This window comes from Chelonia mydas, chromosome 13, assembly GCF_015237465.2.
Source record: "Chelonia mydas isolate rCheMyd1 chromosome 13, rCheMyd1.pri.v2, whole genome shotgun sequence".
NCBI classification, from domain to species: Eukaryota; Metazoa; Chordata; order Testudines; family Cheloniidae; genus Chelonia; species Chelonia mydas.
Genome location: NC_051253.2, coordinates 1,905,742 through 1,966,689, shown reverse-complemented (window position 1 = coordinate 1,966,689; position 60,948 = coordinate 1,905,742). Strand labels below are relative to the sequence as shown.

General features: G+C 48.3%; 1 protein-coding gene and 1 long non-coding RNA gene across 3 annotated transcripts; both read left to right on the top strand.

Annotated features, from left to right (window-relative positions):
• Positions 1 to 3,399: 3,399 nt before the first annotated feature.
• Positions 3,400 to 25,475, top strand: LOC119567960. 2 transcript variants are annotated; one of them, XM_043527137.1, is made up of 13 exons: positions 3,400 to 3,514; positions 5,578 to 5,682; positions 7,954 to 8,109; positions 8,756 to 8,819; positions 9,680 to 9,743; positions 12,812 to 12,897; positions 15,293 to 15,469; positions 17,155 to 17,208; positions 17,889 to 18,059; positions 19,869 to 19,936; positions 20,356 to 20,398; positions 21,815 to 21,878; positions 23,987 to 25,475. In XM_043527137.1, the coding sequence occupies exons 3-13, from the start codon at positions 7,991 to 7,993 to the stop codon at positions 24,196 to 24,198; spliced, it is 1,122 nt and encodes a 373-aa protein (XP_043383072.1). In that variant the 5' UTR covers positions 3,400 to 3,514; positions 5,578 to 5,682; positions 7,954 to 7,990; the 3' UTR covers positions 24,199 to 25,475. The 2 variants fall into 2 exon arrangements, with proteins under 2 accessions (XP_043383072.1, XP_043383071.1); XM_043527136.1 differs by lacking the exon at positions 3,400 to 3,514 and adding an exon at positions 3,553 to 5,295.
• Positions 25,476 to 25,821: 346 nt separating this feature from the next.
• LOC122462715 lies at positions 25,822 to 36,297 on the top strand. Its single transcript, XR_006285427.1, has 3 exons — positions 25,822 to 25,994; positions 35,217 to 35,224; positions 36,287 to 36,297. It is a non-coding gene; the product is annotated as an uncharacterized LOC122462715 (long non-coding RNA).
• The last annotated feature ends 24,651 nt before the right edge of the window (positions 36,298 to 60,948 follow it).

Sequence of the window (60,948 nt, the reverse complement as noted above, 5' to 3'; positions counted from 1 at the left end):
CCTGAGCCCAGTTCTTCCATCCTTGTGCTGGGCTGGGCTTTACTCCATGAAGAGTTTGATTTCTGAAAGGATCTTTGTTATTTACTATTGGTTATCATCATCGTTAGCATTTATTTCAATGGGAGAAAACTCAGACCCTGAGGAGGTGTTGTTTTTGTATTACTGTTGTATGTAGGAGCCCTAGTCATGGGCCAAAACCCCATGGTGCTAGGTGCTGTACAAACAGAGTGTCCTTTCCCCCAAAGCTGACCGTCTGAGTAGAAGACAGGAGACAACAGATGGATACAGATAGATGGGGGAAGTACAGGGAAACAATATTGGTCAGCACAGTAGGTACTGGTCTCAGCACACCAGTGGCCTAGGCATGGTCAATTTTGCTGTAGACATTGTGGCAGAGGAGAGTTTGAAGGATAATGAGGTGGCTTTGCAGACAGTTAAAGGGGACTCTTCCTATGCATGGGAGCAGCATGAAGGTGTTTGTTGGAAAATGTAACAAGTGGGCCATGGAGGCTGGTGTTATGGGGCTTACTAGGGGTGGGAGTTGAGATCTCTATAGCAAATGAGAGTTGACAAGGTGGGGATGGGCCATGAAGGGCCTTGGGAGTGAAGGCAAGCAGCTTATGTTTGATGTGACAGAGAGGGGTGACGAGGCCACAGCAATGGGTTAGTAAAACGATCTTTGCAGCAGCATTATGGATGGGTCCAGGCAGGGCAAGACTGCATTTGTCAAGACCAGAGAAAAGGATGTTGCAATATTCGAGACATGAGATGTGGAGAGCCTGGGTAAGAGTTTTAGCTGTGGGGATGGATAGGAAAGTGCTGAAAGAACTGGTGAGATTTAGATATAGCCAGTGTGTGAGGACCTAGAGAGAGGCCCGAGTTGAATATGCGGCCTAGGTTACATGGAAATTGAAGTTAGCGAGGATGAGCGTGGGAGACGATGTACAGAAGAGACAGAAACAGGCATTGAAATCAGAGAAGGCGGCTGATGGGCAGGTGTTGAGTGGATGGTAGATGAATGCTTGAGATGGTCAGCCGTGTTGCGAAGGAAAATGCAGCCACTGGAGCTTTTCCTGGCTCAAACATCGTTGTCCCGTCCAGCAACATTGAGAACTGCGAGATATTTATCACCAGCGATGGCGTGAGGTCCAGAAAGAGCTTGGTTTGATACTCAGAGCCCAAGGGACTGGGCAGGGACAGCAGATGGAAAACCATCTTTTTTGAAAATATTTTTGATTAGCCTTTTCTTCTCTTTTTTTTTAGGCAAACTGAGCATGTGTGGTGTGCACAGGCCGAAGGGTGGTACCAGGTATGCGCTGAGTGCTTCCTTAGAGGATATGGCCCCCGAATCATGTCAAGCAAAACTCACTTCAGATGTAGTAAGGTTACAGAGCAATTATTTTGCCTTTAGACGACCTGCAATGACCTTTCCTGAGCTGCAGATACTGTCAGCCTCCCCTGGAAAGTTTTAGCTCCCACTTTGGCTAAATCCAAACAATGGCAATGCATCTTGCCCATCTCTTGAAATGGCGCCTCAGTCTGTTGGCATTGCTTTAGTGACTGCTTGTTCTGGACGTGTTGTCTGGGAGGTTAGTATGACCTGATGGGATTGTGCATGAAGGGATTCTCATCGGTTTGGTCACTGATTGGGTACTCGGCACAGAGCAGTTTCTATTTAAGTGAGTTTGCCAGCCAGTGTCGGGTGCCTACCGGGTTCAGCAGGGAGAAGAAGGCTTTGGGCTGTTGCACCTGCAATTTGTCTGCTGTTGGTAACAAATTGTACGTGTGTTTCATGCTGTTGCTGAGTGTGGGTGGGCTGCTGCGTCTAATTTGTGGGTGATTGGCCAAGCTAGTAGAGAACAAAGAGAATGGTGAGAAATAGAACCTGCCCCTGGGAGTCCATCTGAAGGGCTGGTGGACAAGAACGTGGTGATTATGGGATGGGGAGGAGGAAGGATTTTGACTGCCTGTGATTTCAGCTTTAGGAAGATTTTATGGGGGATTCCTGGCCTTTACCAATCCTATCCTGTTGTCATGGCGCCCTGCTGAGTACCCAGCGCTTGCCATTTGGTATTTCGGTTGAGGTTGCGTTTTTCTGGTCACAGTGAATTACAGGAGACCACTAGCCCAGATTAATTATTTTGTCTAACCTGTTACCTTTATGGATTGATTGTGGACACTGTACGAGAAAGATCCTTTGATTCTTCCTGGCAGGGCAGTAATGAGTCAAGAACACAGGAATGAACCACTCGCATCAGTGAGTTTTGCTGGTTGCGTTTTGTGTGGCATGCCAAGAGTGCTGTGCTTTGGGGAGTGGCTAAGTGAATAGTTATCAGAGCTACGTTCCATAGTCATTACTCAGGGAAAACACACATTGCTCTGGCGGCATAAGGACCTCAAGTTTGGTCCAATTCATTATTTTTTATGGATCAGTAAAAAGGGCTCCATGTTCTTCTAAGGAGATTTTCAATGTGCCTCCAGTTTGTCTCTGAAACTCTTTCATGTCCTAATATGGATGTTATTAGGGAAGATTATTCTGGGTACAGAACCAAGTGTGGCAGGTGCTTTTATCTAACAAAGCGTTTTAATGTGGGCTGCTCAGTTTCACCTCTGTGGGCCACTGAGAACTTCCATCTCTCTGTTCACATTACTCAGTGACCGCTGAGCTTTGCACAAGGAGCAATGGACAAGGAGGAAGTAGGAAGTCCATTTACGGAGATGTAATTTGGTGATACCTGAAGGCGTCAAACAGGAGCTGAAAAATAAACTGGTAAATTCTTGCTGCAGGCACAGAAGCCGCTTTGGTGCCATCTTCTGTATGTTCTTTCTCAAAATTCCCGTGTGATTTTCTCTACTAGATGCACTGGGCCCAATTTTCTCCACCCTGCACATAGTGTAGTATTCACCCCTGTGCAGAGTGAGTGTGAAATGCTATCCAGTCTGCATGGGTATAAAGCCTCCCTGAGGTGCAACACAATGGAGAATCAGGCCTACAATTTCTTTCCTCTGGTCCTTAATTCACATAGGTACCTTCTTAGTATTCCTGTATGGCCTGAGCTGTTATTCAGGCAGCTCTCTAGCCTTCTGTTCCCTCTTCCCTGTGTCCTTGTCTACACTGGGGAAATGAGGTATGTTTAGCATGTTTTTAAACACCACGTAGCACCTAGTGTAGACAAGGACAGAGGTGTTGAAAGGTTGTGGCCCCCTATACTTGATGTAAGTGCCAGTCTGTGCTGATGCAACATGACTGCGTTAGGGGTTCGTTGCTGTAACTCTGTCCATGGAGCATGAGTTTCTGTAGCGTAGACAGCGCCTGTCTCCTTGGACACCTTTTCTCCTTTGCGGGCAGGTTCCCCCTTTGCTCTGTGACATTGCACTGATCCTGAATGCTCTCGGCAGGTACAAGGACTGAAGATGATGAAGGTTTTGGGCCTTGTTCTCTGTGGCCTGCTGATGCCAATGCAAGTTTCAGGCACAGGACGCTGCATTGTCCCTCGAGAGTCATATGAAAAGGGTAAGTGACTCAGGTCATGTCAATCTTTACACTGTGTGGCAGGATAACTGGGGATAAAACCTGCCTCACCAGGCCCTTTTCATTCTCTTATTGAATACTTCTGCTCTGTTTGTTCTTGCATTTACTGATTTGTTTTGTGGCAGTCCCAAGTCCTCTGAACTCCTGTCTCCTTTAGGAAATTCAGACAGGCTACTGCACTGAAGACCCCTCTCCTGCCCATGAGTTAGGAAGGTATTTGTCTCTTCCTTTTGAGAGAGAGAGAGGCAACAGAATAATCTGCCCTGCAAGGAACATGGCAGTCTTGTCCCTTGTGAAATGAAAACGTCCCCAGAACACATTATTGGCCAAACTTTACAAAGCAGCCTGTGAAGTCGTGTCTGCAGGTCTGGAGATGCAGGTGTTTTTACAGATCCCCCAGATTTATGTGCGCAAATCTGGGTTTTTGTGTTTGCAAACAGCTGTGCAAGTGAAATTGCAGGCACAAATGTCAAGGGCCAGGTTGCGCGTCCTTTGAATAATTGGTTTCTCAAAGGACTCAAGGAAATGCTTTACAGTTTCCATTAGCAGAGAAATCTGGGAGCTGTACTCCGTTCTTGCTCTCTTCATTCATGGAGATGATCCCATTTGCTATGTCAGGCTGAGAGGAACAGCATATGGATGGGCTGCTTTGAGTCCCTGCTGGATTTGTGCCATTTTTGGACTGTGCAAGCCTCTGGGCCAGATTCTCCAATCTGCTAAAGCCAGTTGGAACTGTGTAAGCCTCACAAAGGGGCTGGAGAAGGCCAGTAGAGAAGTCGCTATGTGCAGGGGCACTCACATCTGGAAATCTAGTGAAGGCCAACTGCCTACATTCCCTGTCTTAAAGGGATGGAGGGGGGCATGGATGGGATGAAGAGAGGAGGCGCAATCCTCCATTGGCAAGAGGTCCTTGAGTGGTGATATGTTCGTGGTGTAAGCCAGGGCAGACTGTGCAGCCCCAACTAGCTCCGGGGCTGGTAGAGCCTGAATCGGATCTGCCCTGCAGCCACCACGCTCCAGTGCAACTTGTGTGTCGTGAAGGATCAGGGTCATTGAACTCGTTACCATGCAAATGATGGTTCGGAGTTCCTTAGCCACTGGCTCTGTGGATGGTGCCCCTGAGGGCAAAGCACAGATATGGGTCTGAGGCTCCACCAGTGCATTATTACTGCAGCTTTACGCTGCTGTAGATCTCCATGGATTTCAATGGACTGAAACGGAATAAGCCAGTAGGCCCAATAAACTAACCTTGTGTCAGTTTTCAGCAAGGCGTGCACTGCGCTGAACTCTGACGCTTTTCGCTAGGCTGAGAGAGTACTGAGAATTCTGAACGAGTGACGTGTGAGCACGCCAGGATCGAGTATTAAAACACCTGTACTATCGTACCTACAATTTTCCACCTGCCGTCACACATGGGAGTAAAATGACAGGTGCAGGTGGCAGAGATTTTGCTTCTTTTGCTGCACCCGTAAATCAGTTCATTAAGACACCTAAATCCTGTAGTCTGCAGCCACAATTGACGGAGAGCACAAGATCAGAGGCTGGGCTAAGATTCCTCTGTCTATTTGGCCTATTAGACTAGAGAAAGTGATGACTTAAACCACCTTCTCTTATATCCAACTTGAGCTCAGTGTCTGAAACAGTAGGTCTTGTGGAACGTTTTTCTTTACAGCTTTTGAAGAGTCAGTAAAGGGCCTCTTCCAGTCTGAAATGGAAAGACTCAAATTCCCAGGATTAACAATTACCTTATTCGCTATCAATGGGTGAGTAACGAAAAATAGAACCAAGGCTTCTGCACTATTAATATTCTGTATCTGTTCATGGTAGTGTGTAGAGGCCCCACTCTTCAACCAGGACTAGAGGGGGGGGTGGGAGGGAAGAGGAGGAGAAAGACGACTCCCTTAAAACTTTTCGCCCTAGTCACTGTGTTACGGGGTGTTCTTGGTCAGGTCAGCAGATAATATTTATGAGCGGGGCCCTGAAGCAGCCTCCCTGAACATCTGGGCCTGGTTTCCTTTCTGACCTACTCTGATTTCATTTTGCAGGTTGCATGTTGCTAAAGCCATTGTGCTCCCAGTGAAATCCGAGTACATTCCTGGAGTTGGAGTCAAGGTGGGATTTTCTGCTAAACTCAAAATCCTTGGCACTTGGTGAGTGGAGCTAGACTCTTTTTTAGTTCGTTTCCATGGTAGAAGGGAATTGAATGAGGGAAGCTGTCTGGGTGGATGGAGGTGGGGAAGCAGGAAACATCATGTTGCTTCAGAAAACTTTGCAAAAATTAAAATTCTGCACCTGGGATCCCTCTCCATGATGAAAACTTGGTGAGACTCAGACCCTGTAGCCCACAAGGCTCAGAGAACATCAGACAAAGAGCAAAAAAAAAAAATTGAAGATACTAGACTCTCTAATAACAAATGGCTTTAACCCAAACCCCCTCAACCTCTGTGCCCTGCCCATTTGGTGGCTCTGCAGGTCACTAATAGGGCAGTGGGAGGTCTCATGATGTATGGTACTTCTGGTCCCTTTGCTCTCGGATACTGCAGCGTCAGTGGCTACTGGGAATTGTAGTCTTTGAACTAGGACTCTGCTGAGAACAGGCCACCAGTCAGAAGGATACCACAGTCACCTGATAACCTTATATCTTCCTCTATGCTCTTTCCAGCCTCCCATCTTTTAGCCAGCATGCCGGGTATGTAAGATGTGATTAAACAGAAGTGGGCCTGGAATGAAATTTTGGAAGGCTGCAGAAATTCTAGGTATTTGAAAGGATTCATGCAGTTCCCATGTGAGAGTCAGCACCTCTGTATTTTAAGGCATTGGCTTCAGGCAGGTTTCTTCCTTCCATCACTACACTAACCTCTTAATGTGCAGGTCCTGGGCCTTGGAAATGTGCACTGTTGATTCAGTACTTAGTGTCTAATCACGCTGTTATTGGAAGCCCGGGTCCCTTTAGTGATCATGGAGAGGAGATGTTCCCAGTATGCTTTTTGTTCAACGCAAAGTGGCCAAATGCATATTTCCATTGACCATATGGTCCTAAAGAAGCCAGGAATCGCATGAGTTTGTGATTTAGACAAGTGTAGCTTTTCCCTTCAGTGGGACAGCAGTCTGTCATTACTCTAAAGGTAAGAGTAGGGTAGTCTAGTAAACTGCATTCGTACTTTGGGGAGTCACCGCTGAAATGCCCCTGCTTCGTGTTTGCTGTGAGCATTGGATCCAAGCTTCCGGAGGGTGTCCGAACAGTGATATCGGAGGTCACGCTCTGGCTGTGTGGGCAAAAATAAATGTCCATACTTCAGAATGGTCATTTGTTTTTTTAACATGGGAATTTAACTTTGAATATCTCACTTTCTAATGTTTGTGTTTAAAAAAACCTACAACATTCGCCTCCTTTTTACTTCTATAGTGACTCCCACTCCCCGCTCTCAACTTTAGCTCCAGATTCAGATTTTTTGCCTGGTAATATTTATTTTTTTAACATTTCAGAATCTCTCCATGACAGGAGTCAATTTAAAGCAGGTCTCTGATCTGCAGAGCTGGCTGGCCAGCTTCTCCCCATTTCCTGTGTCTCTTGCTCCCTTGGCCGCCAGCTTCTCCCTGTTTCCTGTGTGTCTCTCACTCCCTTTGGCTTGCTGCTTGAGCTTTCTCAGACGGTTGTCTTTCTCCTTCTCCTTCTGGGCTGGCTAGACCAGGTTTGTAAGATTTGGGGATAGGCTCCCAAGGACCGGAGTGGAGGCCCCATTTCATGAGTCATTGAAAACCGGCTCCCTGAAAGCACTGGTGAATCCGCTGCTGGGAACAATCCTGCCATGATCTCAGATGATGGACTAAATAGCCTATGTCATTTGTCTCTAATTTCTCCATTGATCACTTGTGATTTCCTGTAAACGTGGATTTGAGCCCAGGGCACCAGAGGTGAGCGTGCACTAACTCAACAATGCCACTGCCTGGAGCCTATAAACAATGTCCCCTACATTGTCTAAAGGAAAACCAGGGGTGGACTCCTCTCAGGGGGATCAAAGTATTTACTACCCGTCCTCACTGCGAAGCAAATCTACACATGTAATACTTGCACTCTTTAGGACCAGATTCTGCCATCCTTGCTCACATGGACGATTCCCCCTGCTATCAGGGGGGTACCCACGGAGGTGAGGTAATATGCACTGCGAGTCAGGGTGTCAGAATCTGGCCCTGGGTTATGACTGCACAGAATGCAATCCGAGGAGCCCTTGAGGGGTGGACAGTGAATGAGTTGATTGGTGGGAAAAGCAGTAGCGGTGGCAGGGATGGAAGGAAACTGGGTTTTGCTCAATGTACACACCCTGTATTTGGAAACAAGCCTCCATTTACACGGAGCAGATCACAGGGTTGCCGTGCTGCGTGCGAGTGTCTGTCTGTTTAATGTGTGTTTGTCTCTGCAGCTGGTCTGTCCTCTTATCTGGCCTGACCACCATCAACATGCGTGTAGACTGTAGTGCTCTCGTTCTGCTGCCTAAGTATTTGCCACTTACCACCAGCGTTGTCGTCAGGGATTGCCAGTGTGCTGTGGTTCTCAAAGACATCAGTATCAACGTGCTGTGAGTGCCGGTGTTGTGTGCTGGGTCTGTCAATATCACCCTTTCACTCGTCACTGGATACGTTTCCATTTCCTACCTAGCATCTTTACGTCTTACATCAGTCTTTATCAGCAGAATGGCTGAATTCTGTTGAGTTCAAGTAGCCAGAGAAATAGATTCCCACGTGATCCAGTATATCACGGTGCCATTGATTTAGATTCGTGTGGGAGCTCTTTGGAATGGGGACTCTCTCTTATTCTGTGCTTGTGCAGTGCCTAGCACAACGGGGCCTGTTCTCAGTTAGCCTCTAGACACTCCCATAATAAACACAATAAATAATTGACTCTGCAGAACCAGGATCCTGGCACACAGTGGAATGGCTACAGAATACAATCTTGATGGATTAAGCTTTAATTCACAAAACTCAGCTGGCCAGGGGACAGCACTGAAATTAGAGCTGTCCATTTATTTGTTCTCTGTCTACAGTAAGTGCCCCAAACTCATCAGCACTCCAACCTTTTCTATCCTGAAGGAGGGTCCCATTTAGGCACTGTTTAAAAACGTGAAATGTGCCTTGGACTGTTCCATGCTGATCGTGTGTCCCTCATTTCTCTCGTGATGCCAGTTTTGGGTTTTGTTGGTTTACTCTCTGTAATTTTGCATGCAGCGATATCCGTGCGAGCGTGACAGCCAGCCTAGGGAACAACATCGTACTGGCGTTACAAGTCAAGGTAAGTTTCCTACCCAACCCTGCCAGGTGCTCGCGTGTGGAGGAGTAAGGGTGATGTAAAGCATGCCCCCCCAGCACCTCTGGATGGCTAGTCCAGGCATGGCGAGGGAGGGGAGAGGCTTTGCAGGACTCCTCTCCTACCTCCCTGATCCCCCACTGTGAGCTGCTGGGGCAGAGCATTGGCTGGGACCTCCACCCCATTCGCTGGCCCGGGAGAAGTCAGCTGTCCTGCCACCTTTGTTAGGACTGCAGTAGGTTCGGTCTCCCTCTGGAGCAGAGACGGTTTTATGATGTTGCTTCCTCTTACTCCAGGCTCAGAGGTTCGCTCTAGCGTCACCCGCTGGTTGGTGTGTGTTAGACATCTTCCCGTGTGCCCGATCTGTAGCGGGGGTGAGGCCATCACACCCCCGGGTACGAAACCGGGCTCTGTAGCTCGAGCTGTAGAGACTCATGCTTCTAATCCTCACTGTGGACCAGGATGGCAGCTGTCATACCAGCCCTTGGTGTGAGATGGCAAACACATTCCTGCCGTCAGTTATTCCCCTTCCTGGGTAAAGGGTGGGAAGGTCTTTGTTAACACTGAGGCTGTAAGCTCCCCGGGGGATTTCCCCTCCATGCCTTGAGCACGGTGCAGAGCTTGATGAGTAACAGAACCCCTGTCCCCAATGATAATGATGCTAGGCAATGTCATGTGGCTCCAACCCCTACTTGCCTCCTTAAGAAAAATAAAATAAAATCCTATCCTAAGATTTCACTAACCTCCGTACAAATCTCAGGGACAGAAATACTGTTCGTGAAAATCACCCAGACCATTGCAGCGATTTCCTCCTCCCTGACTGGGTCTCTTGCTTTGTGTTACAGACCCCTACAATACTTTCAGCTTGTATTTCCTTCGGGCATTCAAAGATGCTGAGTGATATTAACTGTAAGTGCCACGGATTATCTTCCTTTGGGTTTTCTTTCTGTGTCCAGTAAGCTCCATGCAGGAAGCTCTGGGCTTTTGCCAGCCCATCCAGAAGCTCTACATGTATAGAGACCTGCTCCTGGCATTGCTGCCTTTGAGTAAGACGACCGCAGCTGTTGTATCTTTTGTTTTTACACAACAAACAGAATACGAGGCAACCACATGGGCATAGTAGGGTCCAAATAACGCTGTTTACTGAACATACACAGCATGCAAAGCCTACCTGCGTATACACGCTGCGGCTCGGGGTGGCAGTTCCTAGAACAGAGCCCAGTGAGCACAGCTAGAGAGCTTCCAGACTTCTTAAAGGAACACTGTCCTACTGCTGCCTTTGAGGTGTGGTGCTGGTGAAGGCTTTTGCGTGTGTCCTGGATGAAAAAGCAGACACGTGCTTATGTTAGAAATGTTACTGGAGAGAAGCAGACCCTTTTGTCGGAAAGTGACAGGCACAAACTTTGGCCTCATCAAGCGCAGAGCTGGAAATAACTGTGAGAAAAGCTGCCTTGGAAGGAATGGTCCCAGGTGTCCGGGGTTCTCTGCTCACGGCTTGGGCTCCTCCTTGTGGCTGCATCTGAGGAATAGCTCCGCCCGGTCTGACCCCCCGTCCTGTGTCTCGCTCACGCTGCAGCCCCTCTCCTGTTCAGCAGCTGCAGCGTGCTCCCTCTTTGTGGCTGGGCCCTCTGGCCAGTCACTGGGTTTTCCCCCTTCTGGGGTATCAAAGTCGCCCTGGACTGGCTGACTGGGTATCGTTTCCAGCAGCTGTCCAATCCAAGGCAATGCCACTTCCCCAGGGGCTGGCAGGGGAACCCAGGCCTGCCCACTACTCTGGGTTCCAGCTCAGGGACCCTCAAATCAGCTGCCAAAGTCTGCACTGTCCCCAACCTTGCTGCTGTTTCCCTGAGCCGGTTCCTACCCCACCCCATCAGGCTTCCGCTCCGCCACCTTCTGGGTAAACCCTTCCTTCAGGGCAGGATCCCAGGGCGTCTACTCTCCCCTGGTCTCCTCCTTTCCCTCTCTAAGCCGAGACAGTGACTGCTGGCTCCCAGGCTGCAGCCCCTGTCTGCCCTCCGTGCCCCACTCCGTGCTCCCATCCTCAGTCAGGGATTGTTTCAGCCTAATCCTCCCTCAGGTGTGGCCTATCAGATTACTTAGTCCATGCTGAGCCACACGAACGCTTCCCGGGCTAGTGTGGGGTGACCAGCCCATCACAACAGATCATGGTTGTAGGGGATGGCCAGCAAGGAGACGGACAGATGGCGTGCGGCACATCGCTGGGAGGTCAGCTGCCAAGCGTTCGAAGCTAGTGATGGACTGGGAAAGCTTCCGACCATTCTGCTGTGATGTCACCAATATTCGTACGTGAATGTTACTTGCTGACCCTATTCCTAAACACGGCACCAGCCTGGTGGAAAGTAAGAGTAAAGGAGCTTTTGTCAGGGAATACAAGAAGCGTTTCGGGGGGGGTGTGGGGCAGGACAGGATCCTCCCCTTTCTACAGTTCAAGGTATGTCTGCACTGGAGCTGGAAGGTGTAAATTTCAGCGGGAGGAGACTGACCCACGCTGGCTTCTATCCAGCTAACGTGCTAAAAATAGAAGCGTAGCCATGGCGGCATGAGCAGCAGAAGGGCTCACTGCCCCGTGTATGTACCTGTGCTCTCGGACGGGTCTGTATTTGGGGCAGACGGCTCCTTTTGCTGCTTCCGCGGCTGCAGCCACGCTGCTATTCCGAACACGCTAGCGTGATGCGAGTTAGAGCAGGTGTGTCTCCTCGAGCTGGAATTTACACCGAGCTGCAGCGTGCGCATGCGCTCCGGGTCTTACTACTCAGCCACTCCGCTGCAGCGTCTAAGGTCTATAGGGTGTAGTAAAGCTAGAATAGGGGCCTATATGGAGTTCCCCCCTCGCTGTCCTTAATGTTGCCTCGGAGAGGCATTACCGGATCTGAGCGCGGTCTGCACAGCCTTCCCCCATTGTCTGGTGGAGTGGTCATGTCTTTGCTTTGTCCAGGGATGGGTGGGGGGCTGTGTTGGTGGGGGATGCCGCGTTTTGTCACAAGACTGAATGGAGTCCTTTCCAGTTTGACTGGAATAGTAATCAGGGCCCAGAGTATCTCGGGAGTCTGTGGAATTCATCCCTTGCAGCAGAACTAGACTCCAGAATCTTCAGCTCACAGTGAGAACAATCCAGTTTCTATCCTTCATATTTGTAGAGAGAACCTTGAACATGTGACCAAGTGTAACCAATACCGTGGTGTCTGCCTGAGTCTACAGCCATCCTGAAACAATCTCTCTGAGAGCTTTGAACAGCCCCGTTCATCTCAGTGGGCGGTTGCCTTAAAGACAATAATCGACAACATATCAAAACCTGAATATGCGGGAAAATCATAAAACAAACTGAATTCAGTAACTACCTAATACATGACACAGGGCCTGCTGTTGTGACTTTACTTCTCAGCCTCACATTTCAGTTTACGATACACAGGCTTTCACAGAATTATCACAAGCTGCCATAGACTTTTCACTAAACTGCAGCACAGTCCAACCTCCTTGCTGCAGAGCTTAGGTCCAGCTTGAGGCAGAGTACGTAGGGGCTTGAAGATGACATGTATTTATATACTGCTTTCTGCCCCAAAGTATCGTCTCAGCCTCCCTTGCCTCAGTCGTTGACCAGTGTCTTGGCTTGTCTGGTTTTCTGCTTTGTCTAACTTCAATCACATGCTCTTTGGGCATGGAATGCACCTTTACCTGTGTTTGAAAATGACTCTGTGATGCATGTTCTCTCAGTTCTGGGCATGAGAACAAGGTGACTCTCTCTTGGAAGAGGGGGTTCTTGTGTCTCGGTGTCACTTATATCTAATTCTGACCAAGTTTATTGGAGACGATGTTCCATTGATTGGAACCAACCTCCTATCTTTAAATTTATCTGGAGTTTTGCTGAAATCCCAGCTCAAGATTGTGCATCTTCCATGTGCAGTGATTCTCCTCCATGTTTCTGGTACATGTTGTAAACTTTTTTCCTTTCCACACAGGTGTATTCCCATTTGAGAAGGGAAAGCTCTTGTATGTGGCTCAAACTCCAAAAGTAAATAACCGGTACATTGAAATTCCTGTACAGGTAAGTGTGTCGACTCTAGGTAACGTTTGAGACTGAGATTTCACAACTTTCTTACGCTGGATCAGCCCTGAAACTCTGAAAGGTGTCAGAGCTTTCTTACCTTCTGTGATGTTGGTCAGAGAAATGAGTGACAGAAAAACCTCAGGGTAACTCGTCAGCTGTCAGTGTAGCCACAGTCTCACATAGGGATCCATTCTGCTGCCTTATTCATGTCAGTTAGCACTTACTCATCTAGACCCTGATCCTGAAAAGACTTAATAGCCCACCTTAATTGATTAGTCTCGTTAGAGTTGGTATGGCAACCATTTTCTCATGTTCTCTGTGTAAAGATATATATCTTCCTGCTGTATTTTCCCCTGCATGCATCCGATGAAGTGGGTTTTAGCCCACGAAAGCTTATGCCCAAATAAATCTGTTCATCTCTAAGGTGCCACAAGGACTCCTCGTTCTTTTCACTTCCTTAACTCCTCGCAGTGCATAAAGCTAAGTGCCTCCATACGTCTTTGCAGGATCAGGGCCCTGTGCTTTCCCGCTGTTTTTCTTGAATGAATTATGTGATCTCTAGCAATGGGGCAATTCCCGTGAGTAAGTGCTACTCAGTGAGAGTCAGCAGAGCAGAGTCAGGCTCAATGAGGAGTTTACTACTCAGTGGAATTGAAGAGGCAGGATAAAGATGTGAAATAAAAGACCCACTTAGCGACAGAAGCAAGAGGCTTGTCCTGTTGCGAGGTTCTTGTCACTGGACTATGGTAACGGGCTTCCTTTGTCAGCAATTTTTTTGTTTCCTGATGTCAGCTGGCGTGAAGGGGGCTAAAGACTGAGCAGGAGAAAAAGCGAAGAACAGCCTTGGTCCTGCTGAGTGACTTGGTGTCTTCCTGACACCAATACTGTACTAATTATGTAAGGATCCAGCGTTGTCACTCTGCATGTCACGCTGAAGCCTGAGAATGTGAGAGTCAGTGTAAACCGATGGAAACCACTGTGCGAGCTTTTTGTTCAGAATGTCACCAGGTTCACTCGTCCCTGGGTTTTGCACTCTGTAAACCATCCAATTTTTAAGTTCTAAGCCATTTTGACTTTACAAATGACACCCATGTGACAGAAAGGCAGGTATCTGTGCCTTACCTAGAGACCTAAACCATTGTGGCAGCAGAGATCACTCACACCATCCCCGCCCTCACTCTGCAGCTAATTTGCATGCAACAATTTAATTGGTTGCGTGAGGAAACCTGTACAGTGCAGGGTGACTTGGCCCAACTGCCCCGTTCTTACAGCAAGGGCTTTCCGCTCCTCGTTAAAACCCAGCAACCTTCCCCCGCCTCAGCAGAGTCCATCCTCAAATCCACGGCAGCCCAGCAGAGTGAAAGCGAGAGGGTTGCTCTGCAGATAAACAAACCTAATTGATTCACGGCTCACAGTTATGTAGATAGGAGATAACGCACATTTTGTTAACAGCGAGGATACTTAACCACTGGAACCGGTTCCCAAGGGATGTAGCCGATGCTTCGTCACTTGAAGTCTTTACGTTCGGTTGGGTGTCTTTCTAAGAGATGCTGTAGCTCAACCAAAAGTTATGGGCGTCCAGGCAGGAAACAGTAGGTGAAATGATCCGGTCCTGTGCAATGCAGAAGGTCAGAATAGATTATCACAGTGGTCCCTTATGGATTCATAGATTGCAAGGCCAGATGACGTGGTTTAACCAGCCATACAGGACTTGGCATGGCCGATGGCCATCTCTCTTGTAACCCACACTTACGCATGGTGACTCTCTGTCCCCCTCTCCTGCCCGGGCCACATAGAGGTGTATGAGTCTGACCTGGGTCTTCGAGTTCAGGCAGTAGAGGCCCATGCTTTTCCATCCCAAGGTCATAGTTTCAATCCCCTCCCCTATACAATTTACAGCCGAACTCCCAGTCACACACTTTGCTGTCCTGGGGGGGGAAAGGGGGGGGTGTCTCATCCTCCTGCAGTGGCCTCCACTGGCTCATGGTTGTGGAATTTGTACCTCCCTTACTAGCAAAGGTGAATCAGGTTTCTGGCAAATGATTTTGGATCATAGGGTGGAGGGTGAATCCTCTCGTTCTGCTCTGTATGCCAAGGGCACACCTCCCAAAGGACCCACACTTTGAGGGTCTTTGCTCCTCTCTGCACAGATTTGGTGCCCACACCCGCCACTTCTATTGCTGGAAATTATTCATGTCAGTGCTGAAGGATCGTGACCTGAGGCTACGGAGAGTGTTATATGCACAGGAGGCATGAATCCCTCCCCTCAATACTGCATGAGTAATTTCTTTGTCCCTCATTTTGTGCCTTTGTCAGTTAGAATAATTATTTTAGAGTCACAATTAAGGGGCTTTTCATTGTGTTAAGTGGCTTTTCTGATCTCTGCTTTCAGATGGAATACCTGGACGACAATGGGAAGAAGATCCCCATTCCACCCCTTTCGGAGGACTTTGTGATACTGCCAGAAATGAATTATACATCTGAGGCCATAGGAGAGAACGTCATCTCTTCTGTCCTCTCCTACACAGTCTTCAAGAAACCTCATTCCTTCTTTTGTACCCCTCAAACGGTGAGTGATGCCGTCACTGGAATGTCAGGGCGTTACTGTGGAGTCAGGGTCCTCCACCAAACGCTTCAGCCTCCTGGATCAGCCCGAGAGGCTCCTGACTTTAGGAGTCCTTTCCTAAGCACCTGCTTATCTCCTGTTTTCATTGGCCCAGCAGGGGGAACTTTACAGAAAGACATGTGTTAGATCATAGCACGCTAGCGCGTGCCCTGCTAGCATATGTCTGTCTGCTGGGGCTGGGAGACTCGCTCCACGCTGCAAGTAGACATACCCTTTGAGACCAGGCTAGAGTGCTGGGTGGGATAATGGGTAGAGTGGGACCGCATTGCAGTCACTCTAGCTATAGTGGTGTGGCCACTGCTGGTTCGAGGACGTTCTTGAAGCAGGATCTCTGAATGAAAGGTTTTTGGGGGGGTAGAGTATAAAGGGAGTTGGAGAGAACCAGAGGCATGGGGCATAGACAAAGGGGAAAGCCAAGGGAGGGAAGGGGAGGTCAGCCAGGGAGAGGAGGTATGAATGGGAAAATTAAGGGGGGAATTCAAGGGAAGACCAGGGAGGATTAAGTCGGGAGTACAGGCAAGAGGCTGAATATATGCAAACGAGGCAGTGTGGGTTCATTAAATACGCATGTTTTATGCAAATGCTGAAATGGTCTAATCTCCAGCTTTCTAGGCCTGGAGCCGTATCAGGTATGGTGCTGCCTCTGTGGGGTTTGGAGATCTCTGTGCAAAGCTATGTCCTTACTGATGCAGCTGTTTGTTCTTCGTTCACCTGAAACGGGTTGGATTTTGTTAATTAAAAGCCATAGAAAGCCTGGGCTAGGGGGAAGAACCTACAGAATATGGTTAGAATAATAAAAAAAAAAGCCTATGGAGAAGAGCCAAATAGCACTGAAGACCTTTACTGACCCTCCCAGGTGGGGTTTCCGTCCTTGAAACTCAGTGCAATACACAGAGCTTAGTGGGAACAAGGACAGAGATCAGTTCAGCTAAATCCTATGTTCACCTGCTCATACCCCAGCAGGCGTGACTGGGAAAATAGGTTGGTTCCAAAACTCACCACGCTGCCTGTGATGGCAAAGAAGAACCTTCCTGCGAAGCCTGACAAGATGAGGTCAAACTGTACATGAGCCGCGGTTGATTTAAAATGTACCCTGGTTCCCTCTAGTTCAAAACAGCTGGTACTCAAACGCTCTTTGGAGCTGGGGTAACCATGTACTCCATGTTCAGAGGCAGCCCTGGGGCACAGAGCCACAAGTCTCGTCACCCCAGCACCGGTTGTGCCCTCTGCAGCACCTGTACACTTCACCTCTTAAAAACATAAAACAAAAATACCCATTCCCTGGGCTTCATGTGGGTGGAGTGGCCTTCCCCCTGAAGGAGGAGGAGGATGAGACCCAGTGCTGGGGAAGGTGCTGCAAAACCTGACGCTTCCAGCTGACTATTAATTTTTGTATGCAGTGTTGTGGTAGCTGTGTTGGGCCTAGGATATCAGAGCGAGATGGTGGGGGAGGTGATATATTTTATTGGACTAAGTTTTGTTGGTGAGAGAGACCAGCTATGGAGCTTATTCAGAGCATGACGTGAAGAAGAGCTCCATGCAGCCTGAAAGCTTGTCTCTCGCCAGCAAACGCTGGTCCAGCGACTGACGTGTTCTCACCCACCTTGTCGCATTCATTTTTGTTTCAGTTTCTTGACACTCTCTCCCTGGAGCTGATCCTCTCTGAACTGATTGTTTCCAAGGTGAGTTCCCCTCAGTCACACACTGATCTTTTCTCTGTCGGACCAAATGTCACATTACTTATCCCACTGCACAACAGACCTTGCTGATGTCTGAAGTGTTGATTCCGTGCCGGACCGCATAGGGGCCGTGGCACCTGGGGCCGTGGGCTCTTGCTCCCGGTGCTGCTGTTTGGGTTTTTTTGTCCTAGCTGCATGGACTGATGCTCTTGCACCCTCTGAGAAAAAAGCAGCCCCTCCAGAGAGAGGGGAGGATTGTCCTACTGCAGCCTGGGCCGTGACTGCTGAAATGGAAAGCTGCAAGCTCTTGAAGAAAATTGGCTCATCTTTGTTGGAAAGAAACAGCCAGTCGGGAGAGGAGGCAGTGTTTGTCAATAGAAAACGGGGGCAAAGAGGGTGTAAGATTACACGAATCTCCATCCCAGTGAGGTGTTGGGGCTGATGAGACTTCTGAGATCACACAAGCAGGACAATCAAAATCTGCATTTGCTGGTGTGTCTCTGGGGATTACACAGCATCTACTGCTCCACCTACTGCAGGGGCTCAGAATAGCTCATCCTGCCCTTGCTGTCGCCTGTCGTTTCCTTGTCTTTCCTCTCCAAGGTCCACGGGAGGGCCCACATCAATCTCGCTGTGTGTGTTTTTCTGGTTAAATCTAGTCCCTGGCCCCTCTGTCCTTACAGTGCCCAAACTGCACTCCAATCTCTTCTTCACTGCTCATCGTTACCAAACTAGTCAAACCTCTGATGGTCGGTCTGGATGTGAACCTGTGTGCCATGAATCTCACTCTCAGCCTGGAGATAATGGATAAAAAGGGAACCAAGAAACCTGTGCTCCTCATTGCTTTGAAAGCAGTAAGTACTAAGATAGAAAGCTCAGATTTCGTCTCAAAGGGTGAAAAATGGAGGAGCTGCTGCCCAGTGGATACTGGCTTTCTGTATGCAGAGGCCGACGGATGGGTTTGGGTTTACAGCAAAATGTCATTCATTCACATAGATGCGTAGGTGCTCTGGGTCTGTGACGCGAGTGATTCTGCAGCTGGAGGAGCAGCATCTTGCTAATAACTGTGAAAGCTGAGCATTGAGCAATGGTTTTCAGTAGACCCCAGCTCTGGTTAAGAAGAGCCTCTGAAGAATGCACTCTGCTCCAGGCCATATTGAATAACCACAGTCCAGCTTCCAGAGCATTGTCCCATCCTTGTGAATGAAATGTTATTGCTTTCCAGCTTTAAACTTCATACACAGTCCCAGGGAAAATCCATCATGCTGCGAGAGCTGAGATTTGAACCCTGCGGTTAGACAGAGCCTGGCTCAGGAGGGGCCAGTATCCCAGGAGGAAATGAGACCTTGTCCGTGGCACTTTGTGCCTGTGGTGTGCGCGTGGACTGAGCTGGGAAGCAGCATGTTTCTCGCAGCTCCGTCAGGTCCTGCGGAATCCAAGCTTGTGTGTCGTTAAAACAGAGGAGTGTGCCCTTCCCGGCCGCAGACCAGGCCTTCCGAACGTGGGCAGACTGTGACCTGACGCAGAGCTGGTGCCATCTGACTGCACCGTCTGACAGAATCCAGGGGGCCTCTTGGCCCAACCGTTCTGAGAGGAGCTAACTGCCTCCGTGCAGCTCAATAGGGTGTTGACATTGAAGTGCCAGGAAAGCATTTTAAACTATCCCTTCCCTGGTCAATGCAGCAGAATTACCCAGCTACCCTGGGAATGTGGGAGTGTCTTGGGTTGTGGGAAAGATCTTGGGCCACTTGATTTTCCCTTTCTGCCCCTTGATGAAAGTAATAGCAAGGTGGCAAGAGAAGGCTTTTGCTTACGCTTCTGAGTGTTTGCCTGGTAGCCGTGAATTCACAGTGACCATTGTTGGCAGGGGTGAAAGTAACTTAAAGGACTTACCGGTACTCCGGAGTCCTGAGCAGGAGGGTGTGGCCTCGACCGGAAGAGGTGGGGCCTTTACATACCCGGGCCCTTTAAATCAGGATTTAAAGGCCCCAGGGCTCCAGCTGCTGCTGGGAGCCCCTGGGCCTTTAAATCACCCCTGGAGCTACCAGCTGCAGAGGCACCTGGGAGCCCCGGGGCTCAGGGGCAATTTAAAGGGCCCCAGGCTCCAGATGCCGCTACCGCAGCTGAGCTCCGGGCCCTTTAAATCACCGCCGGAGCCCTGCCGCTGCTACCCCAGGGGCTCCGGCAGCGGGGCTCTGGTGGCTCTTTAAAGGGCTTGGGGCTCCGGCCGCTGCGGGGAGCCCCAGGGCTCCAGCAGCGGGGGTTGAGGGGTGCTTTAAAGGGCCCAGGGCTCCCCGCAGCGGCTGGAGCCCCTCGCCCTTTAAAGCGCGGCCGGAGCCCTGTCGCTGCTACCCCAGGGGCTCCGGCAGCGGGGCTCAGGTGGCTCTTTAAAGGGCCCTGGGCTCCGGCCGCTGCGGGGAGCCCAGTGCTGTTTAAAGCACCAGCCTGGGGAAGCCGGTCCGGCCCGGCCCAGCGTACGGGCTCTTGCCAGTACATCGTACCGGCTTACTTTCACCCCTGATTGTTGGTTTCCTTTCTCTGAGTAACTTAACCCAAGCAGAGAGGAAGTGTCTCTGCTGTATTCTGCAACTGATGGTCTGTTCTCAGAGCTCAGGTGCTGACACTCAGATCAGCTGATTTCGTGCCTTGTTTCCTCCTTGCAGAAACTCGGCTTGGTTGCCACTCTTCAGCTGGTTGAAGGGAAGGTTCAATTCACTGCATCCCTGGACAGGTATCAAGTCTTCCAAGTATTTTATCCAGAATGTGTTCATCTTAAACAATAGGTTTCAGAGTAGCAACCGTGTTAGTCTGTATCCGCAAAAAGAAAAGGAGGACTTGTGGCACCTTAGAGACTAACCAATTTATTTGAGCATAAGCTTTCGTGAGCTACAGCTCACTTCATCGGATATGAAGTGAGCTGTAGCTCACGAAAGCTTAGGCTCAAATAAATTGGTTAGTCTCTAAGGTGCCACAAGTCCTCCTTTTCTTTTTTCTTAAACAATAGGATCCTGAGCAGAAGTGATGGGCAATGAAGAGAGCAATGTGGCTCCCTTACCACCTGGATTTTAGGTTTTTAGATATTTGGGGACCTACACTATGGGCTAACGATTTTGTGATTGGTAAGTCTGAGCTGGTTTCTTTTTTCCACAGTTTGCATTTCAAGCTTCTTTCCTCAGCCGTGGGCCCCGTCAAGGTAAGTCCTTGCTTGTATTAATGTCTGTGGTATGCTAGGAAGCAGAAACAAATATTTGTTAGAAATCAGGAGCCTGATTCTCCACAGCTCCTTTACATCATTCCAGCAGGATACTGGCCCCCGGGGGAACGCGGCGGCTGCTCATAGCTCAGAGATGGGGAGAGCACTCTATTGTAGTCACCAATATAGGGCATGGGGGAGCAAGGAAGAGGGCACGGCTAGGGTTCTGTGTGCTCCAGTTATTCTCTGCCACCCATGGCCCCAGGGGCCTGTATCTATGGCTCAATGAACACTATGTTCTTACCAAACTTTATTATTGTTGCCTTAAATGAAGATTTTTGTTGGAAGGTGGCGGGGAGTAACCACCCACTGCAGGTTTCTTACATAGTCTTTCACCATTGTATTTTGCTCAGAAGACCTGTGTTTTGCTATTCCAGCTAGCTAGTGGGGCAGCCTGGCATTTTTGCATCCAGAACAAAAGGCTTTAAATGATTTTATGAAAGCTCTGACTGGAATTTTGAATGGTTGTATCAGTTTTCCTCTGTCTGATGGGAAATAGCACTGCATAAGCGTGCCTGGGCTCTGTGGCTTTGAGGGCAGAAAGTGCCCTTTGGAAGGGAAAGCAAGAGGGATATTGGCCCTGGCTGGGGAGGATGGGCATTAGAATACTGGACAAGTCATTGCTGCTCCCACGCATCGAACGATTCTTTCTCCTTTGAAAAATGTACAAACCCAGCATGGCTTTGGTCAATGGATCACTGTGTCTTGGCATTTTATACTGCTGCCTGTCACAGTAGCCTCTGAGCACCTTTCATGTAAAATTAATAGGAATAGCAAAGTCTCTACGGGACTTCCTGGAGTCACTGGCACGTCTTCCTTTTTGGGGTAAAAGACTCTGCTGGGGGTAGGTGTTTTGGGAGGTGTGTGGGTAGAAGAGGGGGATCAATGCTGAGTGTGTCATTCTGCTGTGAGTATCATTCTGGATTAGCTTCATCTCTGGAAACTTATTCCACAAGTGGAACTCCTTGACCCAGGCTCTGTCCCCAGCTCTCACATGCTTTGACCTCAGCTTTGTGATCTCCATTGTCCCAGTGAGGTGCAAATGTCTTTGTGGTTCATAGATGGAAATTTGGTCTGTAACAGAGCTGGGGCTTTGATCCATTAGTTGCTTTGAAGGTTAGGACTGAGGCCTTAAACTGGCATCTGAATCTGATTGGGAGCCAGTAGAGGGACAGGAGCATGGGTCTGAAGTGCTCACAGAAGCTTAAATGGATCTGTTAACTGCACTTCTAGAAAACAAATATATTGATGTTCTTCTAGGCCCAGCTGAAATCCAGTTGCTGCGAGATCGTTTGGGTGACATCTGTAGAAGTTTCATGTTGTTGATGTACTTACTAAGTCATCTCTGTGTTTCAGATTGTACGTTTTCATGAGCCCCTGAGAGCTTTCATCCAGAAAATTATACTAAAGGAGATCAACTGTAAGTCCGGTTAGATGTTTTCTTCAGTGATTTCTTGTCTGCCAAGCACATAGTCTACATCTCTGTGTGTGGGGGTTAAGTGATCACAAATGCCTCATGCATTAATTCGCAAAAGGCTCTCCCTGTCTTCCTAAGGTAGGCAGGCAGGACACATGCTGCTGCCTTCATTAGATGGTGACTGTAAGAAAAGGAGTTATGAAATGGAGACTCTTTGTTTTTTTAAAAAAGGGCATTTATGGGAGTGAAATTCCCTTCTCACTTGCTCACTGTCTTGAGAATTCCCTTTGACAGGGCTGTCCGAGAGAGAGAGAGCCCAAAATCACACAGGAAAGCCACTTGAGAAATGTAAAGGCTCCCGCAATCTGCTTACTGAAATTCCCTCTAAAGCTTTCCTCTCCCATACAGCTTCCTCCGACCAACAGAAACCCAAGCACTAAACCAGTAACGAAGCTGCGGCATAATGGGCTGCTTACTGCATCTGTACATGAATTCTGGACTCTGTCCCCTCCCACCTCCATAGGTCCTGCCTTGACCGTCTCTTTATCATGTCCACTAGTTATGTTTTATCGTTTAGCTGCAAGCTCCTGGGGCAGGGAGTATCACTTACGACGTTTGTACACTGCCTGGCACCTGGGCCTGGTTGTGTCCCTTGGGCGCTTCTGCAGTATAAATATTTAATAATGGGGTGTGTATAGTACCAAACACTGAGGCCCAAATTTTCCAAAGTTCACTTTGGCACATGCCTGATTTCTATTTGTTTAAGACCAGATGTGTGCACCAAATCAGGAACACACATGAGTGCCCCTTTAATTTGGGCCTAGAAGCTGGTTCTTCAAATCACGTCTTGATCCGCCTCCTTCTAAGGATGGGTGTGGTTTTTACAAGGTTTTTTGTCCTCTAAGCTAATTTGAGTTTGCAAACTGTATACGAGTTCACTAACCGCCCTGGGAACACCCTGCGGTTATATATCCTGATACGTTCACTCATTACAAAACCCTAGTTAGAGTGTTCATGATTGGTAGCTTCTCTGATTTTGTGCCTTTGAGAGGCAGCCTTCTTATATGCCTCTGGGCAGTGGATCTCTAGGTGCTTCCAGAGAGCCATAATCCCTGTACAAACACTGGACCACTGCTCGCCTGTTCCATGTGCTAGGCTGCAGATTGCTTGCAGCCCAGATCTGTAGCAGCAGCAGTGAAGTGGTCCCATAGCAGAGATGCAAAGCCATGTCCCAAATTGCGGGGTTTTGAAGAAAGCCCATGGAAGCAAGTGGAATAGATGTGCTGGGTTTTCCTTGTGGCTCACTTGTCACATTTAGGTTCCAATCAACCCATTGCAGAAATGGAGTTCATGTTTCACTGAGAAGCTGTGGAAAAGGGCAGGATGGGAAAAAATGAGAAAATAGGGTGAAAAATGGAGCCCATCAGCGAGGTAGACAAACTGAATTGAAAAACCCAGGTACAGTGTCTAAATACATGTCCTGGCTGGAGGCCACACATCCGCGTTCCCTGGATGGAGGGCATTCAGCTGTACCAGCCTAGCTTCCTTTCTGCCATGGGGTTGGGTTCTTCTCTCCCAAACACAGAGCCGTAGGTATCCTTCAACTAGAATACCAAAATCTCTGACCCACCTTGGTGTTGTATGGGATAGATTTAAATGACAGGGCAAATGTGATTGATCTCTGGGCCCCTGATCCTGCGAGCTCTCTCTGCCCACCTGGATCTCCCAGTGAAGCCAGCACAAGGAGACTAGTAGGATGAAGCCTGAATTCACTTTGAGAACCCCATAAGCCCAAAGGAAAATGTGCCAGGTTTTCCAGGAGATTTACCCTGCTCATAGCATGGGCAGTCACCAATCTGATCTGAGTGAGAACCAAGCAAAGGGTGCATTTCTCTTGTCTAACATTATCTATATCACTGTAAATGCATATGGCTCCTGCAAACCTGAAAGACCTGTTCCATCCACCATAAAGCTTTGCTGATCACTCCCACCCAACCATTATATTGTCTCCCAGTGCTCAATGCTATGATGATTAAACTTGGCAGATATGTGAAATTCTGCATCTGGCTCCTTGCAGGCTGAGAGTGCTGAGATGTGTTTGTTTGTTTCAGTTTATCTCCACTTAGGAAAAATCCCAATATTTAGAGCACCAGGATTGAAGCCCAGCATTGCCCATTGCCACCCTTCTAAGGTAAGGCTTCTGAGAGGTGTGAAATCTGTTCCTTCGGCACCATATCACTGCCCCTTGATACTCCTCTGCAGCATCTGCAATGGGGAGGTTTCTTTAAAAAAAAATATCAGGTTACAAAAAATGTACATTTGAAGATTTGCAGCTCTCATATCTTTTAGGAAGCCATCTCCTGCCCCTAAGCGATAGCTGGCCCTGGGCATTTTTGCACTGGGAGAATTCCCCAATGTTTCCACATGCCAGTCTGGCTCTTATTGTCCATAGAGATATACTACAACATTGTAGCAGCCATATTTTAAAGGGATCTCCACCCAGCCAGCTTTGCATGTACAGTGCATTTTAGCTGCTGCTTTCTGCGTGAAAATGCAAGCGAGAGAGACTTTTCACACCATCTGCTTTGTATGTGAAATCTACCACTTGCTTGTGGATCTGACAGAGAACAGAAAATCGCATGCCTGGAAACCACATCTTGGAAATGCTGATTTCCTGACTGGCCATAACACCCATGAACATGCAGGGTAACCTCGTAGAAGGCGTGTTAGCTGGTTGTGTCACAATGTAGTCTCACACACAGGCTACTAAATGAGCAGCTAATGTGACTTCAAAGGTGCTAGCTTGCATTGATATGGGTGTTAAGAGGACTCTTCAATTGTATTAAGCTAACACAACTGAAAAAATCAACCCCTTTGCCTGAGTAGACATGGGTTGGTGACTGCTGCATTTCCTTTAAAAGCTGCAGTATTAACTATAAATTCAGTTTTGTAAAGTGCTTTGGAATTCCAGGGCTGTGAAGGGTGCATACTTGGTAAAAAGAAAATTTTATTCTCCTTCTTAAAAGTCTTAATAAAAATCACTGAATTCTTAACTCTCTCAAATTGCTTTGTTTCCAATAGTCACATCTGACCCTAATCAGGTTAAATGTTTCCAACTCTCTCACCACATTGCTCTGACAGTAAATCCATTACTGTGCAACCCACTTCATTGAACAGCTGGGAACGAACTCACTGGGTGAAAGAATCCGTCCTTTGGAAATGAGCTGAGAATTTCTCCTTTGTTGTTTCAGCGCTGTCTTGTGTGCCATAACAAACTCCATAAAGGGTGATGTACCAGGCGAGTGCGGTGCTGACTCACCTCTGACACTGAGGAGAGAGGAAGAAACAGTGGCACAAATGAGGAGGTTTAATTCATGGGTTTTTTTTTCCAAAATTTTGATTCAAGCTTTTTACTCTGGGGGAAAAATTGCCCCATCTGCTATGGAATTTCAGTTGAAGAACTGCAGTAGATCTGATAGTCTCCTTGTTACTTTACAATACTATTGGATTTGCTATTTTTCAAATCAAATCTGTCTTGAGTGATGAGTTTCAGGGAGGGTTTGGGACATGGTGGTTATTGTTATATTACTTTCCTGTGTTAATAAATCATTCTCCTTAGCCTGTGTGCTGTGTTCATTTCACCCCACTGCAGGATTCATAGAATCATAGAATATCAGGGTTGGAAGGGACCTCAGGAGGTCATCTAGTCCAATCTCCTGCTCAAAGCAGGACCGATCCCCAATTTTTGCCCCAGATCCCTAAATGGCCCCCTCAAGGATTGAACTCACAACCCTTGGTTTAGCAGGCCAATGCTCAAACCACTGAGCAATCCCTCCCCCCATTTGATAATTCATACTGCTCCCCACCCCCACATAAGATTTGTGTATTAGTAATGTGATGGACTCAGACCAGAAGGATAAAAGAGAGTATTTTTTTTAATGAATAATTAAACTGTTTGTTCAGTCATTCTTGCACTTTACAGCTGGAATTCTGGGAACTCAAAAATAACATCTTTGCCAGTGAGCTTCTTGTAGACACCCGAAAATGTTTCCACCTTGTGTTCAACATTATTTTGTTCTGCTTTGTCCAAATGGACCTTTATGAATCTGCTGCTGTCTAGTTTCACGCGGATTCTCTTGCCCACAATTTCTCTAGGGAAGATCAGATCTTCGAGAATGGCATCGTGCACGGCTCCTGGGACGTTTTTGCTTGTAGTGAAAGGCAGGTATATCAGCCTCAAAATGAGCAGTTCCCTATTCCCTGGATAGCCAAACAAAGGCTACTCCAGGCCAATCAAGACACCTGATGCCAATTAACCACTTAAGGTCGTTAGGCTAATGTCGGCACCTGAGCCCAATTAACTGGCAAAGGGTCAGTAAGGCTGTTAGGCTAATGGAGACAGCTGGGACCAATTAAAGTCTCACTCATACTGCTTAAAAGCTCTCCTTTTCGGCTCTCTCGGGAGAGCCCAGGTGAAAGGAGCTAGAGGAGAGGAAGCCTACCTGAATCCTGAGGTAAGGGCGAAGCTGGGAAAAGGGGACCATGGGGAAGTGGCCCAGGGAATCAAAGCAGCGTCAGTGGTGAAGGGAAAGCCGCCAACAGCTGCTGCCATCAGGGTCCCTGGGCCGGAACCCGGAGTAGAGGGTGGGCCTGGGTTCTCCCCCTCCCCCCATACTCTGCAGAGATCCCCTTGAGAGGGGAAGCAGGACTCAATCCTGGCAGGAGGTTGAACTGCGCCCACTGAGCTCTACGGAGCAACAGAGAGTGCAGGGTATTCCCCCTTCCCATCTCTCATACTGGCCTGTGATGAAAGTAACTCAAGAGGCTGTGATGCTTACCGCTACAGCGAGAAAGGGAGGTCACATTGGGGTCTTACCAAGTGTCTGAGGCCACTGAATCCGCCTAGAAGCGCGGGACCCACCAATACAGGCTTGGAACTTTGTCACACAATTAATTCCATCTGCTGGCCTTTGTTGTCCAGTACATATAGGTTGTACATATACACACACACACACACGACATTACTAGTTATGTGCATGGTATTAATATTTGATTTGTGTGTGTGTGTGTGTTGGGTGATCATGCTAAATTGTATGATTCTTATTCTTGCTCGCTTATGCTAAGGCATATGTCCCACAATGCTCTGGGACAAGCATGGTTTAGCTCTTGGCTTAGGCAAATACACGAACTGTCCAAAGCTAGATGGACAAAAGTTCTAAACAAAGGAGCAATGCAGCACAAGGAAATCATGGACGCTGTATGAGTGCTTTCATTAGGGAGTATCTTCATGCACCGTAACATTCGGAATTTAATATTCAAAACAAAAGATGTCTGTAAATATCAGAGTGGTCTAGAATTCACAGAACAGTCGTTGGCTGTTACAGCGTTCATGTGGCAGGAAATGGTCTGACGGTAAAAACATCCTCACTTCTGCCCAGAGCAAGTCCCAGGTTCACTCTAGCATCCTAGAAGTCAAACAAACATTTGCCTCCACACACAAGGAAAAGCTTTCGGACTGGAGCCCCTCTTTTTACTGGCTTTTCCTGGTCTGGTTGCGCTGTGACTGCATCGCGGACATTTGTATGACAATCTCCCACCCCTGCCTAGCACCAGATCAGCTCCCCTGTGGTTGCAAAGATTGCAATGCTGGGGTGGATGGGCTGCTGCTGGCCCCTTCCCCATGTCCTCTAGACCTGCTGAATTGGTCTCAGGCTGTCAGGGTGCGCTAAACTAACAGCGATAAACAGAGACTAAAAAACGACTCAATATGGGTATAAAATAGAGCTGTTCGACCATTTCCATTGATATACAGGCAGTGTTGTAGCTGCATCGGTCCCAGGAGGTTAGAGGCAAGATGGGTGTGGGAATATCTTCCATAGGATCAACTTCTGTTGGTGAGAAAGACCAAGCTCCTGAAGAGACGAGCTCTGTGTAGCTCGAACCCGTGACTCTCTCGCGGACAGAAGTTGGCCCAGTAAAAGATATTGCCTCCCCCACCTTGTTGCTCTAATTTTCCATTGAAACACTTTTCCAGCAGTAAATGGTTTCCTGATGAAATGGAAACTTTAATTAAAAAATCCACTTTCTTCACTAAAATTCAGGTTTTAGCTGAAAACTCCAAAACCGATTTTTGGAAAATGTCTCAGAAAAAGAAATGTTCATGGGTGTGTGTGTGTGTCGCTCTGGTATAAAACACAAGTCTGCAACCTTCCGGGGCACTAGTTCTTGCAATGTACATACTGCACTTCATGGGATCGAAGTCATATAATTGCATGGATCAGAACCTCTTCGGATGGTGATAAAGGGCTAAGGTAAAACCCAGCCTCCATGAGGGAAAATCCCGGCTTGTGTGCTCATGATGTTGGTCACAGATGGCAGCTACACTGCTGCCTTCCAAGGAGCCAGCGGTCGCCATTCACCTCTGAGGACGTGTCTGAGATATTGAGAGTTCAATGTGCACACAGTTTAAATTGCACCGGTGGTGAAAATGCATCCTAAGCCTAATCTCGCCAGAGCTCTGTCAAGCGAGGCTGTGTGAGTCCCTACACCTGAGCTGGAAAATGCTCTGGTTCTGTAGGGCTGGGGCAGTCTGCTGTTTGGGGTGGCTTGGAGGATCTAATAGGGCAGGAGCCGTGAACTATCCTGGACAGCAGCAATGTCATCAAATTTGGCAAAGAAAGAGCCAAGATTCCCACTTCTCCCACTATTCTGTGCACCGGGTGCGCTGTACGAACTCATAGCAGTAGTTTTATTTTCCAGTGCAGCCTGCTACAGAGGAAACCTGCACCCCTGTGCTCGCTCAGGGAGAACCGTATCTTTGTTCATTCTTGTTTTGGTCTCTTCTGTGTCGTTCAGACGGAAGCGTGGGGCTGCTTTTTGTGTATGACATGAGATAGTGGTTGTGAGATGCAGCACGCCCAGGGTGCAGAGAACACAATAACAGGAGCGAATGGGAGCGTTCAGACGATGGGTAGCAGGTGTATCCGACAGCTGGGAGCCTGAGCGTAAGGGAGACAAGCCCCACGTGATCTCGAGCCCACCTGAAGGTGTAATACTGGAGGTGCTGGGGCGAGCCAGGCAGTATTTGCAATGGAAGCTCTAGTAATGCAGCTAGGTCAGCTTGGGCCAGGTGAGCCACTGAGTGACAGTAAATTGGCTGAACAGAATCCTATTGTGTGCTACGGAACTTGGGTGTTGGACTCTAGAAATCCGTGATACTCAGAGTCCCAGCCATCTACATGTTAGGGAGCTGATTTGGACCTGGGTGTCTATTGCCTGAAGGCCTGGGTGTCTATCACCTGCATCTTGTAAAAGTGGCCACTGCATGCTTAGGGACAAGCAGGAGTCTTCATTAGGCTGCCGTGGCACTTGTAGGTATCAGACTAGGAAGAGTCTGGGGGTTCTTTCCCTTTCCCTGTGCAGACTTTGTTGAGCTTCCCTGGGTTTCTCTTACCATCTGAACTGGGCAAGACCTGGTGACAGGAACCCAGCTCAAACTGGCGTAGAACAGACCTATGTGGCAACTGAGTTTGCTGTTTCACAGGAAATTCTGCAATGTAAAAATCCTTCTTTAATTCCGAACCACACAGAAAGAAAAACAAGAAATTTGCAATGAAATGAAACCCCTCCTCCAACGTTTTGGGATTTAAATGTTACCTTTACATTAAAACACTTTTTGTTCTGATTTCACCCTTTTAAAACAGATCTTACTGTTTTTATACATAAAACAATGACTTTCATTTTGAAAGTTATTTTTAAATGAAAATGTTTGAAAAATGTTGAAATGGGACATTTTGATATTATCAAAACACTCCATTTTGTTTTTTCTAAATGAAATTTTGGTCCAATTGACACTTCAAAAATACTTTTTGTGTCTTAAATTTGGCATTTTTGGCATCTTAAATGGGAAGAGCTGTAAGAGTCGCTGAGTTTCCCTGCCTCTCTGTGGAAAGCACAGTCGTTTTGGAGAGGCAGGGAGAAGATTTTCAGCAGTTGAAGTTACAGGGGGATTTGGGGCCAGGCAGAAGACACTAATTTACCCCAGTTAGAGAATTTGGGCAGTGGTTTAGGATGCTGAGTTTAATAGCCTTGCTCCTAACTTCATAACTGGAAAATATCCAGTGTGGATGCGCTGGCCCATCTATAGTGTAAAAGAGGTGCCTGGAGTATTGTAAAATGAAGCATCCGAGCGTATGTCATAAGAACCTTCTCCTCTTCCTCCAGGAGCAGAGCGGAGAATGTGGGGGTGAAGCTGAGCCTGCAAAACGGGTGTTGGGCAGCGATCTCACTCTGGATCTATTCTGCCTTTAGATATGTGCGTGCAGCTTTCATTGACTTCTAGGACTTGCAGATGTCTGACGTCAGACGTTGCTCTGGGGCTCTGCATTCCCTGATACCTGCTCATTAAGAGCCTGCTTTTCTTTGGCCAACAGAGGCTTGTGTAAGGTCCTTAGGAGGCATCCTACAGCCAGAAGGCAACTGCTCCTGTCCTCAGTCTGCTGAGCTGCAGATCCCTGCACTGGAGACCCAAGCCTGTTGCATAACAGTCCCAACCCTATGCTCGTATGTTAACTTAAAACCTATTCTAGAAGTTCTTTAAGGTTTTAAGGGCTCCAATAATTATCCAGGGAGTGGGTAACCCCTTCCCCCCCCACTCGTGGGATTTGTCCTTCTCAGGGGATATTTGGGTTTGTAGCACATCTTGTATTTTTCTCATTCTTAGGCAAGTTTCAGGTATAGAAGTCCTGCCCGTTCCACACTGGGGGAGACAGAGGGGAAGGAGAACACGGACACAGTGGCCAGATACAGAGAACTCTCCCACTGAGCAAAAAAAACCCGACCCCGGTAAAACAAGGGGCCACATCCTTAGCTAGTGTGAATCAGGGAAGCTTCACAGAAGTCGGTGGAGCTATGGGCATTTCCATTGCGGTTCTGTCTCAATAGTCACTAAATCTTCCCGCAGAGCTCGCGGCTGATACCTTTCTACTGCCAGGGCAGGAAATGTAGCTTTGATGAGAGATGCACAGAGGTGCGGCAAGCCCTCCGCTGGTGTAAATTGTCATTGCTCAGTGGAGGACCTGTGGAGGCTCTGCCCTAGGAGTGCGGGGGGAGGGAAGGCGTGTGAGCGTACACGTACATAGACTAGTTTTCTAACACGATTTAAAAAAAAATTCAGATACAAAGCTCTAATATGCACCCATCGCTTCTCCCTTGCTGTCGAGGTTCATTGCTGTAGCTTCGCTTTGCAGGGTCTGTTGCCCCTAGTTGATGCTCAGGTCGAGCTGCAGCTCATTCCCCCCACCCCGCCGCTCTGGACAGTGTTGATTTCTCCACTTTCCATCTCTGCATTTCCTCAGACTTGCAGGTTGAGCTATGGGGAGGGGGGGGTCTGGCTCCCCGGCTCCACACAGATGTTGACTGATCGTTCTTTCAACAGCTATCAGAAGGGAAGATGTTCAAGTTTCTGGGAATTGTCCTCTTCTGTGGCCTGCTGATCCCATCTCAGGGAATGGACGCAGGGGCCTTCTCTGCTGTCAGTCCTGGGGCATTTCAGAACGGTAAGGAGACCCCTTGGACTGCCTGCATGCTGCCGACTGAGTGTGAACGCAGGTCTCTTCCTTTGAACCTTGAAAGCCCTTTTGTGCTTTAATTGTAACTACTTTTCATCACTCTGGCCTCTGCCCTGCAGTGATCCGTCTCAACGGAGACTCGCTTGGCTTGTTGGGTTCTGACAGACGGGCTTGCGGAAGTTTTCTTTCCCAGTTATCGCAGGGATGCTGGGCACAGGCTTTTCCAAAATCGTGGGCCGACTATTCAGCTCCCAAGCCTAGTGAAGAGAGAAGGCCCCTGTTTTAGCTCAGCAAGCGCTAGAGGGTTGTCCGTGTTCTCAGATGGCAGGAGTATCATGAAAAGGCTGGTGTGTAGACTCTGGCGTGAACTGCAATATGAGCTGGGTCTGAATCCAGGCCGGAATGACCTGAAACACACCGCCCAGTTTGGGTGCCTGTATGGAAGGGTTCAATAGCAGGACGTGTAATTATCCCGGTGTGTAGTTTTAACACGTTTGTTTCTCCAGCTCATCCAGCTTTGCATTGGGAGTGATTGACATCTCCGTGGAGATGAACACCCGTGTCAGGGTCAGACTGGTTAGTTATTCAGTGGGTTCATCAAATGCTGTGTTGAAGAATGCTGGTGTTTGGGTGGTGCCATACACATCGAGTTCCAGTCAGGGTGTGTATCAGTGATTTCCCGCCCCCCGCCACCTGCCTTAATTAGTATGGCTCAGTGCACTGTTTAATCTTTACTGTACATACCAAACTTTCTAACTCCTATCATTTTGTACCTAGAATTTCCATATGTGGCACTGCTGTGCCAGCATAGTTTAGATGACTTATTTACTGCTTGTACTTGGCCTTGGAGGCATACAGGATTTTCATCATGAAAGTTCTTAAAACCCAAATCATCTTTCACCTACACCAGTATAAATCCAAAATAACTGATTGCAGTAACTGGAGTTATTTTGGATTTACACCAGTGTGTAACTCAAAGCAGAGTTTGACCCAGTAACTATGTTAACTTAGTTTATTCCAAAGATTCCATGAAATGGCCACAGTAGCAGATTTCCTCATGAACCAGACTACAGAGTTCAAAAAGACCTTGACAAATTAGAGAAATGGCTTGAAATCAGCAAGAAGAAATTCAATAAAGCCAAGTGTGAAGTACTTCACTTAGCAGGGAAAAATTGAATGCACAACTCCCAAATGGGGAGGAACTGGCCAGGTGGTCGCGCTGCTGAAAACGATCTGGGGGTTACAGTGGTTCACAAACTGAATATGGGTCAACACTGTGATGTAGCTGTGGGAAAAGCTAGTGTCATTCTGGGATGTGTTAATGGGGGTCGTATGTAAGACATAGGAGGTAATTGTCCCCCTCTACTTGGCACTGGGGAGGCCTCAGCTGGAGAACTGTGTCCGGTTCTGGGCACCGCACTTCAGGTTAGATGTGGATAAACTGGAGAGTGTCCAGAGGAGAGCAACAGAAATGATGAAATGGTTTAGAAAGCCTGACCTAAGAGGAAAAGTTTAAAAAAACTGCACGAATTTAGCCTTGAGAAAAGACAACAGAAGGGCGATCTGATAAGTCTTCCAATCCGTTATGGGCTGTTCTAAAGAGGACAGCGACGAATTGTTCTCCACGTCCACTGAAGGCAGGACAAGAAGTAATGGGCTTAATCTGCAGCAAGGGAGATTTAGGTTAGATATTGGGAAAAACTTTCTAACTTGAAAGGTCACGAAGCTCTGGAACAGGTTTCTTAGGGAGGGTGTGGAATCCCCACAGCTGGAGGCTAGGGTCTGGTTAGTCAGGGCCAGATCACTCCCTTCGCTGCCGGATCTCCGAACTCGATGAGTTTCAAGTTGCAGGGTTTATGATCTGTGGTCCCCACAGCGAGGAGGGAGAGGTAGCAGCCTTAGAGAAGAGGCAGGATGTGAGGCTTTTTAGGCTCTGCATGGCTGGGGCTCTGAGGAAAATCTCTGGCCCCATCTATGTGTCAATGCCCAGGGGCTGCTGACAGCTCGGGGCTGTGGGAAGCAAGCAGTTGTTGGCTCCACTCCCTACATTGTCAGCATTGACCCCACTCTGCCAGTATTGCTGCTTTTCTTTGCTTCATGCTGAGTAATGGATGGGAGCGCATGGCCCAGATTTCTGCTCTCTTTGATAAGCAGCAGGCCACAAGCCCAGGAGCCAACAACTAATTGTTGCTGCTGAAAGGTTAAATAAAACGTTGGCACTAATGCAGCCTCTGGATTTTCCTGGCAATCAGCATCTCTGCAGCCTGCAGGCTTCTCAGCGGATCAGCACTGCGTGCTGGGCCAGGGCATTTTTCCATATTCTGCACCATGGAAGGTTTCCTCCCTTGATCTACAAGCTGTTCTAGAAAATCTGATCCTTTCACAATAACCCTCGTTTTAGCACGAGGAGGCCGAAGGCTGGATGCTGTATTGGAGGAGCTGTAAACAGACACAGTAGGTGAATCCTTCCTGGGTCAGAGTTGGATAGCAGTACAACTCAGCTAGTCTGGGCTTTGGGCCCTGCCTGTAATTTTGTAACCTTTAGTCCACAAAAGGAATCTGAACAGGAGCAAATGAGCACCATCCCTGGTGTGTCTGAGCTGCTGCTTGTGCGCCCTGAAATGGCCAGTGCTCCCCGGGATGGGAATACTGAGGAACGTGTCAGAACCGCAAGCAGGAGTGCGGGCTGTCAGGTGCAGTTGCGGTGCCTCCTGCCCAGCAATAGCTTTAGCTGCCTTGTTTTGGTCATCTTGCAGCACGCTCCCGGCAACGATGCTGATCCTGGTGGCCAGTGCGCTCACGACGACGCTGCTGAGTCTGCAGACAGCTCTGATCAGTTGCTTGCTTAGCAGGAGACAGATCCTGGGAAATGAGCTCCTCTTCCCTTGCATGCAGCCTGTCTGCCTCCAGAGATGTGACCGAGGAAAACCCTGGAACCAATTGGTTTGTTGTGAAGTTGCAGCCCCACCTCCCAGCTCAGTCAGAAAAATTCAATTGTTTCATTGCATGATCTGGTTCCAAACCTGACGCACGCGTTCTCTGATGTGATTATTCCCCGCTGCCAGGCAGCAATCGGTTATTTGGCTGAGGTTTTTATCTCGTGTGTATTGATTTGCAGATGTGTTCAGTGGTTAATAATGTCCTTAACCTTGCCATTGTGCAGCTGATGGGAACTGCGAACGGTGAGTGCGGTGGATGGGGCTAGCTTTGATGTAGGAATCTCAACAGTGGGCTTGCTGGTTATTTTTATTGCACATTTTGTAACCTTAACATTGCGTGGACTTTGATTTTCTCTTCATTTGTGCTTTTAGATTATAGTAGATGGAGACCTGGTCCCTGGACGTAGTGCCTGAGAGTCTCTCCAAATACTCTGATTGGAGGAGCTACTACCCTATCTGATTGGAGGAGCTACTACCCCATTTAAAAGCTGCTTTTAAAGCCTAGCTTTTTCTCTTACATAAACCGATTTGAATCTAGGCAACACCTTCCCTGTAGAAACCCCGCAAGGCCGCATTCAGCATTCATGCTCTCACCGGGATCCCTGCCTTGTGGGATGCTTTAGCTCCTGTAGGTTTCTCTGCTCTGCCCAGCTAGGATGTGTCCCCTTTCCAGACCCAGCTCTGGAAGTCCCATGACCACCAGCAGGAAGATCTCTCAGCGCTCCTACAGCTTTGTGAAGTAGATTTCAGTGTGGTGAGAAAGGGAAGGCAGAATTGCAGCATGAGGCTGTGTCTGTTTCAGCTGCTGTCGGCTTACTATACCCATTTGACAGGTTTCAGAGTAACAGCCGTGTTAGTCTGTATTCGCAAAAAGAAAAGGAGGACTTGTGGCACCTTAGAGACTAACCAATTTATTTGAGCATGAGCTTTCGTGAGCTTTCGTGAGCTACTGCATCCGATGAAGTGAGCTGTAGCTCACGAAAGCTCATGCTCAAATAAATTGGTTAGTCTCTAAGGTGCCACAAGTCCTCCTTTTCTTTATACCCATTCGATCAATCCCCCATCTCACTCTACACCCACATCTACACCCATTTGGTCAATGCCGTAATGATCTCTTTCTATTCCTGCGCAGCACTGGTCCCTTGGAACGATCCAATACCGGCTGGGAAGCCTTCCCGTCATTTCTCCCTAGTCCACTGGGCTGAATTTAAAAGTAAGTCTTGTCTTGGGTGACAGGTTTCAGAGGCTGTGATACTTAATGAGCCTGATTAGAGCTAGGCACACTATTCATCAGAAACAAGTGAATTCATCAGAATCTCGGTGAATCTGGGTATTTTTTCCCCTGTTCACAAAACTATCCATGAACTCATGAGGATTTTCCCCAACTTGTTCACTAATTTCAACTGTCTGTCAAGCCATTTGTCTGAACAAAATTGCCCCTGTGGATTATCTGTGGTCTGAAGGCTGTGGTTATTTGGTATGAGTGATTGGACACCTACATTGTGTGGGTTTACGTCCGGTTCTCGGTTGGGTAATTGAAACTTTGTAAATAGGAAAATAAGGAACGACAGGTAGGGTGGGATTTTCCAAAGCACCCAGATGACTTAGAAACATAGTTGCTTAGGTGTTTTTGAGCATACCACAGACGGTGAATAATGAGTGATTGCTCTTGCTCGGGAATACAGGTTATTTGTGCAAATAAAATCTTCCACAAATATGAATAGAAACTGAGAGTCTAAGTGTCTGCAGAGCAATCTAACAGAAAGGTACATGAATACAGCTGAGCCAAATTGTGAGCTGGAATTTGCTAACATCTTCATGAACACATTTTCCCAATATTAGACTGGCTCTGGCTTGTTTCTTTGTGTAGTCTCCTGCCGTCAGTGACATAGCTCAGAAATAGCCGGAAGAGCAATGTACTCGTAATACGTTTAATTTTACATGGATGTTGTTATGCAATGAAATCAACGGGGCAGGACAGAGCTGTGGGGTGACATTCAGGAGTTGGCTGGGGAAACCTTGATTGGTTAATCATAGTTTTATGTAGTGGGGCGCCTGCAGGGGTTAAAAGCAGCCAAGCCGGGCTGATTGGGGAAGCAGCCGCAGCTGTGGCCAGCTCAATCAGGGCCCAGCTGGCCCTTATAAGAGGGCTGGGGGCCGGAAGCTGAAGGAGTCTCACTCTAGCCCTGGAGTGGGAAGGGCTAGCTGCCTCTGAGCAAGGTACCTCAAGCAGAGCAGAGCAGAGCAGAGCAGTGCTGGGGAAAAGGGCGAAGGGAGCTGGGGAGCTCCAGCCTGGCAACTCCCCAGGCTGCAGGCCTTGTTGAAGGCCTATGGAGGTCCTGGGGCTGCAGAGATACAGGCTGGGATCGGCACTGGGGTCCTACCCCATTGCCAATGATGAGTGGCCATTACACTGCAGTCTGCCCCAGTGAGCGGGGGCTAGATGATGACTGGCAGTAGCCACTGAGGCAAGGTGGGTTAGAGGATTGGGGGTTCTCCTGGGAGGGGAGACCCAGAGTAAGTGGGTTACTGCTGGGGGCCGAACCCCGAGTTAAAGGGGCACCGGGGTCTGGGAGGGACATGGAGGCCTGAGGCAGGTGAGCCACCGGCAGAAGGAGGCGCTCCATACACTGGAGAGCTAATTCCCAGGATGACCAGCAGGAGGCGCTGCGCCAGTGAGTCTCGACCTCGCTACATTTTATTAGAAATCAAACACAAAATTCCGGCGCCTTCCACAACATTAAAGATCATCTTTCCTACGAGCATTGCTCCTCCTCCTTCAGGCTGTGGTCCAGAAGGCAGGCGGAAGCCCAGCCTGCATCCACTTGTATCTGGCCACGTTGCCCTGCCTCCCTTGCAGAACAGTATTTTCCACCTGGGGCTGAGCCAGGCTTTCCTGAAGGCCGTGCTGTCTGTCTTAGTCCAGAGCCAACCACAGACACGTATTTGCACACCTGCGCTGGTCAGTATTGCAGGGTCTGTAAGCTCAATGCCAGGGTGTTGCCGTACACGTTAGAGCACTGGGCTGGGACTCAGGGGACCTGTGTTCTATTCCCAGCTCTGCCACTGGCCTGGTGGGTGACCTGGGGCACGTCATTTCCCTTCTCTCTGCCTCAGTTTGCCCATCCGTCAAAGGGGGATATTGACATTAACCTCCTTGAGAAAATACTGAGAGGCTTACTGAGGAAAAGAGCTAGATAAGAGCTAGGCAGTATTATTATCATCTTAATTTATTAATTAAACGAGAGAGCAAAAGTGATTGCTTACCTGGAGATGCCACGGTTGTGTCTATTGATGATGCACTAGTCCATTCTTAGCTCACCTAGAATAAATGTACAACTCCAAAGTCTGGAGAGTGCCTAGAAACGTAGCCAGCTGGGGTGGGGATACCATGGTGATCAGTGCGTTGAAACTTAAGATGGCTGGTGAGAAGGGAGTAGTGCTAAACCAGGGGGGCACGGGACCCCTTTGGCTGGAAAAGGGAAAGTGTGAAACGAGGCTGACGTAAGAGGGGGATGGAAATGCTGCATCTGTCACTTACTAGCTCACACACCTTGGCTCTTGCGCTGGGCCGCCTCTTGGTTTGGGAGTTTTCTGGCCCTGGTTCCGGCTGGGGCGAGTGACCTTTGTGTTGCAGATCACCACCTTCCTCTTGTCTGACTCTCAGCATTTCTCTTTCACTCTCTGGGATGTTGGTTCAGGGTCTCTGTGGGGGAGGTGCAGGCTGGGCCCGGGCTCCGTCAGGCCAGCGATAGCCTAAAGACAACAGGCTTCGTTTTAAGGAGCCGCAGCCTCCCGTTGCAATCGGAGCTCTCCCGCTGCAGGCCTGGGAGCTGGAGAGTTAAAGGAAAATACCTCTTCCCCCTGCTTTCTTCCCCACGAAGTTCGTGTAAGGTTTCCGGATAAAATCCCTCGCCCTGCTTCTCTTTCCAGTGGAAGGGAGGACTGGATGGGCCCACTCCTGCCTTGAGATGCAACCTGGGACTGCCACCGAATTAGCTCTGATGTCTTCAAGGCCACCCCAGGGTGAAGGAGGAAGATGGAAGGGTCGACCGGTGACTGGCCTCCTGCGTGGCACTGGGATGGGGGTTGGCAAAAAGAGCCTGCCCTCCTCGTGCAACTCCTGGCCCCTGTAGAGACCCAATGCTTTGCACAGTCATATGGATGCAGGTTCAGCCCCATCTTAGTGTGTTGGCTAGGGCTAGCTTTCAAAGGGAGCACAGGGGAGAACTTGGGGCCCTGGGCACGTGAGAGCCTGGTGCACCCTCCTGGGGAGGGGACAGCTGGCATCTCCCCTTACGCACTGGAGCCACCTGGGAGGGATGGGGCATTCGCTCCTGCCCAGAACTCCCCTGCATCAAGGCAGCCTGGTGGCTAAAAGCTAAGCCCTGACTCCCAACAGAATAATGATCAAGTGGTTTGCGGAAATCTTGCTCCCTGGTCTGTGGGTGCCTAGGGCCCATAGGGCAGCTGAACAGGTGTGTAGGGGAAGGCTGCACAGGGCTTGTGCAAAGGGGGCCAGCAGTCGCTGCTCTTTTCATTCTGAATAAGACAAATCCTCAGGCAAAGCTCCCATTTGCCTCCGTGAGAACGCACTAAAAAGGGGTTTTAAGGACTTCAGGGCTTGTCCTAGGAAGATTCTGCGCCATGTGCTGTGGGTGATTCTCTGCACTCTCCCAAAGAACTTGCCTGCAGCGGCTGGCGATCCTAATCCTTACTTACTTTCTCCACACCAGTCATGATTTTATAGACCTCTATCATATCCCACCCTAGTCGTCTCTTTTCCAAGCTGAAAAGTCCCAGTCTTTTTACTCTCTCCTCATACGGAAGCTGTTCCATACCCCTAATAATTTTTGTTGCCCTTTTCTGAACCTTTTCCAATTCCAATATCTCTTTTTTGAGATGGGGTGACCACATCTGCACGCAGTATTCACAGTGTGGGCGTACCATGGATTTCTAGAGAGGCAATATGATATTTCTGTCCTATTATCTCTCCCTTTCTTAATGATTCCCAACATTCTGTTCGCTTTTTTGACTGACGCTGCACTTTGAGTGGATGTTTTCAGAGAACTCTCCACAATGACACCAAGATCTCGTTCTCGAGTGGTAACAGCTAATTTAGACCCCATCATTTTATATGTATAGTTGGGATTATTATTTTCCAGTGTGCATTACTTTGCATTTATCAACATTGAATTTCATCTGCCATTCTGTTGCCCAGTCACCCAGTTTCGAGAGATCCTTTTGTAGCTCTTCGCAGTCTGCCAGGGACTTAACTGTCTTGAGTAGTTTTGAATAGAATTTTGCCACCTCACTGTTTACCCCTGTATTGTTTCTTTCCGTGGAAGGGACATTCTGTATGATACTGATTTAATCGCTGGTGGATTTAGTTCATGGGCCAATATTGCTCTGTCGTACCACTCACTGCCAATGCATTGTCTAAATCTGAGTGGCTGAGAACAGAATTTGTGCTTTGCCATTTCAGTTTGTTCTACATTTTAAATATTAGGACAGGTTGTGTAACTGTGTGTGGTTCTGGGTGTGCTGAATCATGGACATGGAGGGCTGGAAGGGAACTCGAGATGTCATCAAGTCCAACCCCTGAGCTGTGGCAGGACCAAGTAAACTGAGACCAGCCCTGACAGGGGTTTGTCCAACTGGTCTTGAAAACCTCCAGTGGGAAGGGGTTCCACAGCCTCCCCAGGGAACCTGTTCAAGAGTTTAACTACCCCTAGAATTAGGAAGGCTTTCCTACTATCTAACCTCAATCTCCCCTTTTGCAGGTTAAGCCCATTGCTTCTTGTCCTGCCTTCAGTGAACCTGGAAAACAACTGATAGTCCTCTTTACAGCAGCTCTTTACATGTTTGAAGACCATTCTCAGGTCCCCCCTTAGTCGTCTTGTCTCAAGATTAGACATGCCCCATTTTTTAACTTTTCCTCACAGGTCAGGATTTCTAAACCTTTTACCATTTTTGTTGCTCTCCTCTGAACTCTCTCCAATTTCCCCACATCTTAAAGTGCAGTGCCCAGAACTGGGCACAGGACTCCAGCTGGGGCCTCCCCAGTGCTGTGTAGAGCAGGACAATGACCTCCCATGTCCTACATACGACACGCCTGTTAATACATCCCAGAATGATATTGGCCTTTTTTTGCAACTCCATCATATTGACTCTCGTTCAATTTGTGATCCGCTATGACCCCAGATCAGCAGCACAGTACGACCACCTAGCCAGTGATTCCCCATTTTGTAGCTGTGTATTTGATTTTTCCTTCCTAAGTGTAGTACTTGGCATTTGTCTTTGCTGAATTTCATCTTGCTGGTTTCAGACCAATTCTCCAGTTTGTCAAGGTGATTTTGAATTCTAATCCTGCCCCCCAAAGTGCTCGCAACCCTCTCTGCTTGGTGTCCTCTGTAAATTTTAAAAGCGTGCTCTCCACTCCATTAGTCAAGTCATTTAGTGAAAATATCTATTAGTACTGGACCCAGGACTGACCCCTGCAGGACCCCACTAGATGCACTCTCCAAGGTTGACAGCGAACCATTGATTAAAAGACCATATCAGTCCTACACTCACCTTGAAGCTATTCTGTATGGGTGAAATGCAGCCCTGTGCAGAATGTCAGCACAGAGCTTGTGCACCACTGAAGAGTTCCACTTAAGCCTCTCTGCACAGGGCTCAATTGGACCTTGAGTGCCAGGGTTTCAAAAAAGTGCTTTCCGATCTGGAGCTTTTGGAATGGACGCTCTGCATGCTCTCCCTCCCTGGTTTACATTCAGTTCTAACGCTAAAAATCTAACCCCTCCAACTCCTTCATCCAGGGGTTAAACTGTACCAATGACTAGCAAAAATCTTTTGCCTTTCCCGCAGACTGATTCTGCACATCCCTGTCCGATACATGACTGGTGGTGTGTTTCTAGACTTCGCTCATTGCCGCATAACTACATTAAGGACTATATATGCATTGATTTCAGTTATAGCTGTCTGAATCCTCAGACTTAACTATACTCACTTCTCTGGATTTAATCGGTCCCATACTGCACCCATGGTAATTCTCATCCAGCCACTCGATGCATCAGTTGTTCCAATTTTCACAAAGTAACACACCTGCAGCTATTTTGTTCTGTTTATTTAGCTGAAAGAATGAACAGGAGCCTCTATTAAGTCACTTGGTGTGCGACAGGCTGGGTTTGTTGTTTTACTTTCCATGTATCAGGAAGGTTAGAGTTGAGTGTGACCCTCTGCAGAGTTGCGTGCCCGTCATACAAACCCCAAAGGGCCTGAGGAGGGCAGTGCTGCCAGACATGGGGTGATGGAATAAGTGCGGCAGTGAGCAGACTAATGATCGATAGGGCTGGCTTTGAGCAAGGCAGCTACTCTGTGTTTAGTGTGTGGAGTCCCTGCACACAGTTCTGGTGCGGGGTGCAGGGCCTGGAGCATAAGGGGTGGATTTCATCCTGTAGATTCTTAAAGCCCTGACAGGGAGGAGTTTGATGCATTAGGTGAGATCCTGTGCTCTGGTCACAGTAGCATGAATAAACGGGAGCAGGAGGTTGCACTGGCTCTGGATGTCCTCGTTTTGTGGATGTAAATCAACCCCATGGCAGCAAAACATCTGTGTATGTCTTACTGGGGATCTCTGCTCGATGTCGAGCTGATCTTTGCTGCATTTTACCACCATCAGGGGGTGGTAGAGCCTAAGACAATATCTTGATTATCACTTCAAAAGGTTTTCTCTCCCCCCCACCCCGCTCTCCTGCTGGTAATAGCTCATCTTAAGTGATCACTCTCCTTACAGTGTGTATGATAAACACCCATTTTTTCATGGTCTGTGTGTATATAAATCTCCCCACTGTATTTTCCACTGAATGCATCCGATGGAGTGAGCTGTAGCTCACGAAAGCTTATGCTCAAATAAATCGGTTAGTCTCTAAGGTGCCACAAGTCCTCCTTTTCTTTTTGCGAATACAGACTAACATGGCTGCTACTCTGAAATAAGACAATATCGTTTTCTTGCTGGGCTTTTGTTTGTCAGGCTTGTTGCAGTGAGGTCGGCATTCTGAGCCTGTGAGATCAGCTCTGGGGGGCGACTTAGGGTGCAGCGTAGGAATGAGCAGCCTGGATGCAGGACTCGGATCTACTTCTCCCCCGCACCCCTTTTCGGGTGCGCTATACGCTATCGTGCTCCTCCGAGGTACCGTTGCTTACGCTGGTCTGACGTGGCTCAGTTTTCAGAGGCAGGTGGTCTGCTGGGGAGAATGACTAGGTTTAATTTGATTCAATCTTTAAATTAGCTTGTGAACTCTTTGGAGCAGGGACCGTGTCTCTGTCTGTGTGAATTCAGCTCCTGATCCCGGTTCAGGCACGAATGCAATAGAAATAAGTAACAGCTGCCCCCACTGTCGGGTGACGGGTTCTCGTCGTTTGTGGATCAGGATATAGAGTGAATCCTGCAGCAGCGTCTACTCGTTTCTCTCTCCCGCACCATCTGAACCCTTTCTCCCCCCTTTGAGTGCCATGGCTCTGGGGAACAGCTGCAGTAGCGTGCCATGGGAACAGGGGCCCTGTGTGGAAGGAAAGAGACGGCCAGGTCCTGAGAAAAGGACTAAGTGTGCGTGGCTAGCCTGGGTCTCATCCCATCCTACCGTCTCTCCATTCCTTCCTGTAGGCTGCCAGTCACGACTGTTAAGCGCCCCATGGTCACCCTGATGCTCTTGCGTGGGATCTGGACTCGGCCAGCAATGAGCACCAGCCCGGACACGGATGGTAAACGGTGAGTAGGGGTTTGGGCAGATGTTGCCTGTAGCTCTTTTCAGCGGCAAGGAGAATGGGGGAGACCAGTTTGGCTTCTCCTGCTCTGGCACTCACCCCTAATCTCTAGCCCCAGGGAGCTGGGTGGCGGCTTTCCCCGGAGCAGAATGGGGTGCTGGCTCTTGGGGCTTTCCAGGCTTCGTGTCTTTCGTTGGCTCCCTGCTGCGTGGTGCAGTGAAGAGGAAGATAGGGCCACGGGCAGACTTGCTGGGGTTTGCATGAGCCAGTGTGCAGGGAGCTGTAACACGTGGTTGGTCCAGCACGAGTTTTTCTCTGCTCTCATCATCAGCCTCTCTGGAGGGGTTGGTAGCTCCATGAATATCAGAGTGGCTGGTTAGACTGTGATTGCCTGGCTGGCTCACTAACCTCCAACTCCTTTCTGGGTGGGTGCCAGCGATTTCCACCTCCCATTAGCTAGCCAGCTGGTGCCTGTGTCCCATTGTGTGGGTGCGTGAATATTCATGATCCTCCCCCCCCCCCCCCGGTCCTCCCCACTCTGGAGTAAAGGACTTAATACTGTTAGAGTCAGTGTAAATGGTGAAGGATTAAATCACTCATCTGTTCATCCATCTGTCCATTCCTGGGGTGTTTAAGCACCTCGGCTCCAGGATCTTTGTTTCTGGAAGGTTTAATCCATTCTACTTCTTTTGCAGAATGCAAAATATGTCAGTGGCTCCTTTAGTGCCTTAGCAGCTTTGAGAAACAGTGACCTGAAGTGAGGGTGCAGACAGCTCCTGCAGGCTGTTCGTTTAGCAGGAGAGCCTGCTGGAGGAAATGGCTGCAGCTGTTTCTGGTCTGGGATTAAAAGGACGCTGTCGAGGCAAATTTGGCTCAGTATTGAACGTTTTTTTTCGAAACAAGTTTTCACCCAGCCTGAGGCCAACAGAAACGTGCCCTTGACCTTGTTCTTGTTCATTCCGATGGACATTCTACAAATTCCCCTGAAATACTCACAGCCCAACCGCTGTGTCGGAATGTGGGGCTGGCCACCCTATTTCCCGAGGTGCACGAAGTCAACGGGGCGCAGGAAGAGCAAGGAGGAAATGGTTGAAAACTCATCTCATTTCACTGATCTCTGGTGGTGCTGGGAATGCAGGTCAGGGCTTTGGTGTGTTTAACACACAGGACCAGATTCACCACGTGGATGCAAATAGTATTCCCCAAGCCCAGAGAGCTAGCTGCGCTCCGGTGTGGTTCAAGGCAGCTTTCTAATCTGGGTGGCTCTCCGTAGGAGCCCCACTCTCAGAGACAGCCTTTGGTAAAATTCATGGAAGTCAAGGCACACCCAGAGCAGCTGGTGTTTGTACACCCTCTTCCCTAGATCTCGTTGTATCCACCTGGTGTCTCACCTTGTACTGTGATTGTAAACTCTTTGGGGAAGGGTCCCTCTTTTCAGGATGGCATGTTGGGGCCTGATCCCCAGCTGCGGCCTTTAGGCACTGCTGCAAATCGCATAATAATGCCATATCTATCTGTCTGTCTGTCTGGGTTTTTACACTGGAGCCCATCCCTGTAGTGTTTGGCTAGTGTATTTCATCCCTCTTCCTCAGACTGTTCCACTCACTGCACTTCATTTAACATCTCAGACACAGCTGTAAAATTCCCAAAGACATTTGCTCACTGTTAGCGCATTACCCTGGTTTTACTCTGAGTTTCATCTTTTATATTCTGTGTGACAGAGGTGCCCCATCATTAATGTTCTCGCCCTTGACAGCGTTCAGCTGCTCAGCCCCATGAGCTGTAATTTCACACACTCTGCTCTCCTGCTTTTTGCTTTCTTCTCTTCTCTCACCCATGACACATTGGTCTCTTGGTTCTTGTAGAGCTCAGCATAATGTTGCTGTCCCAAAAGTATGGCATGTTCAGGGGGTGACAGATATTGCAACCATATCCACTGTCTTTGGGGACTGTGTTGTATTATGTGTATGAAAGGTTTATAGAATCTGAGGGTTGGAAGGGACCTCAGGAGGTCATCTAGTCCAACCCCCTGCTCAAAGCAGGACCAATCCCCAATTTTTGCCCCATATCCCTAAATGGCCCCCTCAAGGATTGAACTCACAACCCTTGGTTTAGCAGGCCAATGCTCAAACCACTGAGCTATCCTTCCCCTCTCTGCATCACTCTGGGTCAGGGATTGTACGCAACTCCTCCAGGAACTCAGAACAATGTGGGGGATTAAGAGGAATCACTCAGGTTGTAACACCCCTGGGGAGGTTTGCCTAGCCTGGTTCAAACGGGGTTTCCAGAGACCAACAGACAAAGATGGGACTTTTGGATAAATAGCCTGAGTTTAAATGGACTCCAGCGGGCAGGGCCTTCTGTCCAAGGGGGGCTGCCACGCACCCCTTGTGGGAGGGTTGGAAAGACTTTGGTCCACCAGGGCCCCATTAGACTGACGGGTGACCTCCGGTGAGCTTTTCTCATTCACCTAGGAACACTTATGGTTTTGATGTATTTTCTCTGTAATGCTTTTACCTTAACAATAAAGGCACTTGCTTAGCAAGAGCTGTGTGATGACCTGTAACTGCTGGCAGTGCACTGTCTTTAGCCCTCGGAGACCGAAAGCAATGCACAGGGACTGGCCTTAGCCAGCCTGGCTTGCCTGGGATATCACAGTGCAAGGCAGGGGGCTGTGCCACCTTAAAGGAGAGACATGGGCCTCTGCCCAAGGGAGGTGATGGCTGGGAACCTGAAACCTTAAGTGGGTGCCCTTGAGAGACCACGGATGGGAAATACAGGTGCAGTTACCCTGAAACTGTGACTCAGGGATCTGTGTGTGTGTGTGATCAGATGCATGGTACCTACAAAAGGATGTGTTTTTGACTGCGTGCTCATGCACAATTTAAGATGCAGATCAGAGGCTGACACAACCAGGAGGTGTTGCTGGGTCCCCAATCAATGTGAGCCTGGAATTAATGCACTAAGGCTCAGTAAGGATGTAAAGAGCTATAAGCTTTATTGAACTGGTCCACTCTTGTTGGATGTCTACAATGGAAGCTACCTTCCTTCCCCCCAGTAAGTGTATAGTGGGGTTTGTGGGATTACTCAGTGAAAATATAGAGAGCCACAAATCCAGTGGTAAAGTCCCATCCCGGGGCACGGGATTGTTGGTTCCTTAATGGTCCGCACTAAAATTCGCAAGCTCCTGTCCCAGTGCGTGATCATTAGGATGGTGTTTTGAGGAAACTAAGTGCTGGAGGCTGGGGACTGGCTTGTAAAATCCCTCTTGCCTGGCATTATGCAGGGTTCATTCATCTCAGTCCAAATGTGGATGCCGGAAACTTAACACATGCTGTGTTGTCATCTGCTCAGAGAGCAATCGGTTCCTGTAAGTCAGCTCTTTGCACCGGATCAGGGAATTTATGGAGGGGTTCACTCTTCTACTTCTCTGAGCAACTTAATGGGCACAAGTGAGACAATGTCTCTGCTGTATTGGAGCAGTCGTGGGGCTGAGATAGCAGAGGAGATAAGACCAATTGCACATGCACTCACTCTGACTTTCCTATTACAGGACCTGTTTTCTGTTCCTGGAGGCAAATTGCAGATTACTTTATCCCCTACCAGGTATCAAGCCTTATTGCATTGTATCTTCTGTGCAAAAATACCACGTTCCCCAGCATAAGTAACAGGGAGAGGAGAAGATGCTGGCCTGGATTTGGGGGTTTGGACATTCTGGAGCCAGACTGAAATTCACAACCCGAATCTGGTCAGTGTGTTTAGATCACGTTTCATTTAGTTTTCTCTTCCCTTCCCTTCTCTGGGCTGGAGTTTGCATTGGCAGGATAACTTCATTTGGAATCTGCCAAGAAGCATTTTCTTACCTGGGTGGGTGGTGGTTTGTTTTTGTTTGTAGTGCTGCTCTCGACCTGGCTTCTTTATCTCTTGGCATCACTGAAATAAGGCCCTGAGCGATCTCACGATGTTTGTGATGCACTCTCAGAAACAATCAGTTACTAGAAATTGTGTTACTGACAGAAGGGGCTGAATGTTTGTTTAAAACAACTCACTTCATCTGACACTGGAGTCCTTGACACCAAATTTGTTCTCTTTCACCTCTAGCGATGGGATTCGGTTCATGGATATTCTTAATCAGTAGCTGCCATGCACTGTAGATTGGAAGTTATTTCTATTCTCTCTCTCTCCTGTGTTCACCACATAACAGAAAACAACAAATTTGCCTCCCGTAGCTGCACTTCTTGTAAAACAAATATTGACATAAATTCAGACACGCTAAAATTGGAACCTTGAATATGGATGACTCAGCTCATTTGCCCATTTCTATAGCACCTTCTGTCTCAGGGCCTGAAGGGTCCTTACAGACATTACTGCAGTGGGCATTATCCCCAAATTACTGATGGGGAAACTCAAGGTACAAGAGTGTCCTTACAGTTAGGACATTTGTCCCAGAGCAGAGGGGCTGAACAAATCCTAATCACCACTTAAATCCAACTTAAAGATCTCCGAATAGGACTGAAATGGTGCACAGGCCAGGTGCTGACACATCGCACAGGGCGAACATCACTTGTGGTGAATGTTCTTCAGGTGTCAGCTAAAATCGAGTGTGTCTGCTCTGAAGCACAGAATTAACTACACACAAAACATCAGGGCTGGGAGATGATGCATAAGAATGTATCGGACCCAATGAGGGGATTTCAACAGGTGACAACAGTAAAATGTGTCTGTATCAGGAGCCAGTGGTGCGGGAGATGTAATCCCGGTGGCTGTGCATATGTTTTATACTGTGTATTTCACTGTGTGTCTTGTCATGGTTTTCCTGGAGTCACGCCTATGCACTTCAGGTCTTGCATCTTGGGACACTGATCTGTAATCTGGTGGAAAACTCTCTGCCACTCATCAGTGGTGAGGCCAGTTGCATGTTTTTGTGTCATTAAATTCATATTAATTAAGAGCCAAGTACTTAGTGCAGATCTGTCTGCTTTATATTGGACCATAGTTTTATGAAGTAGTTAGAATTCCTCTGCAGCATGAACATTCATCTTTCACTTTCAATCCTCAAATGTGACTGCGTGGTTAAAAATGAGTATCATCAAACCAAACTACGGTGTTTTTTCTCTAGGCGCTCAGCTGCAGCACATCCAGCATCTAGCACCAAAACCAAATGTTATAATGGAGACAGGTCTCTGCTGTAGGCTTGCATTAACAGAAAAGCCTGTATAAATTAATACACAGGCAAGAAAGAAACCTGGTAGAAGTTTTCATCTGCTGTGTGTGGATATGAGTTAAATATCCATGTAAAATTCCTGCAGGACTTTTATGTGGTGTATGTGTGAGAGAACAGGAATCAATGCAAGAAGAGATTATTGGTGCTACATCACAGAGAGCAGAAAGAGAGGAATAAAAACCAGCAAGAACAAACAAGGTTTGAGCTCTGCTTTTCTTCTAACTTGATCCAACAATTTGATTCTCTATAAAAACAAACACCAACCAGCCCTATGTGATTCTGAATTCTTGAGTGAGAATGTCAGCAGATTTAAACGTTTAATGGAACGGAAGGGGAAAACATTTCTTTCTTTAAAAATAAATATTACCCTCTTACTGGGTTTGCTGTTTTCTAAGTTAACACCTTCCTGGGTCGTAAGTTTCAGGGGACTTTGCACCACTGCATTGTGAGGGGAAGTGGTATTTTCCATTCATGCATTAGTCTTTTAATAAACGTTAGTGCTTCTCAGCACTCAGATCATATTCTTTTCTAATATTTCTCATCATGCTTCATTTTTAAGTCTGTTCACTCCAGGGCTGGGTTCAGCGTTCTGATAATGAATACGCAAATCTTTATAAAAGGGGGAAATGAAATATTAGTGACTTAGAGTGGGGTGAGAAGCCGAAGAAATGACCAAACCAGAAAACCTGCCCAACAACAGAAGAGTCTGAAACCATGTATAAAACACACGGCTACATACAGGTTAGACTTGCAACTGTGACCATAATCTGTGTGTATAAGTCAGGTAAATACATACACAAATGAAACTAATTAGTCATTACCTGTGCAATTACTGGATGTTCAGTCATACTAGACAACCCATGTCTATGTTACATACACAATTGCCTGTCTGAGGGATCTGAAAATCGGCCCCTGAACATGCACCATGGCTGACTTTACCAGGCACGTAACAAAAAACCCTCTCTTGTACCATAGGTGAGGTCAGAGCTGAGCCCTACAGGTCCTGTGGTCCCCTGTGAAGAATTCTCCTTGGGCATTCATGGTAACCTCTTAGCCTTGTAAACTCAAAGCGGTTTCTTTACACTGAAAAAAAAAAAGACAGAGTAAGTCAGTGTAAGAGAGCGAGCATGCCAGGCAGGTTTTTCCAAGCGATCAAAGCAGATAGCAAATAGCAAAGTCAGCAATAAAGCCAGCTACTGTAAATCAATCCAAGAGATAGCCGGACCCAGTTTGAAGAAATCGGGAACACTGTGGCTGAGCTAATCATCAGATATGAAAGTTATGGTGGATGAGGGAGTTTGGCTGCCTGGGTTCTTTGCTTTCGGAAGGGCCATGCTCTCTGTACTGTCTCTGTGTGCTTGTGTGAGGAAGCTCCCCGGCTTCGGGGCTGTGATACCTCACTTGTGGGGTGTTATCTTTGGTCCCTTGTTCCCGCTTCATCTTGGGGAGACCCTTGCTACTTCCTGACCCAGTTCTAAGCATGACTGCAGCCAGGTTCCTGGCAGCAATGTTTGGCTCCCCCTTAGACCTGAATAGGTTGACCAGACAGCAAATGTGAAAAATCGGGACAGAGGGTGGGGGGTAATAGGAGCCCATATAGGAAAAAGGCCCCAAAATCGGGACATCTGGTCACCCTAGACCTGAATGCTCTAAGTTAGGTAGCTCCCTAACCCTTTTGTCTCTCCCCCAGGAACAAATGTTCCTTTTCTATGTCTCTGAGAACATGCCACAATGAGAAGCCCAAGAACGGTCCAGGTCCAAACGTCCCTTAAATAAAGCAACTGCTTACACCAAGTGGAGCAAGAATCAAGTTAAACCACTCAGGCCCGTATCTGAGAGCGCACACAACCACTGCTAAGCAGGCCATAGCCTTAGGTTCACCATGGAGTGAAGTAGGACTGCTTGGGATTAGCGCCTCAGCTGTGTGAATCAGCACATCCACATGGACCTTAGTGCAGTCATGCCAACGTACACTGCTGAGGCTTGACACTTACACCCAGCCCTGGGGTTCTCTCTCTTTCAGGGTCTTGGAGTTGTCATCATCTTCACCTCTCCACCTGTGCTGTTAGGGTGAAATCCACCCACCCGTCAGATGGTCAGCTCCAGAGGCCTGCGTGCGACTTACAGCTAAAACCCCATGGAAGACATCTCAATAGGAAGAATGTTCTGAAGTCCTCACTCTGTACTCACTTTGTCTCTTAAATGGAGCCATTTTCCATGGCAGTGCCCCATAACGGGTGCACATCCGTGCATAGATTGAACTACTTCTTAGCTATGCATGATGTGCCTTGGGTGACACATGTCCAGGATTCATCACTGAATTTGATCTGCTGGTTGGATCATTCACTTCCCTGGGCTGGGCCGGGTACTGACAGGGAGTGTGATGTGGCCGCTAATCCACGCTCCCCATAGATTGAACTGAAAACATTGATTCTTATGTTTGCTATATGGCTGCGGAGGATGTGGTATTGGGCCCAATTCTTGAGGCTGTTGGAGCAAAGCTACCCTGTAGCTGACCTATCCCACCACACGTGGCTGCCTCCCTGTAGGAGAATCTTCACGTGGGTAGAACTGTTCTAATGCTTCGACGCCAGCATTGCCCCCAGTCACGGGGGTGTGGGGAAAGGGGAGCAAAGGCTGTGATTCCCCTACACCCTGCTGTCAAAACACTGAGGACTGGACCATAAGAAAGCCATCTCGACATGTCCCTGTCCTGCACTGTGCTGAGCACTGGGCCATTGCCCAGATTGGACCCATGGTGACAAAATGGATAAACCTGTTGTGATACAGCATGGCCAGCAGGCAGCAGGAGAGTGACCCAGGAGAGAGATGTAAGTCCCCGGATGAGGAGAAGCCTCATTCCCTGTAGAGGGAAGAAAGGTTTCTATAGATTAATATCAAAGCACCTGAAGCCAATTAGAGCATCTGAAGCTAGTCATCTGATAAACCCCCCCTGCTTCAATCAGCCAGGGGAAGGAGTGGGAGCAGAGAGCAGTTGGAAGGAGTGGAAGCAGAGTGCAGTTGGGAGAGTTTGGAGAAGTGCTGTGGCTGGCTAGAAGGCCAAGGGTATGTCTACACTTCGAAATTAGGTCGAATTTATAGAAGTCGGTTTTGTAGAAAGCATTTTTGTACAGTCGATTGTGTGTGTCCCCACACAAATGCTCTAAGTGCATGTAGCCAGCGGAGTGTGTCCACAGTACCGAGGCAACCGTCGACTTCCGGAGCGTTGCAGTGTGGGTAGCTATCCCACAGTTCCTACAGTCTCCCTCGCCCATTTGAATTCTGGGTAGAAATCCCAGTGCCTGATGGGGCTAAAACATTGTCGTGGGTGGTTCTGGGTACATATCATCAGGCCCCGTTCCCTCTCTCTCTCTGTGAAAGCAAGGGCAGATAATCGTTTTGCGCCTTTTTTCTTGAGTTACCTGTGCAGACGCCATACCACGGCAAGCTTGGAGCCCGCTCAGCTCACCGTCACCGTATGTCTCCTGGGCGCTGGCAGACGCGGTACTGCATTGATACACAGCAGCAGTTAATTGCCTTTTGGCAGCAGACAGTGCAGTATGACTGGTAGCTGTCGTCGACGTAGTCCTGGGCGCTCTTTTAATCGGGCGCCTGGGCAAACATGGGAGTGACTCAGTCAGGTCATTTCCCTTGTTTCGTCTCGTGGCGATTGAGTCCTACCGGCAGTGCGCTGTCTTTTAACCTCCAGCCAGCAGAAGATGATGGCTAGTCGTCATACTGCACCGTCTTCTGCCGAGCACCCAGGAGATGACGATGGCTAGCGGTCGTACTGCACAGTCTGCTGCCAGCGAGATGTATAAAGATAGATGAAGTGGCTCAAAACAAGAAATAGACCAGATTTGTTTTGTATTCATTTTCTCCCTCCCTCCCTCCGTGAAATCAACGGCCTGCTAAACCCAGTTTTGAGTTCTGTCCTTGAGGTTTTAAGTTCTATCCTTGAGGGGGCCATTCTGTTTCTCGCAAAGCCACCCCCTTTGTTGATTCTAATTCCCTGTAAGCCAACCCTGTAAGCCATGTCGTCAGTCGCCCCTCCCTCCGTCAGGGCAATGGCAGACAATCGTTCCGCGCCTTTTTTCTGTGCAGACACCATACCACGGCAAGCATGGAGCCCGCTCAGATTACTTCGGCAATTAGGAGCACATTAAACACCACACGCATTATCCAGCAGTATATGCAGCACCAGAACCTGGCAAAGCGATACTGGGTGAGTAGGCGATGTCAGCGCGGTGACGTGAGTGATGAGGACAAGGACACAGACTTCTCTGAAAGCATGGGCCCTGGCAATGTGGGCATCATGGTGCTAATGGGGCAGGTTCATGCGGTGGAACGCCGATTCTGGGCTCGGGAAACAAGCACAGATTGGTGGGACCGCATAGTGTTGCAGGTCTGGGACGATTCCCAGTGGTTGCGAAACTTTCGCATGCGTAAGGGCACTTTCATGGAACTTTGTGACTTGCTTTCCCCTGCCTTGAGGCGCAAGAATACCAAGATGAGAGCAGCCCTCACAGTTGAGAAGCGAGTGGCAATAGCCCTGTGGAAGCTTGCAACGCCATACAGCTACCGGTCAGTCGGGAATCAATTTGGAGTGGGCAAATCTACTGTGGGGGCTGCTGTGATGCAAGTAGCCAACGCAATCAAAGATCTGCTGATATCAAGGGTAGTGACCCTGGGAAATGTGCAGGTCATAGTGGATGGCTTTGCTGTAATGGGATTCCCTAACTGTGGTGGGGCCATAGACGGAGCCCATATCCCTATCTTGGCACCGGAGCACCAAGCTGGTGAGTACATAAACCGCAAGGGGTACTTTTCAGTAGTGCTGCAAGCTCTGGTGGATCACAAGGGACGTTTCACGAACATCAACGTGGGATGGCCGGGAAAGGTACATGACGCTCGCTTCTTCAGGAACTCTGGTCTGTTTCAAAAGCTGCAAGAAGGGACTTTATTCCCAGACCAGAAAATAACTGTTGGGGACGTTGAAATGCCTATAGTTATCATTGGGGACCCAGCCTACCCCTTAATACCATGGCTCATGAAGCCGTACACAGGCAGCCTGGACAGTAGTCAGGAGCTGTTCAACTACAGGCTGAGCCAGTGCAGAATGGTGGTAGAATGTGCATTTGGACGTTTAAAAGCCTGCTGGTGCAGTTTACTGACTCGCTTAGACCTCAGCGAAACCAATATTCCCACTGTTATTACTGCATGCTGTACGCTCCACAATATCTGTGAGAGCAAGGGGGAGACATTTATGGCGAGGTGGGAGGTTGAGGCAAATCACCTGGCTGCTGGTTTCGCACAGCCAGACACCAGGGTGGTTAGAAGAGCACAGGAGGGCGCGGTGCGCATCAGAGAAGCTTTGAAAAACAGTTTCATGACTGGACAGGCTACGGTGTGAAAGTTCTGTTTGTTTCTCCTTGATGAAACCCACCGCCCCTTGGTTCACTCTACCTCCCTGTAAGCTAACCACCCTCCCCTCCTCCCTTCGATCACCGCTTGCAGAGGCAATAAAGTCATTGTTGCTTCACATTCGTGCATTCTTTATTCATTCATCACACAAATAGGGGGATAACTACCAAGGTAGCGCAGGAGGGGTGGTGGAGGAGAGAAGCACCAGGAGGGGTGGTGGAGGAGGGAAGGACAAAGCCACACAGCACTTTAAAAGTTTAAAACTTATTGAATGCCAGCCTTCTGTTGCTTGGGCAATCCTCTGGGGTGGAGTGGCCAGGTGGCCGGAGGCCTCCCCACCGCGTTCTTGGGCGTCTGGGTGAGGAGGCTATGGAACTTGGGGAGGAGGACGGTTGGCTACACAGGGGCTGTAGCGGCGGTCTGTGCTCCTGCTGCCTTTCCTGCAGCTCAAACATACGCTGGAGCATATTGGTTTGATCCTCCAGCAGCCTCAGCATTGAATCCTGCCTCCTCTCATCACGCTGCTGCCACCTTTCAGCTTCAGCCCTCTCTTCAGCCCGCCACTTACTCTCTTCAGCCCGCCACCTCTCCTCCCGGTCATATTGTGCTTTCCTGCACTCTGACATTGTCTGCCTCCATGCAGTCATCTGTGCTATGTCAGTGTGGGAGGACACCATGAGCTCAGAGAACATTTCATCACGAGTGCGTTTTTTTCGCCTTCTAATCTTCACTAGCCTCTGGGAAGGAGAAGATCCTGTGATCATTGAAACACATGCAGCTGGTGGAGGAAAAAAAAAAAAAGGGACAGTGGTATTGAAAAAGACATTTTCTAGAACAATGGCTACACTTTTTCATGGTAAACCTTGCTGTTAACATTACATACATAGCATGTGTACTTTCGTTCCAAGGTCGCATTTTGCCTCCCCCCACCGCATGGCTAGCCCTTCCACCCTCCCCATGGCTAACAGCGGCGAACATTTCTGTTCAGCTACAGGCAAACAGCCCAGCAGGAACGGGCACCTCGGAATGTCCCCTTAAGAAAAGCACCCTATTTCAACCAGGTGACCACGAATGATATCACTCTCCTGAGGATAACACAGAGAGATAAAGAACGGGTGTTGTATGAATGCCAGCAAACACCGGGACCATACGCTGCAATGCTTTGTTCTACAATGATTCCCGAGTATGTGCTACTGGCCTGGAGTGGTAAAGTGTCCTACCATGGTGGACGGAATAAGGCTGCCGTCCCCAGAAACCTTTTGCAAAGGCTTTGGGAGTACGTCCAGGAGAGCCGAGAATGCCAGGGCAAATTAATCATTAAACATGTTTGCTTTTAAACCATGTATAGTATTTTAAAAGGTACACTCACCAGAGGTCCCTTCTCTGCCTGGCGGGTCCGGGAGGCAGCCTTGGGTGGGTTCGGGGGGGACTGCCTCCAGGGCCAGGGTGAGAAACTGTTCCTGGCTGTCGGGAAAACCGGTTTCTCTGCTTTCTTGCTGTGAGCTATCTACAACTTCATCATCATCATCTTCCTCGTCCCCAAAACCTGCTTCTGTGTTGCCTCCATCTCCATTGAAGGAGTCAAACAACACGGCTCGGGTAGTGGTGACTGAACCCCCTAAAATGGCATGTAGCTCATCATAGAAGCGGCATGTTTTGGGCTCTGACCCGGAGCGGCCGTTTGCCTCTCTGGTTTTCTGGTAGGCTTGCCTCAGCTCCTTAAGTTTCACGCGGCACTGCTTCGGGTTCCTGTTATGGCCTCTGTCCTTCATGCCCTGGGAGATTTTGACAAATGTTTTGGCATTTCAAAAACTGGAACGGAGTTCTGATAGCACGGATTCCTCTCCCCATACAGCGATCAGATCCTGTACCTCCAGTTCGGTCCATGCTGGAGCTCTTTTGTGATTCTGGGACTCCATCATGGTCACCTCTGCTGATGAGCTGTGGCCAGCGTGGCAAGCTGCAGGTGACCATGCAAACAGGAAATTGAAATTCAAAAGTTTGCGGCCTTTTCCTGTCTACCTGGCCAGTGCATCTGAGTTGAGAGTGCTGTCCAGAGCGGTCACAATGGAGCACTCTGGGATAGCTCCCGGAGGCCAATACCATCTAATTGTGTCCACAGTACCCCAAATTCGACCCGGCAAGGTCGATTTAACCGCTAATCCACTTGTCAGAGGTGGATTAAGGAAATCAATTTTAAGAGCCGTTTAAGTAAAAAAAAAGGGCTTCATCGTGTGGACGGGTGCAGGTTTACATCGATTTAATGCTGCTAAATTCGACCGAAACTCCTAGTGTAGACCAGGGCCAAGACCCTAGGTAAAGAGACACCCGGCTTGTGCAGAGAGAGAGGGCAGGAAGCCCCACAGGCTGAAGAACAGGAGAGGGAAGTAGCCCAGAGGAAGGAAGCACTAGTTCAAGTGGTTTACCGCTATCTCTAGGGCCCCTAGGCTGGGACCCGAAGTAGAGGACGGGCCCGGGTCCCTCCCTCTCCACTACTCTTCTCTGGTTACTAGTGGGACAGTAGATACCCTAGTTCAGGGGCAGGAAACTGTGCCCTGAAACCCCTCCCCCCAGAAGAGGAAGCGCAGGACCCATCATAATCGTACCGGCAATTTGCCACACTGTGTATAGGTCTTAGGCTGTGCAAAAGTCCCCTGCATGTTGTTAGCTCCTTGTTAGCATTTCTCCTTGATCTGCCTTGTTTTTATTAAATGCCTTTGAAATTTTGAACCAAAGGGATTGTTGACAGCTGCTGTAGATTCTCATTCCCACTTGCGCATTAGGGGCTTGATTGGGATCTCAGGGGGGCGTGTGTCTGATGTTTATGTTGTAAAACTGGCATGCTGTTTGCACGTCTACACAATAACTTGTCTTACTGGATACGTGGCCGTACGCATCCTTCTGCTGCAGCTGAGATCTGTGCAAATGGAGGCCACATATTTTCCTCTCTTGGAAAATTCTCCATTGACATTTATGGTGACTGCTTTGGCCTTATTAAATTGGAGAGGCTCCCTTCAAATGCAAACAAAGAGAGCTGCCCAGGCAGGGTTTCCAAACCATCAAGTCAAACAGAACCAGCAGCAATGTCAGCCATAAAACCATGCAGTATAAATCAACCCAAATGGCAGCTGGACACTGCAAGAGCAGGAATATAGTGGCAGAGCTAATTATTAGATATAAATGAAGGCATCTTATTGGCTGTAATTTAGGTGTAGCAAGGGCTATAGGGATTTATTCTGAGTTTCTGTATTCTTATGGCCTTGTATAATAGTGTCCATGTTTGTACCTTTCATTTTAACATCTCTGGGCCAGACCTTCAGCTCACTTCAATGAAGCTCTGTCTGTTTACATCAAAGGGGGATCTGACCCATTGAGTTCACGAGAATTATGCCTATTTATACCCGTTAAGGATCTGGCTCTTGGGTTCCAGGTCTTTCAGCATTGTGATGTACGGAGCTGGCCCCCACGACCAGACTTCCAGAGCAGAATGCGCCCAGCCCTCCATGACATTGTGCACGTTAATACTTGTTGCAGTGTTTGCATATACAAGCACAATCGTTGGCTTTACAAGATATGCAATAGGAGAATGCACCTCCCCATGCATCGGAAATCCCAACAGAGCCCTAGGAGATTAAAATGTTTCCTTGATGCAGTAGCTATGTTGTTTTCTCTTCTATGTGAAGAACCTGGTTCAAATATCTACTGTAAACTAATGCTCTGGGCAAATGCCTTAAAAATCGAGTTTACATCCATGCATGTTCTCCAGGAACAGAGCTGGGACGATGAGTATGAAGAAACTTGACAACTGACTCATGGGGACTCTACCTTCTTCAATGCCTGCTTAGTAGTAATGTTCTTCTTTGACTTCCACAGCTTCATGTAAAGACCTTACCACCTGTCCTACAGCCAGCAAGCAACCCTGGTGGACAGGAGTCCCTCCCAGTGCCATGTGGTTTGCAAGTCCTCAGCACTCCTGACTTCAGCGTAGCAAGACAGAGCACTACGTGTTGGAGCGTGAGAATGCTGCTTGGTGGTGGTGGTGACCCTGAGCCTGCAGCTTCGTTTGAACAACCTGTTGTTCAAGAACATGCTCAGTTTTTAAATGTCTTCAGTTATGTTGGTAGACAGGAAAAAATTCCTCTCCCCATGGAATTCTTATACCCAAGAGGCTAGCTCATGTTTCATCATTCATTTCATTTTCCTCATTCTTACAGAGGTTTTGATTATATAAGGGGTCCCTGCTTTACTTCAGCTAGCCAAGAACAGAGAAAGCAAGAAGGCTCTGGACAGCTACCAGGCATCAGCCAAGGAAGCCAGAACAGATTTAGGTAATTATAACAACGATAACACTACCTTACCAGCTCCTCTGCGCCTCGTGTGATGTGAATGAGTTTGAAATGAGCGAGTGATCACGCGGTCATTACATTTCTAATCCTTGAACGACGTGGATACTCAGTTCAGTGTTGGGTTTCTTAAATCTGTGACTTTTTTCTATCATTACATTGCTTATTTATGTTGATTATTTTGTCACTTATGAAAATTGAAAAGAATAAAATAGCGTGTCAAGCTCGAGCTACTGCTATTTCTAGCTGGCTCTTGCGATGAATCCTGTGGTAGAGATCCTTGGAACAAATCTGCACTATTACTTGTATAAAGGCCATAGAAAGTTGTTAATAATTAGAACACTGATTAAGGACTCATCTCCATGAAAGGCAGCTTGGTTGCCTTTTCTGAGAGGTGTCTAAAATGCTTTGGTGGTGCAATAAATGGTGATATGCTGTTCTTGGGCCAAATCCTGATGTCCTCACTCAGCTTTTACTCATTCTTTATGGAAGTAAAACTCCCATGAGCTCCAGTGAGAGTTTTGGCTGAGAAAGGACTGAGCTGAGTGCCAGGGTTTGGTCCACTGGCCCTGGATCTCTCAGCAGGGGCCTGTTTTTTCTTGGTTACACTGCAGTTGCACTGATTGAAGATTCTCTCTGCAGGGATCAGAGCTGAAGATGTTAAAGGTTTTGGGAATCGTCCTCTTCTGTAGCCTGCTGCCCCTATCTCAGGGCGTGGTCCCTGGAATCTTTTCTTTAGTCAGTCCAGAGGGAATTCACAATGGTAAATAGAAAAATATGGGTTACGGTTATGCTGCAAACTGTGTGGGATGATGAGTGGGAACAAAGCCTCTCTGAACTGCCCCTTTGCTTTGTCACCTTCCCTGTTCCTACTTTATTCTGTATTTACTTGCTTACCGGGTGCAGCCCTGGCTCCTCAGAGCTCTCAGTTCCAGCAGGAGGCTCAGAAGTGATCACGGGCTTTGTAGGGCCCTGTGGAATCCCAGTAGGATCAGGGGCAGGGGATGGTGTAACACAAAGCAGCCGCTTAGCATCCCAGGGTCTGGGCCCAAGTCTGCATTTGCCCCTCTGTGCCTCAGTTTCCCATCTGTAAAAGGTGGGGAATTGACTTTCCTTCCTCAGGGTTTGTTGTGAGAATTAATGAATGAGTTAATGTTTCTAGTGTATATTGACATTCTTGTTATACTAAAATTGGAATTGTGGTTGTGCCCCAAATGGAACACAAACAGTACAAGCTGAGCTTTCAGCACTAATCTGGCAAGGGTGGTAGCAAGTTTGTAACACAGACACAACTACATAGTAATCTTGTTTAAATTAGCGTGTTAAGTTTGCGGCACACACGCAGAAATGAGATAAAAACATAAAATTCTCTTTCTAGAAGGTTGCAATGTAACATGACTTCATTGCTTAGAATCCAGAACCCTAACTCACAGAAACCAAAACCAGAGAGACACAAAACAATCTGCTCTCTAAGGCAGAGATGCACAAGTCACCCCAACTACTCTAGGCTGGCTCTTTGCAGTCTGACTGCACAAGACCCAGATCACACGCTTCCCTACAAAGCCCCGTAGCCTGCAAGCAGGACCAGGAAACCGCTCTCACTGAAGTGATAGCTTGTAATTATAACACAGTTTCCCCTACAGCACTCTGAGGATGCTCTTCATGGTTACCTTTCAGAGCTACTAAGCCAAGGACTGTTTCAATTCAGTCCATATTGTAAAATATTGCTCCCCCTTGTATGGTGTTATATGGATTACTGATGTAGCACTCGCACCGTGAGTTCCATTCAACTAGGGGTCACTCTCAAGGATCTCTGGTCTCATGGAAAGATGTGTTCCAGTTGTCTCAGGTGCGTTGCTTCAGGATGGGCTTCTCCAAAAGCATCTCCAGGCGATACAGATCCCCAACATCGTGAGCAGAGGGGGCCTACTCGGTTCATTCATCAGCATCACAGGGTAAGCGGAGAACAATATGCTGAAGCTTCTGCATTGAGGGCCTGACCCAAAGCCCACAGGAGTCAATGGGGGTCTTTTTGACTGACTCCAAAGGGGAGAAGCAGGGACAAGCTACCATCACTAAGAATATGGTCAGTCTAGAGTCCCTGTCATGGATCCTTATGCTGATTTATACCAGGGGAGGAGCTGGCCCTCAGTGCCAAATTCCCAGCTGGTGCTGTGCCGACTGATGCCAGTTGTGAACTCAGACTTCATCTCTTGTGGTCTATGATTGCATCTTATATAGAAGAATCATTGATTGTTATCAAGGGACCCAACCAGCTGAAGTCACTGGAATGACTTAAGAAGGCAGTTTTAGCCTTTCCTCTGAACTTCCTTCATCTTTGGGTCCAAGTCTTCCCCATATCTGACCCTCGGGACGCTCTGTCATCATCTGTAGGTGCAACTCTCATTGGGACATCCCACACCTACTGCTCTTTCCAGACTGTAAAAGTTGTTATCCTTGTTCTTTGCGTCCAGGGTATTGGCTTGTCAGAATAGAACAGATTTCGGGGACAAAGAACATTGACCCCAATAGGTTTTGCAGGTGCAAATTCAAACACACACCTATGTGCGGGTGTTGGGGTATTGAGAGTGCACATGCCCATACCAAAGGTGGACACATGTAAGTGCATGCCTAGTTTGCTGTGTGCAGGGGCCAGGATCGGATTTGTTCACCTGTCAATGCACTAAAGAATTTCCATGGTTTGGATGGGCCACAGCACTGTGTGCGCAAGGTGCTTTACAGGCAAGGAAAAGGACCAGTCACTGCCCCACCGAACGCAGTCTAAATGTAGACCGTAGCTATGGT

What these genes read in the sequence shown, in the direction of transcription:
- LOC119567960 (XM_043527136.1), top strand. Translation starts at nt 5,243, where the DNA reads ATGGAAAGACTCAAATTCCCAGGATTAACAATTACCTTATTCGCTATC. An exon ending in CAGCCGTGGGCCCCGTCAAG is followed by an intron (nt 20,399 to 21,814) that starts GTAAGTCCTTGC and finishes TCTGTGTTTCAG; the next exon opens with ATTGTACGTTTTCATGAGCC. An exon ending in TATACTAAAGGAGATCAACT is followed by an intron (nt 21,879 to 23,986) that starts GTAAGTCCGGTT and finishes TGTTTGTTTCAG; the next exon opens with TTTATCTCCACTTAGGAAAA.